Source organism: Bidens hawaiensis, unplaced genomic scaffold, assembly GCF_021521415.1.
Source record: "Bidens hawaiensis isolate Kalapana, Puna unplaced genomic scaffold, B.hawaiensis_p1.1 tig00026851_1, whole genome shotgun sequence".
Taxonomy (NCBI): Eukaryota; Viridiplantae; Streptophyta; class Magnoliopsida; order Asterales; family Asteraceae; genus Bidens; species Bidens hawaiensis.
The window spans coordinates 176,826-248,914 of record NW_027494324.1 but is presented as its reverse complement, the minus strand read 5'-3'; the positions used below and the strand labels follow the sequence as shown (position 1 = coordinate 248,914).

Below are 72,089 nucleotides of genomic sequence, written 5' to 3'. Positions count from 1 at the left end.
CTGTTTAAGAAATTAAATATCTATATATTTGCATCAAATCATTTTATAAACAATTTAGTAGTTTTTAGACAAACGTATAATAGGTTGTAAATTTTTAGGAGAAAGAAGTTTGAAGCGAGATATAATGAACATGTAAACAAACTTTTAATATTCTGAAAACTTGAATCGAACTAATAAAACTATAAAATTAACGGAATAAGAAAATTTTAAAAAGGGTTTAAAAAATTGTATACTTATATTTTATGTGTGTTGTCTATATATTTATATATTTGTTCATGTATAATTATATATATATATATATATATATAATAAATTAAAAATATTCGAGCCGAACCGAACTGAGCATATCTTTGCTCGTTGCTTGGCTCGTTTACAAACCGAACCGAGCAGAGCGGCTTGTTTACAATCGAGCAAAAAAACCAGCAAGCATTTTCTAAGCGAGCGCCGAACGAATTCGAGCAGCGAGCGGTTTGGACAGCCCTATCCTAATATCATAAATGGGCTGTAAATAAATGTGGACAGTGTACGAGTGTACAACCGGTTTGGATTATTACAGTTTAGTGGGTTGGGCCGTTTAGCTATAGGTTGTTTTCACATAACTGGGTTTGAGTTTGACTGGTTTTATAAAGCAAGCTAGCTAGCTAGCCGAAGCCCAAAAGAGACTTGAATATGTACAAGTGTACAACTAGTCAACAACTATTATATGCATGTTTCACCAAAATCCTAAAGTAAAATCTTCAATTTATAGAAAACCGAAAACTGTAAGAGTATTTGCATCCTAAAAACTAAATTTTATGAGTGGGGTTTTTAAAACTTAGAGAATGATTTAGGGTGCTGTAAGTACACGGGGGAGAAAATGCAGTAATTTTTCTGTATTTTTGAAAAACTAATGTTCACCACCTATAATTTTTTAATATTTGTTGAAATTTGAAAATGGTTGTGAGTGAAATAGAGAGAAATGGTAATGATAAAGATATAAAAAAATGCTATTTAATTAAAAAGAGTGAGAACATGTAGTGTTTTTTTAATGTAATTTTGGATTTAGAGATGGTGGAGGGGATGAGAATGCTCTTAGTGATGCCGCTAGTTCATATTTGAAATAAGACAAAATTAAGACACCTGCTCTTTTAAGGGTTTTACAAATGAATCAGTACATGGTGCAACCTTCAATGCATTTAGGATAAGAGTAAACTTGTCCAATATAAAATAATAGTTACAATATTGGCCCCTTCACTTTGTTTAACTTTTGTAAATTTTAAAAATAGTTACAATTATGATCCTTGATCTTTCACTCATGTGTGATTTTTATTTTCACTTCTAATCCAACTTCCCCCGTAATTTTTAAACGTTTATAAAATTTTCATACGTTAATTTTTTTAAAGAAATTGCATCATAAAAAACGAGCATATTTTTCTCTTTAGTTTGAGTATGATATTATTATAGTTTTTTTTTCCAGTTAAAAAAAATAACATTTTACGAATGGGCGTTTGCGGTCTGGTTTTGATGGTTTTAAATTAACCCGTGAGCATAACCGTTAGCAACGGGTTTTTCGTTGAATACCGAAAACGACCGGCCAAAATTTAATGAAAAAAAATCAACCATGAAGTCAAACCAATGACTGTTTTGAACGGTTTTACGGTTTTAAGTCAAACAACGAACACCTGTAAACTTGTCACATGATTGCCGAGATATGTGTTTCCCGTTGCATCGTGCGGACACTTTTCTAGTTACTAAAAAAACCATTGCAAATTCAAATTATCGAAAAAGAACACACAGTTTCACACATTGAGGGTTGGGAACATACAAGGAAAATTTTCTCCGCTTTCACATGTGCCATAGAACTAACTTTTGGTTTTTCTTTTATGTACACTTTTATGTATATTTTCTTTAAATCTGGTGTTTATCAATTGTTTGATCATATAACATATTTAATCTTCGTTTCGTCATGAACTAGCATTATGGCATTTGCTCTTTTTTAAACAACTTACACGCTCATCTAGTCTACTCACAACAATACCGGCCTCAAGATACAATTATAAATATGTTTTTAGTTTTCTATTTTTTTGATAAATATTTACGAAAAACATACATCCATATCCATCGTATTTTGTTCATTTTTTATTGTTTTTATTAATTTAACCTTAACGGATGCCATATTAAACCTTTTTGGAGTGTGTTACACATTTAATTTCCAGATCATAAGAACATATTAACATTAAAGAAAAGTAGAAAACCATGTAAAGTCAATTATAAGAGCATTCTCATCCAACCCCTTATTTTATATGATGGATATTTTTATAATTTAGACAGTGATTCATGGTGTTGTGAGTGAAAAATTTTTATATTTTAGAAAAAGTAGTGATTTTTCTGTACATTTGAAAAGTTACTGTTCATCCCCTATAATTTTTTAATATATTTTGAGAGTGGTTGTGAGTGAAAGAAAGAGAAAAGGTAATGATAAAAGGTATAAAAAGTATTATTTAATTGAAATAGAGAAAGAAAATATAGTGAGTTTTAGTATAATTTTTGATTTACGGATATGAAGTAGGATGAGAATGCTCTAAGTAGAAAGATAATGAAACTACGTCACACCATTGCATTTTGCTTCAGGTAATATACATTTTTTTTCAGAACGGCCGGCCAACTGATCATACCTACCATTGCACTAGAACCCCTCAAATATTTTCAAACATCTCTTTCTTCATCACACAAAATATGTTATCCTATAAGATGTTCACATTTTGTCTACTGTCTTTCTAGTCCTTTTAATAATAATAATAATAATAATAATAATAATAATAATAATAATAATAATAATAATAATAATGCTGTTGTTTAGAAATATATACAGTTATCGTACTTCTCTGTTTTATGTATATTAAAAAAGAAGTTGCTCACACTTTAAGACAAGATCCGATTAACCCGGTTGGATCCAAGCAAGACCCAACAAGCTCTGCTTTACGTAGGACCCAAATATTTGGTACTCTTTTGTACTTTCCTAAGCAATTTTGGTAAACTATTATTCTCACTTGCTACAAAATCAAAAGTTACTCACTTCTCAATTACATTTCTAAATGCAACGATAATTTTGTACATACTTATAAACTTTCATAATAATATTGTAGTTATCTATAGCATTTCATTCTCTAGTAGGAGGGTTTGAAATATAAGAAAAATAAAAGGATCTAGTAATAGCTTTTATCAGCTTATTTAAATCATAATCAAAATTATCATTATCTGTTATATTTTAAAATAGTGTATACCTAACGTAGATAAACAATTACCTCATTTGTCACACAACATAATACATTTGTATGAATACTTTATATAATTTATGTGTTATAATTATTAAAAAAAACCATTAATTCTATTTCTATCCATTGTTTTGTGAATACAATATATGCTTCTCATTCTTTTTTCTTTTGTAAAATATAATCCTACAATCTATCAAAAAAAAAAAAAAAAGCATGCATCACTATCATAAGCCACTAACCATCAAATGAATCCCCATAATAATCAGCAATCCCAGAAGCCGCCCATAGCCGTTGATTAAACAAATCCTGTAAATCATCGGAAACAAACGGCGTCCGACACAACGGACATGTCTTCTGATCATGGTCCATCCAACGGTCCAGACAGCAACGGTGGAATATATGTCGGCAATTAGTAAGCCGCCTTATTTCATCGTCCACGTCGAACTCATACAAACAAACCGCACAACTCTCTGGTGGGTCCACTAGCTCCGAGTACTTAACTACTGGAAGGAGTTCACGTATTAAGGCAGCGGATACTGAGTGAAAATGTGTAACGGGTTCGGGTCGGGTCGGGTGAGAATTCGGGTTCGATGAAATCGCCTAGACCAACGAGTAGGAAAGTGAAGGAGATGAGTTTGCGGATGAAGCCTAAAATGGTTAAGACGTGAAGGAGGAGTTTGGGTAGGAATAGATCGGTGTAACCAACTGGGAAACCCATGATTGTTTTAAGTAATATTAATATGTGTGTGTGCTAAGAGAGTAATAATGTGGTGAGATTTATGTTGTTTGTATATATATGAAGAATTAAGGGGTTGAAAGTGTAATAATGGGAAAGTTGGAGGACTAACTTGTGATTTGGTGAGGAAGTTATTATTAGGTTTATTAATCATCATTATTGTCATGCCAGGCCACTTTAAGGAGGCTAATCATGGACTAATTCTAACCATAAAATGATAAATACATGATACAAGATAATGTGGGTATAAATAAAAACATAAAAAATTAGTTGTTTTGTATGATATATAGGTGAGGTATATAATGTAGTGTATAATTGGTGGTGGATTTAAGATTTTTTTTAATGATAACATTTTTTTATGAAAATGTTAAGTGTATAGATATGATTTGAGTGTTGGATACGAATACAAAAATAGAAAAATATGAGATATTATACAACATATGAAACTTGAGCTACTTATCTATATTTGACTATAGAAAAGTATAAGATATTATCTATTTATCTCGGTTAAAATTTGAAACGAGTACGAGTCCAAACTTGAGCGTAGATTGAAACTTATTCGATAGACGAGTTTGAACTTGACTCGAACCGTTTGTACCCCATAAGACATTAATGTATACCACAAAAAATAAATGAAAAGAAAATAGATATAGACACTTGGAACAAACAAGCCAAAATAAATGAAGCATGGGTAGTGGGTTTTCATTTATGGTGTCATGGTTGGCCCATAAAGTTTGGTTTCCTTACATCTTTGGTAGGGTTGTTTCCAAATTATTAGCTTTGTCCTTTTTCAATATTCATTTAATACCATTACGATAAATATTATTAATTGTAACCAATATTTAAACCATATATATAATCCATGGGGTCGACAAGTTAGCAGTGATCAATACGTTTATGATCATGTAGGTACGGACCTATGTGGTCCAGTGGATTCCTTGAACACTCCCAACTAAAAAATTGCATATTTTTTTTTTATAATTAAGTTATTATTTAACAATTTTTTTCAATTTTATTAAACAATTAAGTACTTTTTGTCATATTTTAATAAGTGAAAATGATATTTTATGTCAATATTAGAGAGTATAAGCCCCATCGAATCTCATCTAAGATATGTTTAATAAATCCAAAACATAATGACCCACATAAGCCAAGAAAAGTTTGAAAGAAAGTTATAGAAAATAATTATAATGAAATAAAATAATATATAAAGTGAAAACATAAATAGACTACACATTGATACCTAAATCCTATGCCCGACCGGTTGGAGCGAAGCTCATGTTATCACCACACCGGTCCACTTACTTGTGCCTCCTCTTTCTTTTTTAGTCTTGTCTCTTCCTTTGGCTTTTATGTTTACAAATTACAAAGGGAATCGTTACAACATGATATGGTTTTGTTACGCATGTGTCGGGGATATAACCTTTTGTGTTAAAGACAGTTATTTATGCGCTGTTAAATTTTGTTTTACGATGCACATCACATGATATAATATAATATCTAAAGAAATACATAAAAAGACATGATGTGTGTAACTAATACTTTTAATGTTGTATAAATCAATTATCAGCTCTCTTTACTTTATGATTTATGTTTGTCTCGAATTTTAATATTGTTTAATAATTTTCCCCTTTAAGAGCTCTTTTTTTCACATCGAAAAGCTTTACTCATTTGTATTTCTACTAAATTGTGAAACTAGATATGATCGATCAAAAACCAATGAATCAAGTGTCAAGAGCTGTTCTAGTTGGTTTTATAATGACCCGAAAGCCCGTTTACCAATCAAATGATAAATATTAAATTAGCATAGTTCAAATATAAGGCATGAAACGGTGAAAATATGAAATTCTCATGTGTCCTCAGTCTAAAACAAATTGTTGAAAATAATAAATAAATAAAATATATTTACTTGAATTAAGCTAAAAAAATATTTCCACTTGCTTAATATTTACTAATATTTCTCTTCATGTGCATTGTAACATGTATATTTGATTTTAATTAATTATGAACCGAAACAAGATTATGTCAAATTGATTACTTACGAAATACCCCACCTCTGAAATTAAAACCTGGAATTTGTGAATCCAGCTTTGTTAATCAGAATTTGTCTCACCACATGAATAAATTTATTAGCCACGATGCCCAAGTGCTTGGTAACTTACTAACTTTATTCATTTATACTCATTGGTTTATCTTCACATGAGGTTTTGGTAAATTTCTTTTTGAAGTTAACTAGAAACAAGAAATACCAAAGGGCTTGTAGCCCAACCAACATGTTAAAAAAAACGAAAATGTAGACTTCATCTAATTGTAGTAGCCCAACCAAAATGTTAAAAAACGTGAAGTCTATCTAAAAGTAGTGAGAGTTCAAGTAGCATTATAAGAAAAACGGTGTATGTTAAGAGTGTGTGCATTTGTCGTTAAAAAAATCTTTAAACAATGGTCAATTTGGCACAAAAGTCCTTTTATTTATTAATAAGCTATGAATTGTATTTGAAATTTGAATATACTCATTTAAAATTTCTCATGTAAACATTTTTATTACGCGTGTCTATCTAAAAAGTTGCTTGCATATATTTATGAGATATGGTTAATCATTTTAGAGACTAAAGCCAAAAGTTTTCTTGTTGAAGGTATGCCAAAAAGTGTGATTGTTGAAGTTGTTATAGCCACCGATGCCACATGCCAAAGTAGTATGCTATGGATCATTGATTAAACCTTTGTACAACAAATCAAAAAGAAAAAAAAAAGAGAAAAAGAAAATCGGAATATTACATCTATCTATCTACATCTATCTATCTACATTATTAATATTGTATAATAGTAAGATTCGGAGCTTCCGCCTAAGTCTCTCTCTCTCTCTTACCACGCTAATAAGTTATGATACATGTTCAATTAGTGGTGGGCAATAAACCGGTTAACCGAACCGACCCGAAAACTGATCGAAACCGAACCAGTTTGAAAAGGATTATGTAGAAACCGGTTTGGAATCGATTGAAACCGTAGGTTTGGAACCGGTTTGTAATTTTTTCCACCAAAACCGGTTAACGGTTAACCGAAACCGATCAAAACCCGAACCGAATCGTACCATGATAGGAAACCGGTTTCAACCCAAACCGAAACCGATCAATAAACCGGTTTTGACTTTTGTGGACCAAACCGAACCGGTTTTAACCTAAACCGGTTTGTGCACCACTATGTTCAATCTAAAGTGTGTGAATTACATGAACATACACGACAATTTTAGCTATCAAAATCCACAAAGTATGTTTAGCATTTGGAGTAAGCTTAACTATAAACAAAACTTCTATCTGAATATTTCTTAATACCAATCTTAATTTATTGTCAAGGATTGTTATAACATCACTAATCAATATCCTAAAAATCAAGGTTATTCAAGAAGATGGTGTTCTATAGAAACTATGGTAAAACGGTAAATATTAGCGACATCCTTCCTTGAGACTCACCATTCACAACCCTAAGTGCCTTTATAAGACTCTTCAATTGTTGCTGACTGATGATTTCGACGTCGAAATATGTTTGAACGAGTCCTTCTTGCGATGTGTCAAACGAGTTTTTTTATAAAGGCCCTAACTCTTTGCTTAGTATGCATATCAAGCTCTCCGCCCTTAATAACTACTACAATTGTTTGTTGCGTGGCAATTCTAGTGAGACTTCTTTGTAAGACTCCCTTGATCACCTTCCTTTCCGTTAGTAATGGCCATAGAAACTTATTAGTGCTTTATCATATTAGTTTTATAATACTTATTTCTAATTGCATTTTACTGGTTTTAGCTCTAGATTTAATTTTGTTTGCTTTGATAATTATGTACTGTATTCTCTCTTTATAGTTTAGACTATCTTCATTCACACCCAAACCCAACATTAAAAAATTAGTTTCTCTTTTCTCTACCTATACAACCAAACCCAATCTACTATTTTATTCTCATTCACAACCAAACTTTTTATTAAATAAATAAATAAATAAATATATATATATAGATAAATGATAGAATACAATAATCCTTTATCGTACATTACATACGCAACACTTCCAACCGATAGATTTTCAAAACCCAAAATCAAAATTACACTCATCTGTTCGTCCCTCTCCCTCAATCGTCTCCACCACCCTTCACCGACACCAGCACACCTCCTTCACCTTCACTTGCCGGTGCCATCGACACTCTTCGTCACCATCATCGCCGTCGACAAAGTTTAAGTTTTCCTTTAAAAAATGTCTGAAAAAATTATTCGACACTCTAAAATTGTTGCCCGAAAGGAGGAAATGGATGATTCAGGTTGTTTCTAGGATTCATTTTTGTATGTTTTTTTTGGAGAAAAATGTGTTATTTTTGTATAAAAGATTAAAAATGTTGGAGATGAAGTTGGAGAAGAATAGGATATATGTGTGTATATATATTGTTTTAAATTTTTTTTAAGTTTTTTATCGTTCCAACGGTCAAAATGGTTAAAAAAACAAAATGCTCAAACATCATCGGCGACAAATATTCGCCCTCCCCCCTTGTTGCCCCTCTTATCGCCCGGGGGAGGGGGGATGTTCCCCCAAAAAGTCACCCATATGTCCCTAATTTGCGGTCCCATTACACTTTGTTTTATGAAAATATACTCCACTTGTTTTCTTGGTAACCACCGGTTATTTGTTCAACCATAACCGAAAATGGATCAATAAGTTTTTACGAAAACCATAACTGAATTAATAAACTCGTAGTTATTCTGATTAATTTTCTTAATCACGTGGTGGCGTATTTGAAGATCCTAACACAAGTATGTATGCTCTTAAGATATTTGAGGAAATCAAGGTGTTCTCTTGTTGGTTGAAAATAGAGCAGCAAATGTGGTTTCAATTTCGGGTGGAAGCTATTCACGAGCTACTCGAGATCGGCTCGTGAAAAAGTTTGACCGAGCTCAAGCCTAAAAATAAGTTCGTTTTAATAAACGAGCCCGAGCTTCACTTATCGAGCTCGAGCTGACTCACGAGCATAAACAAGCCTATATTATTTTTTATTTAATATATATATATGTGTGTGTGTGTGTGTATTTATACATATAACTAAAGTTAACACTTTCTCATTAAACTCAAAACGATTACAATAAAGTGACAGACAAACTGGCAACAAGCTGCGCTGCAACCCCTTTTGAATAGAAAAGCCAATCCTACTAAAAACGAAACTTTGGGACTTTGAGCCGAAAAATTACCATGCACGAGACGCTGAACCCTTCTCAGAAATGAAAAATGAGCGGAGCCCTAGTTGTTCTCGAGCTTGAAAAATTACTCACAAGCCAAGCTCAAGCTTGAAACGAGCGTTCACTCGATCTCGAGCTTTGGGCCTAGTCTCGAGCTTTGTGTACATATAATCATGACAAAAATTGCGCAATTCAAAGAAAGAAATTTACTTGAAAAGTTTACCGGAGCAATAAATTATGTTACCCGTTAGCCAACCGAGTCGGAAACCCTAACCCGTTATTTAAATAGAATAGAAAGAAGCAGAGCAAAACCAATTGGGGGCGGCTTGAGATGGTGTTGAAGAAATAGCATCGCTAGAAGCGGCCATCGAGACGAGAGTGAGGGTGCATGTAGAACAACAAGCAAAACCCTGATGAATTTAATAATATTATTAAATTCAAATGATGCTTAATAAATAGTTTTCAATCTGAAACTCAAACCTCACTCTCAATCTCTCGATTGCTGCTCGCTTTTCTCTTCTTTCCTTTCTTAATCAATAGCGCCTCCGGACCTCGTGATGATTACATCTGAAGGTTCAACTTATTAAACTTAGTTTGCAGGGCATGATTATATTAATTTGAGATTTCAATTCCATGATTAAACTTAGTTTGCAGGGCATCATTATTTGAATGCCATATTGAATTTCGAGATCTAGAGCTTTTTCAAACTCGAGTAATTTATTATTAACATTTTTAATTACCAATCGTTGTTTCTGATTATATGAATTTGAAATTTCATATTCCGTATTTTATATAGTTTCAAATTCATGATTATACGTAGTCTGAGGGCATGATTATTTGCATAGTTTCGGCTCGTTTCGGCTCGTTTCAAGCTTACTCATGAGCTGTTTTTACAAGCTCAAGCTTGTGTATATTATTTATTGATTAGTTATTAACATTTTTTATTATTTGTATATATTTCGAGAAACGTTAAACACCTTTAAGCTCAAGTCAAAATCGTGTGCAGCATCTTAAATTAGCCAAAGCCTGGCTCGAGCTTGGTTGTGTAGTGTGAAATTAATACATAGAAGTTGCAAAGAGCTAAATTGACGTTACACAAGGCTTGTTAACGCTTGACTAGTCTAAAGAATCTTCCAATACAAGGCTCAGGCTCGGATATAATAACTGAACAGGGGAAGATGATCGGTTATTCACCCGCTACGGATGAGGTTTGTTTTGACATTGATGCCAAATGGGAAGGAAACAACACATTTTAGTTACAAAATGATTAGTTACAAAAGCAATTACTCAAAACAGAAAGCATACAACATACCTAAATAATTAGTTACAAAATGTTGTTCAATTCCATCCTTCGAGAGCTTGAATCCCGGTGATAAAATCCCTGCATTGTTGCTTACAACAAAACGAACAAGGAATTCTCAAAACCTAACATAAATCAGTATAGGTGGTAAATTCGACCCGCTTAAGTATAAACTAATGCATATAGGCAGTCAACTAGTCATTTAGATCAATTTAGTTATAAATGAATGTTAGAGGTGGTGATTTTAACATGTTTACTTATAAATTAAGGTATACAAATGGTAATTTTAACCCATTTGAAGAAACACTAAGTGACCCGGTACAGATTATAGATAATCTGGGGGTTAAGTAATGTTTCCCACGGATGAGATCTAGCTGAGAAGGCTGTTCTTCAGGAGACCTGCAAAACAAACACCGTAAGCTCGTCACTGAGAAGGGGGGGGGGTTCCTCCTTGTGACCACCCTCCGGCGTGAGAATCAGACTAGGTTGCTCTGAATATAAGTGTATATTAAGAGATTGCTAGATAACTGGATAGCAGATGGTCTTACCATCCCAAGATGTTGGAGTATTTATAGCCGAAGGTAGGTTTCCTAGAAGGTACAGCCGGCTGAATAGTATTCCTGTTCTACCAACAGTGGACTATGCACAGGCCATACTGGTTGGTGGGTAGGTTACGGCCAACAGTAACAAAGTCGGCTGCACTATTCCACCAACTGTAGACTATGCACGTCCCACCTACTGTGGATTGTACGCAGGCTATGCTGGTTGGTGAATAGGTTACGGCCAACAGTAACACTATTCCACCAACTGTAGGCTGCGCATGCCCCACAGTAAGGGTTGGTGAGTAGGCAGCGGCTAATAATGACAAACAGTACTAGAGGGTGCTCCTCCTCGCACTGTTGTCGGTGAGCTGTCACCCTGTGATTGGCTCATGGGCTGTTCTGGTCAGATCGTCTGTCCTATCCATACCTTGGTAGGTATAGTACAAAAGATCTTTCAGAATCATACAGACTGGCTCATTTAGGCGGGATTGTTCCCGCCTTGCTCATTCCTTCATGTGACTACTGAAGTATCTAGTGTCTTGTGCGTGTAGCCCTGCTGTCTGCGGGTAGCCTTCCCTGATGGCTTGTATCCGCAACTGCGGGAACAGGCGGGGTACTTTACCATTGGGAGGCTTTCCCTGCGTGTACAGCTTGCGTACTGCGCGTAAGGTTCTCTGAGCATGGTGGGTCCTGCGGGAGCAGATGGCCTTTGCGCAGACGTCCCTGTTCAAGGTTAGTCTTGCGGGACCAACTGGGCTCTGCTGGGACCTACCTCTTCAAGTCCCCCCAGTCCAATGTTCTTCTCATGAATGTTCAATAAAGTGAGGTGAACTTTTGGACTTTAAGCAAGGGGTTTTGAAAAGGTTTTTAGTTTTAAGGTTCTCCGTGGGGATTCTTCCCGCGGATTTCCTAATGTCACTTGCAAAAATTCCCGATTTTTTTGCTTGATCTTTGGGTATGATGCGGGTAGGTATGTAACCTTCTCGCAAGTCAGGAGCGTTGAGTCTCACTTGTGTGGATTCTCCTTGAGGTTTTAGTGGTTTTGAACATAGTGATCAATTATGTTTAAACCACCAATTCCATCCTGGAGCCTCAAACAATGTAGTTCTCGACGTTCCCGCTATGCGGGGATGTTATTTCCGTTTCAACAAGCATTGCCCAAAAGATCCTTCTTGGTTTCAATTCCCTGCGGAGCGCTAGGTATGTGAAGGGTTTTGCCTTAACACTGTACCCGCGCTCGTCTTACAGTTACTTTACTTTCAAGGTACCCCTGGCGTCAATTCCCTGCGGGTGCTAGGTATGTGAAGGGTTTTGCCTTAACACTGTACCCGCACCCGCCTTATAGTTACTTTGTTGCCTGGGTTCTTGGCTTCAATTCCCTGCGGGTGCTAGGTATGTGAAGGGTTTTGCCTTAACACTGTACCCGCATCCGTCTTATGGTTACTTGGTTGCCAATGTAAGGGGTATTTTCCCGCTTACTTTTGAATCTTTTTGAATTTTGAATTTTGAAATTCGAAAGGTTGGTAAGGATAAGAACAGTCCAAACATCTGAAACGTCGTGCGACGGTTTCTTCTGACTGTGTCAGGACGTGCAGGAAGTTATGGTGACGTGACAGTACATGGTCATTCCAGACGCTTTTTCAGGCGCGTGGGCGCGATTTTTCGGGCGCGTGGCCGTGAAATTACTGGCACGCGTCCTTTTGACAGCTGTTGCCAGGTTGCTTTTTGCCACGCGTCATAGTTTCATTGCACCTTCAATTTCTCTCTCCTCCGCATTAAATTCACCGCATTAATTGCGATTAGTATATAAAGGGGGTGGAGGATCCTTTCCAATTCATACTTTCACATTTTCTCTTCATCTTTACAGCGATTTCCGGTGAATACTCTAATTAGTCGAGCATTCCCCTGAAATCGTTTTCTTCTTCCTTTTGCAAGATGTCTTCACATGATTTCGATTTACGACCGATGATAGGAGTACTGCTGGCGAGTGCCAGTGTGCTCTGCCCGGCGACCAGTACCGGTATGTTGTTAGGAAGTTCATGCTCGATCCTCTCGAGCCTGAGTTTCCTGAATCCCACCAGACCGTGTACGATGCCCCCAGAGGCAAGATCGGGGTTTATGCAGCATTCTTTGTCTATGGGAATCTTAGGTTCCCATTGACAAAGTTTGTTTACCGTGTCCTTGAGAGGCACGGTGTTCATTTGACCGAGCTGCACCCTATGGCGGTCGCCAAGATTCGCCACTTCGAGTGGGTGTGCCGGATTCTGGGCATCGAGCCCCATGTGGACCGCCTGATGACCTTCTATACTTGGAGGTGCATCCAGGGGTGGTACACCCTGACAACCCGTATCAAGGGTTTAAAGATTTGTGCGACCGAGCGCAGTCTCCGATCGTGGAAGCGGGAGTTCTTTTACATATCCGCCCGCGCCGTCCCCCTTGCCATGAAGTTTAAAAATGGCCAAGCAATTCCGAGCCTTCACGCCCCCAACTACCAGGAGGCGGAATGGTTCTCGAAGATATCCCTGGTCCAATCTCCGGTTTACCGGTTTGCGGAGTCCGGGATGGTGATGCTGGGGATGAGCCGGGTGTGGAAGGAGGCGTCTCAGGTTCCCATCCTTCTCGAATACGGTTTGAACTCTACTCCTTATGGTATGTCTTGTCTTTCTTGCTGATATGAGTTTGTCTTCTAACTGTTTCTTTTCTTTCAGAGGGGAACAATTTGGAGTCGCTCCTGTACCCGCGGGAAGCTGACGATCCTGTGCGGATGGGTACTCGTGCTCTTGATGAGAACGAGTTGCCCATCCTGGAGCAAACAGCGGATCGGTTTGTGGAGGTTTATCCGCTGGGCCACGAGATCCTGAGCCACCGGCGGCCAGGTAAGGCGTTATTCTCTCCTCCACCCCTCAGTGCTGTACCCGCTGCTGGAATTCCTTACACCCTGTCTTCTTCTGAGGAATCCGCAGATGGTCCTTCGTTAGTGCGGAAGAAGCGGGCTGCCGGCGGGAAAGGGAAGGAGAAGGCGGCCTCCACAGCCGATCCAGTGCTCCTATCTGACACTGAGTCAGATAGTGAAGAGGCGGGGGGGAAGCCCGGTGGTGAGAAGACCACTGTTCCGGAGGCTACGACTGTTACCTCTGGAGAACCAATGACGACGACGGTGACCGGCATCAAGAGACCGGCTCCATCGGGTTCGTCCCCGCCCGTCCGTACGTTCAAGCTGAAGAAACCCTGTAAGTACAACTCTCTTAGCTTTTATCTTCGTAGTTTAATCTTCAAGTCTTTTTAACACTTTTCTTCTTTACGCAGGTGTGGATGTTGGCGCATTCCAGGGTGAGGGGCCGAGTACAACCTCTCCGCCAATGACGGTAGGCTTGGTCAGCCTACCTGAGGCGTCGACCCAGGCGCCTGCGCCTGCTTCCGCTGGTTCAGTTGCTCATTCTGAGCCGACTGTTCCAGCCGAGATGACGTCACCGCCGGCTGTGAGTGCAATTTTTACAGCATCCTTCACAGAGCCGGCGGTTACTTTTGCCGTGGATTCTGCGGCAGCGACCGCGGCGGCGACTACGGCGGCTGTTACCATGCCCCCGTCATCGGCAACGACGGCCGGTCCTTCAGGTACGCGTGGGGCTTCTCGCATCTTTCCGCCACCTTCCCATCTGCCTGACCTCTTGGATGGATTTCCATTGGGTTCAGGTGATGGGTTTGGCGGCTATCGGCCTGTAATTGACCCTACAGGTGCGTAGGGTTCCTTTGGCCATTTTTTACTTATATATTTTATCATCTTTTCCTAACTGCTTTTTGTTTTCTGCAGTTTCGGATTCCAATGAAGTGTATGTTCCTCGATGGAACATACGCCGAGGAACAACCCTTCGTACCCCTGTGGAGTGCGTGGAATGGGCTCGCCACGCTGCTCCCCATGGTGCGTTGGGGGAAGCCATGGCTAGCTACCAGGAGGGTAGGCTAACCAACGAGCTTCGAGTTCTCCAAGCCCGGATGCAGCCGCGCGTCGAGCTGCTTTGTCGTGAAAATGACAAGTTGAAAGCAGCTCATGCCAAAGAAGTATCCCAAGCGCGGGCTCTTCGGGAGGAGAACCAAAAGCTGTCCGCAGCTGCTGCGGAGAAGGAGAAGGCCTTCAAGGCCCTCGAGGTTGAGGTTCAAGCGCGACTCGAGGCCCGCTCCAAGGCTGCCCAAGCTGTTAACGAACAGCTTCGGCTAGCTAAGGAGACTGCGAGGAACGCGACCGAGAGGGCCACCAAGGCTGAAGCCGTTGCTGAGCCTTTACGCGTGGAGAACGAGGAGCTCAAGGCCAAATTAGAGGCTCTCCAACGCGCTCATGATGCCTTGGCGATGGAAGATGCCAAGAAGCTCCAGGAGATCTTGGACCAGAGGGGCGTGCTTGACCATACAGAGCGGAAGCTTAAGGGCGTCGAAGAGGCTGCCGCAAAGGAAGTGCTACTTGCCAACCTTAACAAAAGCGAAGCCGAACGCGCCTGCACCCAAGCTCAAGCCGCCCTTAAAGAAGCTCTGGTTGCCAAGGAATGGCTTCTTCGAGAAGCGTTGTCTCAGGTAAGTCTTTCATGTCTTCACGCTTTTCTTTGTAGATAGGGTGTTGACACTTGTATATTTTCTTATGCAGGTTGTGCATCGGGTCTTTTCAGAGACGTCTTACGACGATGCAATGAGCGCAGCCCTCAACGCTTCTCACGAGGATGGGGAACTGGTCGGCTTCCTGCTTGGTTTAGGGTTTGTTGAGAAAGGCGTCCCGCCATCCAACTTCCCTTTGTACAATGTAAATACTGAATCCATATATGACCAAGCAGTAAATCAATACGCCGCCTTCCCGCATCCGGTGGTGGAGAAGGTGAATGAAATTGCTGCTGCTGATGACGGGCTACCTATCCTTAAGGCTTATCTTGACCAGCCACGCTCTACTGACGGCGCTGGTCCAAGTGGAAGTGGCCCTGAAGCCTGATCCTGAAGATCCCTTCCCGCTACTAGGATAGATTTAGTTTGTATAGATTTACTTTCTTGTAGGCGGGTAGTTACCCGGCCATTCTTGTAACGAATATTTATGAAATGTAAATCTTTGCGCGGCTAAGACCGCTTGATTCATTGGATTCCTTGCTTTATAAACGTTATATGACTTAAGTTTAAATTAGCAATTTTCCAAGTGTTTAGAATAAGTTAACCTTTGAACGTGGTAGATAGGTGTGAAGTTTTGCTTCCTCTTCCGTGATTGTGCGGGTAGGACCGTCACTTGCACGTAGTAGGATGGCTAAACTTTACCATCTGACCTGCGTGTAGGTTTACCTTATTTGAGGATAAGTTAACCTTTGAACGTGGTAGATAATAGGTGTGAAGTTTTGCTTCCTCTTTCGTGATTGTGCGGGTATGACCGTCACTTGCACTTAGTAGGATGGCTAAACTTAACCCATATCTGACCTGCGTGTAGGTTTTCCTTATTTTTTTTTTTTTTTTTTAGGATAACCTTTGAACGTGGTAGATGATAGGTTGAAGTTTTGCTTCTTTGTTCGTGATTGTGCGGGTAGGACCGTCACTTGCACTTACAAGGATGGCTAAACTTTACTTACATCATACCTGCGTGTAGGTTTCCCTTAACGTTGTGTTTATGCGGGTTTTGCTGCCTTACACACGTAACGACTTACTTCTCCCCGTTTATGCGGTAAATACCGGCACTAGCGGGAAGTTCATAAGGATAAAGGTAAACACATTATGAAAGGAGAATCATTTCCATTAGAAGTGGCTCTAGGCCTTTTCTTTACAAGTTTTGGAATTGATCTACATATAACATTTGCGTAATTGAGCTCCATTCCATGTTCTTGGGATGGGAGTGCCATCGAGCCTTTCGAGCCGGTATGCGCCCTTTCCCAGGACTTCTTTGATAATGTATGGCCCTTCCCAAACCGGGGCCAGCTTTCCCGGGCGCTCTTGGTTTGAAGCCTTGTTGTTACGCAGTATGTAGTCTCCTATCTTGAAGTTGCAGAGTTTTACCCGCGTGTTGTAGTACTTTTGCATTTGTCGTTTGTAGTTCTCTTCACGCACTGCGGCTAAGTCTCTGCGTTCCTCGGTTAGCATGAGATCCAACCGTCTTTCCGCATCATTGTCTTCTGGCTGAATCAAGACCCTTGGCGAGGGTAGACCAATTTCGACCGGGACCATGGCTTAAGTGCCATAAGTGAGACTGAACGGGGTTTCTCCCGTACTGGCCTTCTTCAGCGTTCTGTTTGCCCAAAGGACGTGCGGAAGCTCGTCCACCCAGCCGGATCTGTGTTTCAAGAGTCTTTTCTTTATGCCATCGACGATGCTCTTGTTTGCTCTTTCCACCTCACCATTACCTTGCGGGTGTGCCACTGAGGTAAAGGTGTGGGTGATTTGAAGTTCTTTTAGCCACTGTTGTAGCTTCTTGTCAGCAAAGTTGGTGCCGTTATCGCTCACCAAATTCTGGGGAATGCCAGAGATCATCGCTACACCCTCAGCTGTTGGCCATCCCATCATGCCGTGGACTGAAGATACCACGGCATTGAATCTTGCCATCCCGTCTCTTCCGAATAGGATGTCGTACGTGTGATGTGGCTTTTTCATCACGACAAAATCCACGTCTTCTGTGCGTGAATGATTCCCATCAGTAAGAGTAACGGGGAAAGATAGGATACCCAGGGGGGTTTCTGTACTGCCGTCAAACCCTTCCATTGAAGCGTAGACCGTTTCCAAGCGTTCTTTATCTTCATCATCCAGCTTATCAAAGAACTGCCTGTACATCACTGTCGACGAAGCGCCGTTGTCAGCAAGAGTGCGGGAAGTGATGTAATGCCCCAGCTGGCTTCTGATGACGATGGGGCCTTCTTTGCTGGGGCCTCCTGGCACTCGCGGGAAGCGCACCTCAGCTTCCTTCCACGCGCATGGTTCTGTCACTCGCCTTTTTCTTCCTCTGACCTTAACATGAACCATGTTGATGCTGATGTCGACGGGCTTCCGTCCGTTACCTCTGTACCGGTTGTCATTCCTTCCTCCCTTCCTGATTGATGCCACGAGATGTGCAAGTCTTCCATCCTTGACAAATGTCTCAATAATATCCTTCAAGGATGTGCACTCTTCAGTACCATGACCCTTTGTCCCGTGGAAATCACAGGATTTGCTTTGATCCGCATTAGGTTTCTGCCGGATCAATGGGGCTTTTGGCCATGGCAATTTTTCCGTGGCAAATATCTCCGTGACGCTCTTCGTGAGTGGCGTCCACCGGTGTTTTCGGTTTGAAGGGTGTGTGTTATCCCTTCCGCCAACAAGAGGGCGAGAGCTGGATGAGGTGTCAAAGTTTACCCTTGACTGCCAAATACCTAGCCTCCTCTTTTTGTTCTGCCGGGCGATCCGGACATTGTTCTCTCTTGTCCTCTGCGTGTAGAGGTGTGTACTCTGGGGAAGATCCCTTCCCAGTTGCTTTTCCGTCTCGGCAAAGCGCTTTGCCGCCGTCATGATGGCATCCCAAGTTGATGGCATGCCATCCTTACCCGTCAATGTGCGGATAAGTTCTGGGTATTCGGCGCCTTGGATGAAGGCGGCGCGAACCAGATCCTCGCTTATGTTGCCGAGACTAAGCTTTTTGGAGTTGAAGCGAGTGATGAAGTCCAGTAAAGATTCATCCTCCTCTCTCATGCAGTTGAGGATCGTCCACTGCTCTTCAGTGTACTTCCTCTGTTGGCTGAAGTGCTGGCTGAACTTGTTCTGAAAGTCCGCCCAGTCGTATATGTGGTGGATCGGTAAACGATCGAACCATGCCCTGGCCGCTCCGACCAGAGTCATTTGGAACATGTAGCACCACGTGGGTTCCGTCCAGTTGCTGACGGTAGCCCCCGCAATGAACCTGTTCAAATGGTCGTCTGGGTCGGATAGACCATCATAAGTGCCAATGTTGGACATTTGTTTGGCACTTCTCGGGGCGATTGCTTCCGCAATGTCCCTTGCGAATTTTGACTTTCCTGCATTTGTAGCAGTTGGTCTAAAGGTTTTGGAGAAGTCACGCGGGTTTCTCTCCGCGATTGGTTTAAAAGCTTCCCCAAAATTCCTTTTTGGTTGGACGTCCGTTTCCTTACGCTTCCCTTTCGCCTTATGGCGAGGGTTCGCGTCGGTATCGGACTCCAACTCGTCGTCTGAGTACTCGCAGTCACTGCTCATATTGAGGTGTTGGCGAGTACTGCCGAATTCGTCGGCCTGTTGAGATGAACGCAAGCGTTCATCCAATTCGGCTTGGAATTCTCTTTGCCGTGCTTCGGCCCACGCCTTCACTTGATCTAGTGTTTGGCGAGGGACCCTCGTTCGTTTTTCCAGCTGGGTATCGGTGAACCCCAGTGGAATATTTACTGCACTTGCCCCGGCTTGGGTAGTCGGGGTAGTGTTCGTAAGGATTGTATAACCGCCGGTGTTCCCCCCAGTTGCTGGGGTTGTTATCGGGGTTTCTTGGTCGGTTACAGGCCTTTGGACCGGAGTAACGTTAACCATTTCTTCAGAAATTGTGAAAAAACTAAAATAGTTCTAGCTTTTATGCACGGATGGCGCCAATGAAGAAACACTAAGTGACCCGGTACAGATTATAGATAATCTGGGGGTTAAGTAATGTTTCCCACGGATGAGATCTAGCTGAGAAGGCTGTTCTTCAGGAGACCTGCAAAACAAACATCGTAAGCTCGTCACTGAGAAGGGGGGGTTCCTCCTTGTGACCACCCTCCGGCGTGAGAATCAGACTAGGTTGCTCTGAATATAAGTGTATATTAAGAGATTGCTAGATAACTGGATAGCAGATGGTCTTACCATTCCAAGATGTTGGAGTATTTATAGCCGAAGGTAGGTTTCCTAGAAGGTACAGCCGGCTGAATAGTATTCCTGTTCTACCAACAGTGGACTATGCACAGGCCATACTGGTTGGTGGGTAGGTTACGGCCAACAGTAACAAAGTCGGCTGCACTATTCCACCAACTGTAGACTATGCACGTCCCACCTACTGTGGATTGTACGCAGGCCATGCTGGTTGGTGAATAGGTTACGGCCAACAGTAACACTATTCCACCAACTGTAGGCTGCGCATGCCCCACAGTAAGGGTTGGTGAGTAGGCAGCGGCTAATAATGACAAACAGTACTAGAGGGTGCTCCTCCTCGCACTGTTGTCGGTGAGCTGTCACCCTGTGATTGGCTCATGGGCTGTTCTGGTTAGATCGTCTGTCCTATCCATACCTTGGTAGGTATAGTACAAAAGATCTTTCAGAATCATACAGACTGGCTCATTTAGGCGGGATTGTTCCCGCCTTGCTCATTCCTTCATGTGACTACTGAAGTATCTAGTGTCTTGTGCGTGTAGCCCTGCTGTCTGCGGGTAGCCTTCCCTGATGGCTTGTATCCGCAACTGCGGGAACAGGCGGGGTACTTTACCATTGGGAGGCTTTCCCTGCGTGTACAGCTTGCGTACTGCGCGTAAGGTTCTCTGAGCATGGTGGGTCCTGCGGGAGCAGATGGCCTTTGCGCAGACGTCCCTGTTCAAGGTTAGTCTTGCGGGACCAACTGGGCTCTGCTGGGACCTACCTCTTCACCATTTTAATATAAATGAATGCTAGAGGTGGTGACTTGAAAATGTTTACTAATAAATGAGTAATTTTGGCTATACTTAACTACACCAAAATAGATAAAGAAACAGCCCAATGCATACAACTTTACTAAATCAGATTATTCAAAAACTAGAACTAATTTCAGTAATCTTGTTTTAAGACAAAATTGTTTCATAAAAACGAACAAAAAAAAGATAAACAAAGTGTTATGGGCCAACCTAACCAGAATCACACGTCTCCACGACATAAAACGCTATTATATTTACTGTTTTAATTTCTTTAATCAGCCCGTCTATTTTACCACCTTATGCACATTTTCTTACATTAGAATGTGTAAGGGAAGGCCCAAAGAACGGTATTTGGCTGCAAAATCCCTAACCGATACCAAAGAGCTCAGATCTAACTCCATTATCTCGTCTTTAGCATTAGGTGTTTCCATTAATATATTTTCCTTGATGGTTATACCTTTTTGGGTGTTTCTTACCGCCATAACTACATGTACACCGCGCAAGGCAAGAACTCGCGCGGTCTCAGCCCCAATACCGCTTGTAGCACCTACATGCATACACCATTTTGACCTATGCAAATGATAAAGAGAAGCTTGTAAGTTAGTTGATCATACCTACCTGTAACAATGGCATTAAGACCAAATCCATGGATTCCATCAGTCACTTCTTCTGCCGTTGAAGACGATGAAAATCCTGATGCTCCTTTTCTAATTCCAAAGGTCCACATCCTCTTCCAAATTCTAATATTAGATAGTAGGATAATATATATGTACCTTAAATCCTTAATCAACCTTAATGTTCCTAAGTAATGTCAACTTGTTTCCGAGTATTTAAAACGATCTACAAACGATCGAGTTATACTTCCTCTAAGGTTATATTTAGATTTACAATTCTTGATTTCTTTTTAAAATCATAAACATTTTTCAAACTTAAATCATCTATACATGAAGATTTTTGTTAAAACAAGTAATTTACATTTTATTCAATATAATTACTATTTAAATCTGTAAATATATTGAACAGAAAGTAATTATTTTCTTTTTAAATTATGTTTTCTAGCGGCTAACACACCTCATCTATAATCCTTCATTGAAAAACATGTATAGATTAAGTTATTTACGTTACCTTACTGTAGATAACCGGGTGGGCTGTTCGCCCGTCAGTGATTCAAACAGAAAATCGTTTACAGCTGTCTGAGTGACCAAGAAACGGCAAGATGTTGCTCAAGAAGTGAAGATGAGCTAGGCCTGGCAGTGGTTGATTTAATTAAATAGCGAGTTTTCCTTTGTCAAGTTACCGGAAAACCGGATTGAAGGAACGCATGTGTAACATGGTGGTAGACAGGTGGTGGTCACCGGCGGTGAGGGTGGTGGCGGTGAGGGTGGTCGAGGCTAACGTCGTTTCCTGTATTATAAAAATGGCGACCGGATCATGTTTCTATTTTATTTTTAATTAATATTCTCTCAGCTTTAAGGTTTGCTTTCTTCTATTATTATTATTATTATTATTATTATTTTTAGTCGTTTTTTCTTTCTTTATTATTTTATTATTTTTAGCACTTGATTAGTTATTTATGTCGTTATCATTATTGGACTAAGTTTCCAAAACGACGAATTTTGTAACAAAGTATTATTGCTTATATTTTGCGTACCTAACCCGTTTTTTAGTCCATGCATTGGAGCTTGTATATATTAACAGTCTTCTTAATCTTACATCTTACAATAATAATAAAAAAAATATTGAAGCTTAGGTATTAAACCTATATCTCTTTCTAATTCATAATCTCTCATCTCATTCATTCTAGCTATTCATGGGTCATTGGTCAAAATCATTTTGTCAAGCGGATTATAACATAGTGCAGATTTTATAACACAGTGTCATTTTCATACCTAAAGTTTGATCAACTACGCAACTTTAGCACATTTTTTTTTAAATTTCTTGCAAATTCACACCCAGCGTTTTCAAAACCATGCTATTTTAGTAATTTTCATTAACCCGTTTGTTTTTCCTTTAAGTCTACATTAAATTTATTCATAAGTATTTTGAGAATCACCATTGAAATAACGGAGTTTATTTTTATCGTTTGATAAATCCCGTGTAATACACGGGTTAAAAGCTAGTATTATATTATTGTTTATTTGCCGACATATGCTAATTATAATATTTGATTAACTAAGAACACGCCATTATATTACTCGTCAAAACCGATTACGCATTTTAATTATTTGGTTAAATTTAATGTAAATTATCTAATTATACTTAAGTGATTTGTGGATAAACTTTAAAAATTTATAGGTGAAACATATACAAAGGAGAGGTTCTGCTAAATAAAAGTTTAAATTGTGTTTATGTTTCATTTTCATATTGGGCCTATTATCTAAGTTTTCCGTATTTTTATTTTCATCCACAATCGATCATGAACTAAAGTACCTTATTATAATGTTAGAGCACCTTCAATAATTTGTATCTATACTGTTGTCAAGTTGATAGAAGTCTAGAACTCTTCTCTGCTTTTGACGTACTAAATTGTTATTTATTATTAGAATTTATTTAACTATTAACTCATTGATCACACTTAAGCTTTTAATATTTGTTTTTATATCTCAAATGTCAAAAAATCCAAAAAAAAGAAAAAAGAAAAAAAAGGTGCACAACAGAAAAGGTGCAAACCTCCATACACAACCTACAACACATTAAGGTACTTAACTTCATACAAAAAGTACAAAAGTATGATGCAAACTTTAGACGGAATTGCAATATTATAGATAGTTCCTAATTTATAAGTATGAAATTATTATATAGTTATTAGATACGTGAGACCGATCTAACATGTGAACTACTAGAGTTGTTGGTTCTATTACTAATTAGTCTAATCCAGTTATGAAAACATGGCTTCTAATACTATCATATAGTATCTAAAAATTCTACAAAGTATGACATGACTTTTAGTTTTTTATCACACAACGATGCAACGTATCTAGCATGATAGATATTTGTTTTCTGTAATTATATTAGGAGTGAAGAGAATAAGAGATAGCAACCTATTTGAATTATAATAATCAGATCCGACTCGGCCCAACTTATTAACCCGAGTGAAGACCGAAGGCTCAAATGTGATGTGAGAGTGCATGGGAACTTCGTACATGACCCATGCCATGGCATGCATGGAATAAATAGCAACATCTTTCACATATGTCATATGGTTATGTGGGTGACATCTTATGGGAGGTGGCGAAAGGGCCATGATGGGACCAGAAACAAGTATAACTAGCATGTATAACTGTCGTCTTCAGGTAGTAGAGAAAGGTAAGTTACAATCACTTAAAGATCTTACTCTCATATCCCAAGCCAATACACTTAGTTACGACGAAACTTGGTCACAAGAAACAATCATATCTCAATGTAATTGTAGGAGGGTGTTCGGTACTTGCCCCACACATCACAATGTATAAGTTCAAAACAAGCACTAGTCTTTGTGGTACTAATTGTAAAGGGTAATCTAGCAACTTTTGCTTTAATGCAAGAATCACAAACACCCTTTAAATTCAATGAGGCACTTTTAATAAAACCAACATGTGAGAGTTTAGAATTGAATGTGTGATGAAGAAGCGTGGATCGACTCACTGGTAGACGATCTACTTTCCTCGGGTGTGATTATGCAACTTCACCGATGGTTTCTCTTGGATCTGGGTTCTTCCACCTACAAAATGAACAGCACCGTCAACTTACCCCTCAGAAAGGGACAGAGGGGTCCTCTTTGGGGTAACCCTCCGGTGTGAGAATAAGTATTTGTGGGAGAAGATAATAATATCAGAGTAAGGAAATCTGGAGAGTATTGCTTAATAGCTGAATACTCTATGATTTGATATGATTGTGTATGTTACTGGCTGTAACTGTCTGTGAGTGAATGTAATTGAATATGATTGAATGTGAATGAATGTGGATGAATGAATGTCTCTCCTTGTGGAGTTGATGCTGTATTTATAGTGCTAGGGTTTCCACTGATTGGGCTCAGCCTTGTTGGCCTCCTCCAATTGCTCTGCGCCACGTGTCCTCTGGGACACCTGGTGCTTTCTCATTGGTTGTAATCACGTGGTAGCACATGTGTCATGCTGAGTTGTCCACCTTTCATTTGGCAGCTGTCAACATCAGCATATTCTTATTCCTTAAAAAGATACCTTCTGGAAGGTTGTCTGACGTGCACAATCAGGGTTGCCCTAATCATGATTTGGATAAGGATGAGGTTGATTATGTGCATGTGTGATATGCGCCAATCCTGAGGATGCGCGAGGTCTTCTCTTTATTCTCACGCGCAGATATTTCCTGCGCAGATGTGATATGCACGAGCATGTGATATGCGCCGCGCGCTGATGCGCCACGCGCATATGTGATATGCGTGAGCATATGTGATGCGCGAGCATATGTGATGCCTGAGCATCTGTGGTGCCTGGGCATATGATGCCTGAGCATGTGTGGTGCCTGGGCATATGATGCCTGAGCATATGTGGTGCCTGGGCATATGATGCCTGAGCATATGTGATATGCGCCATGCACATAGGTTTTGGTTTTGTGCCTTCGTAATGTCTTGATTTCAAGCCTGTTGTCTATATCTTGTGGGTTGACCCGCCTTGCTCCGTGTTGAGGCGGGTACATACCTCTTCAAGCCCCCCCAGTCTAATGTGTGTCTTGTCTCGCGCTAGCGAGGCAAGATAGATGTTAGACTTAACAATTTGCTCTTTTAGTAGGGGTTTTGTCTTTTTCTTCTTATTATTCGTCGTTGCGCGAAGTTCTATCCTTTTAGTTGAAAACGAATCGTCCCTGGACGTGGTTGGTTGTTGCTGACGTGGGCCAGTGATGGAGACGTGTCAGACATTTCGTGTGCTCGAGGTGCTACAGTTGCCTTTCGTGTCCCCTCACATGCTGTCAGGGACACGTGTCGTTCTCGCGTTGGTCCGTTCCTGCGAGTGGTGGCGCGTGAACTCTGGCAAACAGCTGTATTATTTCTTTTCGTGTCCCCTCACACAGTGTGATTGACACGTGTCTCGCTTCCGTTGGCTTACACCTGCGAGTGGGGGCGCGTGAAGTCCGATCAGCACCCATTTTTCTCTCTCCTGGGCCTATAAAAGCCAGCCCTTAGAGGTTTTTGTATCCTTCATCTTCTTGTTTATTATTCTGAACTTTTTCTTTCTTTATCTTCTGATTACCTTTGTTCTGCTTCCCGAATATCTGTTATTCAGAAGCACCCTTTGTTCGCTGTCACAGTTGCATGTCTGATAGCTCAGACAACACAAACTCCCCCATCCATTGCCGTAGAAAATCATTAGTAATGTCTACCTTGAAGAAGACCGGCAAGGGGAAGAAGGCTGCTGAGGGCTCATCGGAGGAGGTAGGGAGGACCAAGGCGGTGAAGAGGTGGAATGAAATCCCCTGCAAATTGAGGCAGGCTGATCTTGACAGCCTTATCGCCTCTCAGGGTTTTCCCACCCTGTTTGGCTGCATGTTGCCTGGGGCCGGGCAAACGGCGGCGGACCCGCCTACCGGCTATATATCCCTATATAGCCATTTTTTCACCCACTGCAACCTTCGTCTCCCGATGACAAGGTTTGTGGGTGCACTGCTTCAGTTTTATGGGATTCATATATCCCAAGTCCATCCGTTTGGACTTGTGCGCATGACTCACTTTGAGTTCATGTGCAAATCCCAGCGCGAGGAGCCCACCCCTCGGCGCTTTCAGTTTTTTTACAAGCCCAAGATCCAAGACAGTTGGTTCTCTTTTATTCCTCGCAGTCAGAAGGTGAAGTGCTGCACTGTTTCATTCAAGAGCCTTCATGACTGGTCTGAGAGGTTCTTTTACATAAGGGCTGGTGTGATCCCCATCCGCATGACCATGCGCTCGATTTCTTCTGCGCCTGCGGATGTGGGTGTCCTCAAGAACCCAACTGGCGCCTGGGTTAATAAGCTGACCGCTGAACCATCCCCCGCCAAGAACATTTGTGAGGAGGCGCTGGTGGGGGTTGGTATGAGCAAGAGGTGGGCGGACAGCGCGCTTGAGCCCGTTATCCAAGTCGACGGGTTATGTAAGTTAATCTCATTGCTTTACTTCTGCGCGAATATAATTCTTTTTGCTGAACTCATTTGACTTGTTTTGTGCAGTCACCAAGGAGTATATCCATGCTGCCTATGATGAGCACATGGAGGGTGGCTCCGTCGCGCTTGGCGCTGGGGAGGTTGGTTTCCCTGATCGCTTTGATGACATGTTCATCCCTGTTGATCTGGGATTTGTCTTCGACAGCGATGCGCCTGGTAAGCCTTTGTACTTATGCATTTTCCTTTATAATACCAAATTTTGCTAACACTTCTGTTGCGTGTATTGTAGATGCGCTGGAGAACTACGAGCTGGAGCTCGCGGGAGAGGAGGAGGAGGAGGCGCCCCAACTAAAGCGTAAAGCTAAGGGAAAAACAGGCGCAGGGGCCAGTAAGAAACAGAAGAAAGATGTTGCCCCTGTTGTTCAGGATCCTCCTACTCGGGCGGGGGGATTTGGGAAAACCCAGGAGTTTACCACCAAGGTTTCCTTGTCTTCCCTGCCTAAAAAAGTGGGCAGACCTCCTGTCCACCTGAGGCATGGTGCCACTACCTCTTCCCTTCGCGCGGCGGAAACGCCCGCGACAGGTAAACTTCGCTTATCCTTTATGATTCTATGAGCGCGATCCTTATAGGATTACTAATGAATCTTGTCTTACTCAAATGTTTGTAGAGCCGGCGACAGCGCAACAAGATGTCGAGGCTGCGCCGGAGGTCGCTTCGAAGTCCCCCGTTTTACCCTCAAAGAAGGGTAGAATGGACTTCATGGCAATGTTTGCTGCGCGAACGGAGTTGCGCCAAGGTACGTATTGCGCTCTTATTTTCTGACTCTTTTAGATCAAGTCCTGAACCATTTCTTGTTGTTGATTTTTTCATAGAAGCCGTAGCTGGTGCACAAGCTTCTGGCGGCGCTCCTGGCGCCGTTGCCAGCGCCGTTGGCTCTGCTCCTGCTCCTGCAAGCGATGAATCTCCCCTCATCGGCATTACTAAGGAGCAGGAGGCCGTTTTGCGCGCCGACTTGGCGGCGTCGAGACCTCCCACACCTCCTCCTGCGCACAGCCCTCCCCGCGAGACCGATTTTGATTCTAGGTCGCAGGAGAAGAGGCCTATTTCAGAGGAGGGTGAGGAGTTTGAAGTTGAAGACTCCGCGGGCGCCCGCGCCAGCCCTGCAGCGCCACGAGGTTTCGCGGCGGAGCCTTCTCGTAGGGCTGGCGATGACTTTTCTGCTTCATCCCCGCAGGTATAGGTTCTTTTTTGCTCCGCTGCGCGGACTTCCATCTTAATGTTTTGATGACTTAGATAATTTCTTTGTTTTTTGCAGGAAGCCGATCACACTTACCGCCCGAGATGGAATATTACTGAAGACAGGACCTTTCAGTCCATGGGTGTGTGTGCGGAATTCTGGGCTCATGCTGTGCCTCCATCTGAAAGGAGGTTCCAGGAGGACCGCGCTCGCGACGACCTGCTCAACGACCATATGTTTGCTGGGTCGGCCTTCTTTGCTGCCTCCCAAGAGCTTCGCTCTGATTACGTAAAAGTACGTGATGCTCTTGCGGAAGCCAAGCAAGAGGCTAAGGTGTCTGCTTGGCATCTTTCTGATGCTCGCGAGAGAGCTGAGAAGCTCCAGGCCGAGCTCAGTGAGAACAGAGCCAGTGCCAACAGCGCCTTCGTGAAGCGCGGTCATGAGCTTCAGGCTGCGCGGGAGAAGCTGCATGCGGCGGAGGCGGACGCGGCCAAGTACTCGCGCCGAGCGCGCGAGTTGGAGCTTGAGGCGGAGGCGCGTGACCAAGCTCTTGTCCAGTCTATAACTGAAAAATCATCACTGGAGAGTGAGGTTGCGCGCCTGAAGAGGGAGCTGGCGGCCGCGCAGGCCGATAAAGATGAAGCCCTGGCGACGGCAGCGTCTAGCCAGGAGGCACTTGATGCTGCGCGGGTGGAAAAAGAAGAAATCTTGGCGGCAGCAGCGTCCGACAAAGAGGAGCTAAAAAAGACTAAGGAAACTGTTGAGTTATTAAACTCTCAGGTTCCTGCCCTCGAGACGTCTGTTGCTGGCCTCGCGCAGGATCGCCAATGGCTGATCTCACAGGGCATGACTCGTTGCGCTTACGCGATGAAATACTCAGGCGAGTTTCGGGCCATGGTGATGGATTGCAACGCTGCCGCGCGCCTGGTGGGCCGAGCTGAAGGGTTCACGGATGGTTATGAATATGGCATGTTGAAGAAGAACCCATCCGAGTACTCTTATCAGAGCGACGCTGCCTGCGCGGAAATGGCCGCGATGGGGGAGAAGTATATGAATACTCCCATTCCCATCCTTGCGCAGGTATTTTAACCTTAATGAGATTACCTTGACTTATTTTCTAAGTATTTTTGTACTCATATTTTTGCTTATGATTTGCAGATATCCGCGCTTGCTGACCAGCCCGACCTCGGCGCGCTAAAGAAATTACTTGACGAGTGCGAAGGGGCTGGTAGCGGCGATGATGGCGCGAAGAATGCTGGCGTTGCTAGCGGCTCTGGCGTGGCCAAAGGATCCGCTCCTGACACTGTTGTGCCAGAAGACTCCATTCAAGATGAAGAACTTGACTATGGTCAGTTTGGAGATGAAGAGGAGCAGGCTGCGCCAGATGCCGAGGGCGATGATGAGGATGATGAAGAGGCTGATGTCAACGTGGAGACTTGAGAAGCCCCTCATGTTTTTTTTTTTTTTTTTTTTTTTTTTTTTTTTTTTTTTGGTAGTTTGTATCTCATCATCTTGTAAACTTGTAAATTTCAATGCTTTTGAATGAAATTATGTTTTTCCCTTCTTCGCATCTTGCGCATTCCCATTCATCTCTTTATATAAGATATGCTTGCACGTTGGAATAAGAACAAGGTTGTAAGGAATTTATTATACTTAACCCTTGTCATATTGTAAGTGATTTTGCCATATCTTGATTGTGTTGACACGTGTCTTGGCGCTTTCATTATTCCTCTTTTGCGCGACGTTATCGCGCGTTTATGGAATTATGAGTTTTTTAGCCTTACGCGTCAATGTGTTACTCAGATATCCATTACAACTTTATGCGCGACCTCGACCTGAGACCTTAACAACTATTTTTTGGCATTCCCTTTGCCTTAGTTTTGTTTAGGTATTTTATGGTCAGGCTGCGCAGCATGCAGGATGGATGTTGTGAGTTGTTTGAGCTAAGGCTCACATTATTGGGCTAAGGCCCTGACGTTTTAGAGTTGAGACTCTTTAACGCGTTTGCGCATGTATGTTTTACTTCGTTTTATTTTGTTTTGATGTCAATACAATGTTGTCATATTGCTCAAAATTAATAAAGGGAAGTGTGAAACATGTATGCAAAGGTAGTAGAATTGGGCTGAGGCCCTGACGTTTTAGAGTTAAAACTCGTTAACGCGTTTGAGCTTGAAGCTCGCGCATGTATGTTTTACTTCGTTTTTATTTCGTTTTGATGTCAATACAATGTTGTCATATTGCTCAAAACTAATAAAGGGAAGTGTGAAACATGTATGCAAAAGGTAGTAGAATCCACATTAAGAGAAGATAGCACGTATCATTATTCATAATGGCTTAAAAAGCCTTGATTACAAACTTGATATTTTTTACATGAAACATTTTCTAAGCTGTGCCGCGTTCCATGCGCGCGGGATCTTCTTTCCATTCAAATCTTTTAAAGCATATGCGCCCTTCCCCAATTCTTCCAAGACTTGATAAGGTCCCTCCCAATTGGGTGACATTTTTCCTTGGGGTATCGCGCGGCTAGCTTCATTATTTCGAAGGACAAAATCATTTTTCTTGAAGTGGCATTCTTTCACGCGCTGGTTGTAATATTTTTCCAGTTTTTTCTTGTATTTGGCTTCACTGATGATAGCCGCCTCTCTGCGCCCTTCAAGTAAGTTGAGATCCAACCTTCTTTCGCGCTCGTTATCAATCTTGCTCATCATGAGCACTCTATGGGATGGGCATCCAACTTCTGCTGGAATCATTGCCTCTGTTCCATAGGTTAGGCTGAACGGGGATTCGCCATTGCTGGTTTTGCTTAATGTCCTGTGTGCCCACAGGACATTAGGTAGCTCTTCAACCCAAGAATGGGATTCTCCCTCCAACCTTTTCTTCAGCCCATTTAACAAACTTTGGTTCGCGCGTTCCACTTGTCCATTCCCCTGAGGGTGATAAACTGAAGTGAAAATTTGGTTGATGCGCAATTCCTTGAGCCAGCTGGATATCTTCTTGTCAGTGAATTGTTTGCCATTATCGCTCACAATTTCCATGGGCAAGCCAAAACGGCATATGATGTGGCTCCAGATAAACTGCTTCATCGCTTCAGCTGTGATTTTTGCTAGTGGCTTGGCTTCAACCCATTTTGTGAAATAGTCTACTGCCACTACCAAAAATTTTACTCGCCCAGGCGCTTGCGGTAGGGGACCCACAATGTCGATTGCCCATTTATGGAAAGGCCATGCGGAGGTCACCGGAATCAAGTTGTTCTTTGGCCGCATGGTGTTTGGCGCATAGCTCTGACATGCTTTGCACTTTTGGATCTCTTTTAAAGCGTCCAAGTACATGCCTGGCCAATAGTAGCCTGCGCTCATTGCCTTGGCAACCACCATGCGCGGGCCAGCATGAATTCCACAGATTCCTTCGTGTATCTCTCTAATCACATAGTTTGCTTCCTCAGCATCTAGGCATTTCATGAGCGGCCCAAGATAAGAGCGTCGATATAATGTACCATCAAGCAGTTCATAGTTCTGCGCCTTGTGTCTTATCTTCCTCGCTTGCGCGCGATCATCTGGTACCTTTCCCTCCTTCAGGAATTCCATTATTGGAGTTATCCATGATGAAGGGGTTGTATGAGTTACCAGGACAGACTTCGCTACCACCGACGGGTTGCTCATTACTTCTACCCTGACATCTTTGCCAAAGTGATCAAAACTGGTTGATGCCATCTTACTCAGCGCGTCTGCAGATTTGTTTTCACTGCGCGGAATATGAATGATTCTGAAGCAGTCAAATTGCTCGATGAGCTTTTTCGTCTGCTCTAGATATAGAGGCATGGTGTTCTCCTTGGCATCATAAAGGCCATTGACCTGTGCTGCTACCAAGTATGAATCAACATGGGCCTCTAGCTTTTTAACCCCGAATTTGTGCGCGATGCGCAGGCCAGCCAGCAGGGCTTCATACTCAGCCTCATTGTTGGTGCTTTTGAAGTCCAACCTGATGGCGTAAGTATATTCATGATTCTCTGGATCCACCAGTTTTAGGCCTGCGCCGGACCCTTCGTTGTTTGAAGCTCCGTCAGTGAACAATCTCCAAACATTTTCTTCATCACTGGCTCGCTGAGGGTCTACCTCGCGCTGCGCCTCTTCAATTTTTCCTTCGGGGACCTCGGCAATGAAATCAGCCAAGATTTGTCCCTTTATTGCTGGACGGGGCTTATAGGCGATCGTGTGCTCGCCTAATTCCAGCGCCCACTTTGTCAGCCTTCCCGAGAGCGCGGGGCGCCGCAAGACTTGCTGGATGTTGTAACCAGTCAGTACTTCAATGGGATGACCATTGAAATATCTATGAAGCTTGCGCGACGCGTGTGTTAGTGACAAAACTAACTTTTCCATGATGGAGTAGCGCGTCTCTGGATCTGTCAGCACCCGACTCAAATAGTATATTGGCGTTTGGATTCCCTTGCGATCCACCAATAATACTGCGCCGATGGCGCGCTCTCCTGCTGATAGGTATAATGTCAAAGTTTCACCAGGAAGTGGAGCTGTGAGCGCGGGCAGATTTATCAAACATTCTTTTATCTCCCTGAAAGCTTGCTCGGCCTCAGGAGTCCATTTGAATTGGCTTTTCTTTAAGCAATTCCTCAATGTGTTGACAAATGGGGTAGATTTGCTTGCATGGTTCGCTAGGAACCTGTTGATTGATACCAATCTACCATTCAGCTTCTGAACTTCTTTCATGGTGGATGGCGAGGGCATGTCAAGGATGGCCTCCACATTCTCAGGGTTCACCTTGAAACCATCCTTGGTGACCATTACACCTAGAAATTTTCCCTCTAGTACGCCGAAAGTACATTTGCTCGGATTGAGCTTCATCTTAACTTCCTTTAGGCGCCAAAGGGTTTCTTCGATGTCTTTGAGCATTTGCTTTTCCTCCCTGCTCTTGATCACCAAATCATCCACATAGACTTCTAGGTTTCTTCCGATTTGCTCGCTGAAAACGGCATCCATAAGTCTTTGGTAGGTGGCGCCCGCATTCTTCAAACCAAAGGGCATTTTTGTGTAGCAAAAAACACCCTTGTCGGTTCTGAAGGCGGTCTTGTCCTCATCTTGTGGTGCCATTTGAATCTGGTGATAGCCTTTGTAGGCATCCAGGAAACATTTGAGCTTGAATGGCGCCACGGAGTCCACCTTTGCGTCGATGTTTGGGAGGGGGTAACAATCCTTTGGACACGCTTTGTTGAGGTCCTTGAAGTCAATGCACATCCTCCAAGACCCATTACTTTTCTTTACCATCACAGGATTGGCTACCCACGTCTGGTATCGTATCGGGCGGATGATGTTTGCGCGCAGTAAATCCTCAACCTGCTCATTCATGGCCCTCGCTTTCTCATCCCCCATGACTCTCTTCTTTTGAGCAATTGGCTCTACAGACTTGAACGTGTTGAGAGAATGTTGTGCCAGGTCTCGCGGAACCCCAGTCATATCAGAGTGTTGCCACGCGAAGACCGACATATATGCTGTAAGCAACCTTTTCATTCTCAACCTCGTGTCGTCTGATATCGTAGCGCCAATTGTGATTTTTTGCTCCGGGAATTTCGGGTTGAGAATCCATTCATCTGGCGCGTTTTCTGCCATTGGAATTTTCATTCTCCCCTCCCGCGGAGTACTTGTCACTGCGCACAAATGATCTCGGTATACAAAAGTTACACCTGTTGGTGTTGGGAACCCCAACGCGCCGTGCGCTGGCGACGGTATGGCGTTAAATTGGGCAATCGTTCCCCTACCCAAGATCATATTGTGGCAAGAAGTGGTGGGCAAGACCAAGAAGTTAACAACTTCGGCTCGCGTGTGTTCCTCATCCCCCATGGTTAGCTCAAATTGTATTTGACCTAGGGGATGAATGATTTCATTTGAAACACCAGAGATTGGTGCATTCACAATTTCAAGCCTCGCTTGGTCTGCCGGATCCAGTTTTCTGAAACATTGCTCATACATGATGTCTGATTCGCTGCCAGTGTCCACCAGGACTTTTGACACTTCTTAATGAGCAATGTGTGTAGTGATAACAAGAGGACTGCTGATGGAAGGGCCTCCCCTGATTCTTAGGAAGATGACTTGCTGCTCGCGCCAATCTCCTTGGATTTGCGCGCTTCTCTTTCTTGATGTCTGCCCTTGCCTTCCTCCCTCGGCTACACAGATTCTTTTGTACTTTTTGCTGGCAGAGGCTCCTGATTGTTCATCGTCTGGTCTTGAGTTTTTCACCAGGTGAGCCAGCTTGCCTGATTTCACGTCCTTTTCAATTGCATCCTTCAAGTGGTGGCATGCATCAGTGTTGTGCCCTGTGGACTTGTGAAATTCACAGTACTTGCCACTGTCTGATGGTCCCTTGTAGTGTAGTGGCTTGGGGCTTTTGAATTGGACATTCTCAGTGTTTAACACCTGTGAAGGCGTTTTAGTGAGGGGAGTCCATATTCTTGGCAGAGGTCTGCTAGGATCTCTGCCGCCTTCCCTCTTGTCACCCTCCCCGCGATTACGAACATCTTTCTGGGGCTGGGGTGAGCTTGGTTGCGCCTGCTTTTCTGCGGAAGAAAAACTGGTTGGTTGCAACCTGGACCATACAGAGTTCTGCTTGCCCCTCTTTTCTTTGCTGCGCGGTGACTCAGCTTGATGCGCTCTTTCTCTTGCCCTATCTTGGGCAATTTTTTTTTCATTCCTCGCGAAAACTCGCGATGCTTCCATTAACTTGGCCCACGTGGTGGGCATGCCATCTCTGCTTACGAGAGCTCGGCGGAGTTGATCACTGCGCGCGCCTTGTATAAAGGCCACGCGCAGTAGTTGTTCAGTGATCCCTCCGATCGCCAGAGACTCCTGATTGAAACGAGTGATGTAGTCTTCAATCGTTTCATCATTCCTGCGCACGCAGTGCATGATGTCATCAGGGTCGCGCGTGTGTCTGCGCTGCTGTACGAAGTGGGCTTGGAATTTTTCCAATAGTTCCTCGAACCCATCAATTTGTCCAGTCGGCAAGCTCTCGAACCAGACACGCGCCGCGCCCGTGAGGCAGCGAGCAAACATGTGACACCATGTTGGCATCGTCCAGCTTTCTAGGTTTCCCGTGTTGTAAAAACCTTGCAAGAAATCATCTGGATCTGTTGTGCCGTCATATTTACCCAAACCACTTGGCATCTTGGTTTTGTGCTGGATGGGAGCCTTCGCGATGCGCTCAGTGAACTTTGAATGTTTCACCAAGATGGCTGGTCTATACGGTGTGGTCACGTCCACTTGCCCTCTAACTGGTGGGCTGTACGGCATGTGCAGATCCAGATCGGCTCTGGCTCCAGGCGCCATGTTCACAGGCGCGCGGAGCTGTGAGCCTCCTGCATGAGTATCTCGCGTCTTCCTCATGCTATGCACTTCTTCATCACTGAACTCAGTGTGTGCAGTGTGAACAGAATGTCCTTCTTCCGGCGCGCGCGGCCTTTTTGTTCCATGAACAGTTTGCTTATCAAGCGCTTGCCGTTGTGTTAAGTCGGCTAGTTTTTTCTGCTTGACCATCTCATTGTACTTGTCCATTAAACGCCGCTGCTCATTTATGAGCCATTCTTTAGGATCATTTGTTTCATCTTCTGGACCCATTGGTCCTTTTTGTTTCGCGCCGGCAAGATTTTGTAACGTAAGATCGTCTGGAGGAGTTTCAGTCTGGCCGTGAGGAGTTGTGATGAAGGGACGGTTACTGGTGGTGCGCGTAGAATCACGCGGCGCCCTCAGAAACTGTTGTCCCTCATTAACATCCTCACGTTCAATATCCTCCAGAACTTGATCAACGTTATGAACGCCAGAAACCATGGTGATTTTTTTATGTATAGATCTGATGAGATCTGATTGCCGTTGTAACAGTGGATGGCGCCAATGAAGAAGCGTGGATCGACTCACTGGTAGACGATCTACTTTCCTCGGGTGTGATTATGCAACTTCACCGATGGTTTCTCTTGGATCTGGGTTCTTCCACCTACAAAATGAACAGCACCGTCAACTTACCCCTCAGAAAGGGACAGAGGGGTCCTCTTTGGGGTAACCCTCCGGTGTGAGAATAAGTATTTGTGGGAGAAGATAATAATATCAGAGTAAGGAAATCTGGAGAGTATTGCTTAATAGCTGAATACTCTATGATTTGATATGATTGTGTATGTTACTGGCTGTAACTGTCTGTGAGTGAATGTAATTGAATATGATTGAATGTGAATGAATGTGGATAAATGAATGTCTCTCCTTGTGGAGTTGATGCTGTATTTATAGTGCTAGGGTTTCCACTGATTGGGCTCAGCCTTGTTGGCCTCCTCCAATTGCTCTGCGCCACGTGTCCTCTGGGACACCTGGTGCTTTCTCATTGGTTGTAATCACGTGGTAGCACATGTGTCATGCTGAGTTGTCCACCTTTCATTTGGCAGCTGTCAACATCAGCATATTCTTATTCCTTAAAAAGATACCTTCTGGAAGGTTGTCTGACGTGCACAATCAGGGTTGCCCTAATCCTGATTTGGATAAGGATGAGGTTGATTATGTGCATGTGTGATATGCGCCAATCCTGAGGATGCGCGAGGTCTTCTCTTTATTCTAACGCGCAGATATTTCCTGCGCAGATGTGATATGCACGAGCATGTGATATGCGCCGCGCACTGATGCGCCACGCGCATATGTGATATGCGTGAGCATATGTGATGCGCGAGCATATGTGATGCCTGAGCATCTGTGGTGCCTGGGCATATGATGCCTGAGCATGTGTGGTGCCTGGGCATATGATGCCTGAGCATGTGTGGTGCCTGGGCATATGATGCCTGAGCATATGTGATATGCGCCATGCACATAGGTTTTGGTTTTGTGCCTTCGTAATGTCTTGATTTCAAGCCTGTTGTCTATATCTTGTGGGTTGACCCGCCTTGCTCCGTGTTGAGGCGGGTACATACCTCTTCATGTGACATAATCTTTTGTGCCATGTATTGGTTGTAGCCATCATTGCTTGCCTTTCGGTTCCTATCATCCCCATCTTATATAGACCCTTGAAACATTCACCCGTTCCAATCAATTCCCTAGAATGTAGGTCCTGCATGATACAAAAGTTCGGAAAAAATGTCACAGCTAGGGGTGTTCAAAATACCTGAAACCGATTAACTCGACCCGACCCGAACCCGTATAAGCTAATTAAGGTCGGATTTAATAGCGTTAAAAAGTATTAATCGGATTATTTGGGTTAACCCAAATTGTTAATATGGTCAGGTTTCGGGTTCATTTTTGGACAACAATCGGGTTTCAGGTTAACCCGAATAACCCGATTAGTGGTAATAGTTAACTTCAAGTACAATATTGATGCAAAGGTAAGATAAACTCTAAAAAGTCAATGGTGGAAGTCTTTTAGAGAGTTCAATTATTTTGCTTGTTTGTTAACATTCGTTTATGATCGTTCATTTACTTGACTTTATGTTCATTTATGTTCGTTTACATATTAATAGAAAGTTATTAAATATTCTTTGCATTTTGAAATTATATCACTCTAATATGTTTTATGTTTTTTTTGTGTTAATATATATCTAAAAAGTCAATGGTGGAAGTTTTTTAGAGAGTTCAATTATTTTGCTTGTTTGTTAACATTCGTTTATGATCGTTCATTTACTTGTCTTTATGTTCATTTATGTTCGTTTACATATTAATAGAAAGTTATTAAATATTCTTTGCATTTTGAAATTATATCACTCTAATATGTTTTATGTTTTTTTTTGTGTTAATATATGTTCGTCTGTGTTTGTTTATATATGTACATATATGTTCATTAATCTTTGTTTAGTTATATTCATTTGTGTTTGTTTATGTTCGTGAACTATTCGTTTAGATTTTAAATGAACAAACCTAAACGAACATGAACATGTTCATGTTTTAATCGAACGAACATGAACACAAATATTTGTTCGGTTAAGTGTTTGTGTTCGTGTTCGTTTAAAGTTAAACGAATGAACACGGAAACGCCCTTGTTCTTGTTCGTTCGGTTCGTTTATAAGCCTACAGAGTAACATTGTCACAAAAAGGAGGGTATTTTTATTGCCACTCTAATTTATGTTGACGATGTTATCATCACGGGAAATGACATGAAGAAAATTCAAGAAATTAAAAACTTTCTTGACAAAGGATTCAGTATCAAGGATCTTGATCCATTGAAATTCTTTCTTGGCATTGAGGCGGCTAGAACTGCACAAGGGATGGTTCTTAGCCAATGAAAGTACACGTTGAACATCTTAGAAGACACAGGTATGACGGGTTGTCGACCAAGTTCTTTCCTATGAAGCAACATCCAAAATTAGATAAGCGAGAGCAAGAAGACCGTGTGGGGGCAAATCAATACCATAGGCTTGTTGGGAGATTACTCTACTTGCAAGCAAGCCGACCCGACATTGCTTATTCTGTCAACATTCTTAAGTTAGTTTGTCAGCGATCACAGAGTGAGTCATCCTGAGGCTGCCCACTCGCATTCTTCGGTATTTAAAAGCTACTCCTGGTCAGGGCATTTTCCTTACCAAGGATGGGGGAACAAACCCCATAGCTTATTGTGACTTTGACTGGCTTGGGTGCCTCATGACACGATTGATCAATTACAGTACCTTTTCCATTTTATAATTACAATTCTTTATTAACCATAATAAAATTATTAGTATTGACGATAATGACACTCTTAATCTGTAAATTGTTTTTTTTTTCTTTTTCATGGTTTAGCTTGAAGTGTTAGTAGCTTTAGTGAGCCCCAGGCAACGAAATTTGCTTTAACAAAGAGTGAATCAAGAATGACTAAAAACAAAGGGAGAAAACCAAAACTTTTCCAACAAACTTTCAAGAAAATACTACATTTATTTAAACCAAATTTTAAATACGTTTCATAAAAATTTTCCAAATGTTGATATCCGAAGAACTTTCAAAATATCATAGATTTTCATGTCAAATTTTAAATATCTCACACACATGTATGTATGTGCTACAAAACAAAATATCATACACATTAATTTTTTTAATATATATATTATCAGAAATGTTATAATACGATCATTTGACTCTTATTTTTTTTAACTTTGTAATTTTGTATTTAATTATTTTAATATCAGCTGGTTCTGGTTGTCTCTGTTTTACCGCTTATATTTTTTGTTCCTTAGTAGATCTTTACTGTGACTTTTACAATAGTTTTTCTGCAATTTTAACAACATTTTACTGATTTTGTAGCAATTTTTACAACGTTTTTACTGCCTTTTTAAAATGAACTAGAACGTATTAAAAGTTTTTGAAAATTGCTTGTAAAATTCTCTTGGTAATCGCAATATAATTCTATAATAAAAAAACAAATAACTGTTGAAAACTTATTAAATTATGCATTTGATAAAAAAAAATATATGTACTAACACTTATAATAAATCAGGCAAAATGATGCAAAGAAGAAAACATTAAAAATATGGACGGAAATAAAAAAATGAAGCCACTTGTAGTTGTATTAATAACAAATGAGCTAGTGACGGAGTGCCAAAGAAGATATTTGTTGTTTCATGTGACGCATGTTTTATTCATACTCAGCATTTAGTTTTAGAGGTATAAAGGTGATAATGGGAGACTTGGTGAGTAGGTGGGTTTCACTAGTTAGATCCTTGAATTGAACGGGTTTTATCTCACCGTACTGTCTTACCTTCGATTGAGGGTTCACTGGTGTTGGCTTTAGATGAGGGTTTTTCCCTAATCAAAAGACGAGTGCATCCAGATTTAATAATTTAGCAAGTAGCTCATTTGGATGATTCGTTGGTCGTTTAAAAAAAAAAAAAACTTTACTCTTGTACTCCATTGACCATGCGAGACACGTAAACCTCAATAATCCAATACTTGATAGAAGGGTCCTTCACGTTATCTAGATTCTAGACTGACAACAAGACCCCCTGGGCCCCTAAGGTAACTATTGTTTCGTGTTAAGTGTTGATAGATTACGGTGTTCACAACAAAATTCGGCTTATTAAAAACTAGAATCAGTCCATATGTATACATTTTTTTAAACGAATAATCTACTCATAGACAGTGTTTTGAAACCCGGCCTGGCCGGTCCGACCGGGACCCGGTACCTATACCGGGCCGGGTCAGGGGTATTTAAGCCGTTTTCTAAAAACCTGGTCGGTTTTGACGAGTGGTGGTTGGCCCGAACCTGGTGACCCGGCGGGTGAACCGGTAAATGCTCTTTTCTTTTTAATTTTTAATCAAAAGAGAATTAAAAACCGTCTTCACAGCTCTCTGCCTCCGATCCCATATCACTTAGCCGCTAACAAACTGATTCAGAGTAACTTCCGGCAATATTTGAAGCATTTTCCGGCGGATTCATAATAACTTCCCGTCATATTCGAAGCACTTTCCGGCGATTTCAGACTAAGAATATTAATTGTGATGAACATGGCAAATGTTCTATCAATTGAGGTGGCGGCGTGAAGTGTAATTAGGTATAGGGTTTGAAGTTGAGAGAAGAGGAGGGATCCCTCATATATTCATATCTGCACGTTTTCATGTTTAATATTTAGGTTATTTACTCTCTTTTTATGATGAGGTACACTTTTAACCCTACAAGTTATTGTTATTTAAAATTAACCCTTAACTTGTTTTAAAATGTATCTAGTTGTTGTAGTTTCTTGTTTTTAAGTTTTATTCTTTTTACCGTACAAGTTATAGTTAAACACGCATACTTCCAAAAAAAATTACATATCCATGTTTAAAGACTAAGATTGTGATGTTTGTTTTAAAATTTTCGATTATAATTTATGTTATTTGAAGTTCCATGAGTATTGGTTATTTTTTATAATATATATATATATATGTATGTATATATATGTATGTATATATATGACGTCATCCGGGTCAAACACCGGTCTGCCTTCCCGGGTCGGTCCGACCTTTGACCAGGTAAGACGTCCGGGTCGACATCCGGGCTAGGTCTGAAAACATTGTCATAAATAGTAAATACACGCCTAACACGCCTTCTATAGGAGTTTAACCCTCAGCCTCCAAATGATGAAAGCATATATCACAACACCATATGCTGTTATGCAAAATGCCCCTTGATAATCATTTCATATTAAAACTAGATCAAGCGACAAGCATGGTATGATTTTAAAATGATCTTATTTGAGGAACAATTATGGGAGCTTGACTAGACTTACCCATCTTAACGTACAACGATTTCGTTACTTATATAAATTAAAAATACAATGGGAAAAACGAATATATAGAGGTAGGGTAGTAAAAACTACCCGCGGGTCCCTAATTCAAACGCGGACCCTCACTCAACCCGCGGATCGTCAATAAACATCCGCGAGAGGAACGCATGGACAAACACTTGCAGTCAGCACAAGACTAGCTAAGGATCCATAGTCCCGGAAACATGCTTCGCGGGCACTCATCGTAATCCGTGGATTACCAATGAGCATCCGCGAGATGAACGCGCAAGCAACACAAGGGATTTATTACGCATATGATCCCCACGTGATATGGAAGAGCAATTGTAACAAACTACTTCTAGAAGATTTCCCAAATATTCCCTGATAGCGACATCGACCAATGGAAATGTGACACTTAGGCACGTAGTGGCCATCCCACGTCTTGCACGTAACGGCTAAGGCCAGGCTGTCACAACCAGTAAAAGATCGACACGTGTCCTTTCAGGTAGAAATGGAATATTACGATAGTGACAACTCCACTAATCACCTTCCCCCATCTTCGGCTATAAATACCAAGTACACCACTTACAGGTATTTATTCACTCACACTCTCAAGCCTTACGCAATACACTTGTACTCTCTTTGATTATTCCGATCAGGACTGTACTTATTCTCACGCCGGAGGGTGGTTACGGGAAGACCCCCATCTTGTCTTTCCCGTAACAAGATTCACGGTGATCTGTTTTACAGGCAGACAGCTTGGATCTGACGCCATTGTTACTCAGTAGACTCACATTTGGGGTAAACTTGAGTTAGGACTATCCGGTTCGGACTCGTGTTTCTTCAGAATATGAAGTTGTTGTCATCTAACCTTACATGTGAAACCATCAAAACTACGTAGTTTTGGTTAAATTAACATCAAAACTACATAGTTTCGATTAGTTGACTTTAAACCACATGCCCTAAATTTACTCCAATATCAATTTGTTTCTTAATTTATTTCTTTTTTCTATTTCTTTGTTATATAACTTTTACGAAACTGGTTTTCATCTCATGTTTCATGGATAATTGATTCAATAAACAATAATACATTCTAATTCTAATTTTATAATGGAGAAACAATTGTAATTGTAAATTGTTTTTTAAGTCAAAATCAACATAGTATCATAATTAGTCTACATCGAAAATGAATATTTTATTCTATCTTGATTCTTGGCTAACATGTTTAAAAAAAAGTCAGACTCAATTGCTTGGTGCCTATCGATTGAAACATAATAGTTTTATATGTACCGGATTTAGGAGATTATTAATCTAAGAAATTGTCATTGAAGATCAAAGTTGAAGATTTGATTGCAATCTGTAAATTGATAATCAATGATGAAGAATTATAAATTATTATTGATTTACCAAGGGTTTCTTAATTATTAAAGAAGAAACAATAATCAAAGCAGAATAAAATCAGTATTTTACAAGTTTTTAATCAAAACTATGTAGTTTTGATGGTTTCATATGTAAACTTAGATAGTTTGGTACTTAATAGCCACATATTCACTTGTTTCCAAATATAATACAACATAATATAAAAGTATATTATAATTTATGCTTGTATATAAATATAATAACGGTAATTACAACTGTAATGTTAATAAATTACTATATATAAAATTGATTAACTATTTATGTATAAAAATAAAAATGTATATTTAACTAGTTAATAATATTCAACTCACCCTTTGGGATATGTAAAGCTCGAAAACGAGTCGGATTTTAGCTCATTGAAATTGTACATCACATGTGGGATTACTCGAACTCGACTTTTTAACATCACAATAGCAATGCTAAGTTGGTAAAAAGAACGGTAACTATGGAATTTACAAAATTAAAAACAAAATGTTCTATACCAATGGACTCAATTTTGGTTCAAATTATATTCTTAGTTAGATCTAAGAAACTGATTTATACCCAAAAAGAAAAAAAATATAGTTAAAAGAATTCAGTGTATAGTACATCTTATAATAAGAATTTTAAGTTTGGTAGTAATCTCAGCTCATGCTCATTTAGAGTTACTTTAAGTGTGGTAATAACATGTTTAGAATTTTTTTTTATTGGAAATTTGCTATTTCTTATTAAAACCATATTTCTCATTAAAACCAAAACAATTACAAATAAGTGACAGACAAACAGGCAATAAGCTGCGACGCAACCCTCTTTTGAATAGTAAAACCAATCATACTAAAAATGAAGCGTTAGAAAATAAATATAAAAGAGAGAAAAATGGAAGATCATTTATATACCAATTAATTAATGTTATGTAATAACTCCTAATCTTCTACAAATCCTTTTACAAACCTAACAATCAATGTTATTTAATGCATAATATATTTACAAATAACCTCTTATAGTAACTTATTAAAACTATAAAATATCATGGGGGTGTGAAATTAAAAACATGTAAAAATACAAGGACATAATATAAATAACACAATTTATTTCCAAAGCTTTCAATATTCCACTCGCATGAACTTTCCTTTACTCGTCCTCTGAAATCGCGTGAGCCGCCTTCTCTGTTCTTATTATTCTTCTCTTCTGTTCTGTTCAAACCCCATAATACTAATATATATATATATATATATATATATATATAAGTAACCCACTTTTGTATTTATATAACCATAACCATCATATTCATCTTCTGAGTCACTTCAAATCCTCCTCTGGTTTAGGATCAATTACAAGTTTCAGAGATCAATCAATGACGTGGATTTACTCACTGTTTAACGGGCCATCAGGGTTCTCTGCAAATTCAAGAGCTGAAGATGTTACCAATGGAATCGATGGAAGCGGCCTTACTGCAATTGTTACTGGTATTCTTACTCTGTTTTTTGATTCCACAATTCATGTTATTAGATTGATTGCTTGCTGTAGATGTTTATAAGATGGGTGTAAATTTTAATCCATTCTTGCAATTTTTGTTATTAATTTGATGATAACTGATACCAAATAGCAAGTGTAATTAAATTAGTAATTATGTTAAATTTTTGTAAATTGTAGTTTATGGGAGCATGATGCTAGCATTAGAAAAGTCAAACCAGTCAAATGTTTTTTTTGACTTGGAATTTTTCGTAAAACCAAGTAAACAAAAGTGGCGTGAAACTTATAAAGTTATAATAGTGTGTAATTTAATTTAAGTGTACCCGGATTGACTAATCATATAAATATATAATTTGAGTGTAACCGAATTTGTCTCTTGTGTGGGTTTATTAAATTATTCTGTTTTTAATGAATGCGTCATGTGTAAACTCAAACCAGTCACATGTTTTCTTTGACTTTTGATTTTTTCGTAAAACAATATAAATATTAAAATATTATAGTTGTGATAAACTAAATTATAGGGTAGTTTTAGTTTACCATAGCATGTTTGATATTTAGTTTCAAAAATAGTTATTGGTTTATTGTTTTTTTTAGAAAGACAGGATTTTAGGCTTTTGAAAAATTGTTTTTTAATCTTTTTAAAAAGCTAAAATAAAAAAAAATTTGTGATTGCCAAACACATTTTAACTTATTGGCCTTTTAAAAACATGAATAAGCCAATAAGTATTTTTCAAACTCAATCTCAAACATAGTGTAATCAAATTGACTTGTTTTATGATTTTGGTGGACCCAAATTGACCCATTATGCATTTTTTTAAGACCCGAATGAGCGCGTAAGCAAATCTTTCTATCATTGCTTCTTACAATATACATTTGATTTTTAGGGGCTAATAGCGGTATCGGCTTAGAAACAGCCAGTGTACTTGCGTTGCGTGGGGTCCATGTGATCATGGCTGTTAGAAATCTCCAAGTTGGTCAAAAAGTCAAAGCAAGTGTTATTGCGAAAATCCCGAATGCGAAAATTGAAGTGATGGAGTTAGATTTGAGCTCACAAGCATCCGTTCGACAGTTCGCAGCTGATTACATTTCAAAGGACCTTCCTTTAAACATCCTAATGTATAAAAGAGTTCTTAGTTAATTACTTTTAAAAGATTTTATATATTAAATATATGTTTGACTAATTTTGTTGACTCTTTGGTGTGTAAAGTCTCAATGCAGGGATTATGTCTCCTCCATTCACTCTTTCACAAGATGGCATTGAATTGCAGTTTGCAACCAATCATATTGGTATGTTGATGTTTAGTGTTTATCTAACACAAAACAACATGATTTAAGATTTGTTTTTTAAGAAAACATGTTTTGTTTGGTTTAGGTCATTTTCTTTTAACAAACTTGTTGTTGGATACCATGAAGAAAACTTCAGATAAATGCCAAAAGGAGGGAAGGATAGTTATTGTGTCGTCCGAGCTTCATAAGATGTCATACCCTGAAGGAATTAGGTTTGACAAGATTAATAATGAAAAGAGGTACGTTGTTTTATAAGTATTAGTTCATAAAACTAGAGGTGACAAAAATTGGGACGGGTTTGTTTGGTAGGATAATTTGGGTTGATTTTTATAAAGACTGTTTAAAATTCATGTCTTGGTCGGGTTGACCCAAAACTCTTTTATGGCCTTATGAATTTTATAATAACCAAATATTAAATGCATATAAAGTTTTTTTTTATTATTATTACTAAAAGAAAAATGTGGCATCAAAAGTATTTAGCTAATTTCTAGGGTGAATCCCGTTGGTGTGACATTTTTCATTTTTATTATTCTTTTCTACTTTTTTTATTAAAACAGATTTATTTTTTCTTCTATGACTTTTAAAATATAAGGTTTTATATAATTTTGAATGCACTGTTGCGATGCTTTGCATCGTATCTAGTAAATGTATTATATTATATACGGCTCAGTTTGTGATAACAATTGTAAAAGATGTAGATTAAAATAAACACATTGAAAAATATATGTAAAACCTTATATATTGAAATTTATAAACGAAAACAAGTTAATATTTTAAACGAATCGAACTTTTTTCAAAAATGCGTCACAAAAATTTGATGCAGCTAGCAGTTTAAATGGTGTGTATAGCAGGACCCTAATTTCTTCTACTAGGCAAACTCGTTTTACGGTCCTTCAGTTCTTATGAAATGAGTTTGTCGCGACTTCTTTTTACAACTTTTGTGTTGTCTTGATTTCAGCTATAGCGCGTTCTATGCTTATGGGCAGTCAAAGCTTGCTAATGCATTGCATGCTAAAGAGCTATCAAGGCGCTTGCAGGTGATTATCTCCACTAATTTAAAGCAAAAAAAGATGCAAGTATTTCATGATTTTAAGGATAACCATTGAATTTAATATTTACTTATAATATTGGTGTAATCAGGTTGAACTTGCGAATGTGACTGTGAATTCACTACACCCGGGAGTAATAAAAACCAACCTTCTACGTAACCAGGGAATCGTGGCCTCATTCTTTAGTCGGTTGGCTTTCAGTTTCTTGAAGAATATTCCTCAAGGGGCTGCAACTTCATGTTATGTGGCATTGCATCCACAAGTGAAGGGTGTTAGTGGTGAGTATTTTGCTGATAGTAACATATCAAAAGCGGGCAAGTTTGTTGATGATCCTGAGATGGCAAAGAAGTTGTGGAATTTAAGTTTGGAGTTGACTCGATCAAAGTGATCGGGTTGTTATGATTGTTTTGTCGGGTGGTTTGTGATCTTTATAATGTTTTTTTGTTGGTATTTTTTGTGGATATTGTTTTGAGAACGTTATAAGGTTTATATTGGATGAAAGACGGAAGATGAATTTTGTGGTATATTTAAATGTGTTATTATTGAGGAAGTAAGCTTTGTAACACACAATAATAGGTTTGGCCGTTTGGGTTGAAATAAGTCATTTTATTTTATTTTGCTTTTATAGAGTCTTTGTTAGGTTGACATGCTAACATTGTGTTTTAAAAAAAATTATAGGTAGTGAATGCATTAATATGATTTTAGTAGACAGCATTGTTGCAATAAATTAAAGTCTTTATAAAGGTGATATTTTTGCTTTTACAAGAAAAATAGACTATGTGGCTGACATATGTGGGAAAATCATGAAAAAAATTTATTTTTACCAACCCTTTACTCAAATAATGATTCAAGTATTTAACCAAACTTATCATAGAGTGACCATCACAACTGATTATATTCAAGTATAACTCAATTAAATAATTTTATTAGTATAACTCAGTTGAAAGATTTTACGTAGACTTATATATTGTATATTGTACGTTTTAGCTTTAAAAATTGTCATGTTGCGGAGTTTTAACATTAAAATTAGAAAATGGCATTGCGAGGTTTTTTCCGCACCAGGTTGACTATTTGACCCTTTTTATATGTTGTGAAAGAATAAAAGTGGCCGTTTTAGTCGTTTTTCTTGGTTTATGAACAAGTAAATATTTACCAAGCGAACAGAAGTTTTATTTAAGAAAAACAGAAGACAGTAAGAAACCATCTACAAAAAAAGTGATCTTCCTTTCATGTAAAAGGTAACACCAAGAAAGAAATGAAACCCATTGGGAGAGGATAATTTACAACATAACAGAAAAGTTCACGTACAAATGAAGAACAACGAATCGTAATTGACAAAAGGAATCAAAATTATAAAAAAAAAATAAGAACTTAAGATCTGCTCTTGAAGGGAATGGCTCTGATGACAATCTGATGATACAAAGCGGCAAGCGCGGCTCCAATGAACGGACCCACCCAGAAGATCCACTGCAAGTATAAATGTAAATATATATATATATATATAGGGGAGAGATTTTTTGAGAACCATGTTGAGTTTTAAGAACTCCATTCTAGGCCACACATTTAATTAAATGGATTGGAATATGTGGTTGAGATTAAATTTGGCAAAAAAGTCAAAGTATGAGAGATAATAAAGATGTAATTGATTACACTAACTTTTACGTCCGTTACACGTGTGTAAAAAGTCGACTCGGTGCGTAAAAAATTCTGTAATTTTTTTTACGTCTATGTAACCTACATATATTACGCATGTGTAAAAAAAATTCGAAAAAAAAAATCGTTACACTGAGTTCTTTCGAGTTCTTAAAACTCAAAGGGGTTCTCATTTGAAATCTCCCCTACATATATATATATATATATATATATATATATATATAAAATCTTGGTTAATAGTTTGCAGGCATAATTAGTGTAATGAATGTTTGACTTCAAAAGTCAAATTGAAATCTTAAATGGTCATTCCAAGCATGGTCTTTGTTGTAGATGATCGCAGCTCCAAGACTTCTTGCGGGGTTGATGCCAGTTCCAGTAATGGGGATGGTGGCCAAATGGACCAAGAAGACCGCAAACCCAATTGGGAGAGGAGCCAAAATCTACAATAAAATTCAAAGTCAACACAAAGTTTGACCTTTTTTTAAAAAGGCCTGTCTTGATCTGAAACCGTTTTGGCTAGAACATGTGTTTTATCCATTGCCCGGCCCGACCCGACCCTTGTTAATAAATTATCAGGGAAACAATATGCTCTAATCTATGACTGACCTTTTAAAAACAGCCTGTTTTGACCCGAACCCATTTTGGCCCGTTACTCAACCCGACTCGACCCTTATTATTAGATAGATGATTAGGGCAAGAATATGTTATAATCTACGATAAAATTCAAAGTCAACTCAAACTTTGATATTTTTGAAGCGGCTCGTTTTGATCTGAAATCATTGTGGTTAGAACCCATTTTGATCTGTTACCTACCCGACCCTTTCTAATAGTAGATGACTAGGGTCAATAATATGCTCTAATCTACAATAAAAATTAGAAGTCAACTCAAAGTTTGATATTTTTGTAAAACATCGCGTTTTGACCCAAAACTATAGCAGTTAGAACATGTGTGGATCTGTTACCCGACCGACTCGCCTTGTTAATAGATGATTAGAGCAAGAATATGCTCTAATTTACACTAAATTCAAAATATTCTCAAAGTTTGACCCTTTTTAAAATGGCTCGTTTGGGCCCGTTACCTAACCCGGCCCACCCTTGTTAACAGAAGAATCAGCGCAAGAATATGCATACCGGGACATGGGAGTCTCTGGCATTTCTCTTGGCATCCGTGGCAGAAAAGACGGTGTAAACGAGCACAAAAGTGCCAACAATCTCGGCACCAAGACCGTCACCCTTGGTGTAACCGTGGGCTACAACATTGGCTCCACCACCCAAGGTGGTGAACTGGTGCTTGCCCTGGAAGCCCTTGACCACACCAGCACCACAGATGGCTCCAAGGCACTGCATCACCATGTAGAACACTGCCCTTGTCAACGACAGTTTTCTTGCTAAAAGTAGACCGAACGTCACGGCTGGGTTAATATGTCCTCCTGTTTTACACCAAATTGGAACATATTCAATGTTAATGAAGAGAAATCTTTTTAAAGTTTGGAACTTTAGCTCAAAAGATTTCAGTGTGTTTGCTGGAAGAGTAAATCTTGATTATTTGGTTGAAATGAAAAGCCCGAACGCAACCCATATACTTCCTCATGCAAAAAACATCAACCCTAACTTGGACATATTTAAATCGTATAACCCCACCCCTTGTAACTTATTTATCTAAACAATTCAAACGGGTTAAGCGGGATGACCTTATATGTTTCTTTTGTTCTAATTTAAACAAGTTGAGTTTTTAATTACACTTTTTAACCATGTCAAGCCGAACACTACCATGGAATTAAACGAGTTAAATTGGGAACCCCGAGTCTAGATGTTTACTTAACGGGTTAAACGTGACAACCCAAAACTAGAATATTTTGACACGGCTCATTTTACCTTAAAAAGATGATAATGAAACTTTTTTGTTATAGTCTGAACATTGTTTGTAAAAAAGAAAACCGACAACCATAGATCCTCAACATAGGTGTATAACTGTATATAAAGGGATTATAGATCTTCAACATTACAATAGGTTATAAGAAAAGTTCACTAGCATTAAAAACCCAAATTAGTAAAAAATATTATTTTACTAAGCATAAAGTTAAAAATAAGCTAGATTTTCATTTTTAATCCACAAGAAACATACTTTTTGGAGATTTCAAGAAGATAAAACTGCAAAGATTAGAGATTTTGGACTTTCTGATGGAACCCGTCATGGAGTAGTTTACAAGAAGAGCCCATGGTCAAGATTATGGTTTTCATGACCATACACAAGAGAACGTAAAGTCAAACTTAGTCAACAATCTCAAAACACTAACACACACACCATATGGAATTTCAAAATTTCCAAGATAACACAATAAAGATAACAAAATTTCATACACAACAACATAGGTAGGGCTGTAAATGAACCGAACTAACACGAACAAGGCCGTGTTCATGTTCGTTCGTTAAGAAAATAATGTGTTCATGAACGGTTCACGAACACTTACCGAACGAGATTTTATGTTCGTGTTCGTTCATTAAGGAAATTAATGTGTTCACAAATGGTTCACGAGACCGATGTATTCATCAATGTGAATAATGAAAGCCTGTAAACAAATCGAATGAACACGAACATGGGCATGCTCGTGTTCGTTCATTTAACTTTAAAAGAACACGAACACATAATCAAACAAATATTTATGTTCATGTTCGTTTATTTAAAAAAGGGCATTTGTGTTCGTTTGTTTAAAATCTAAACGAACATACTAAACGAAGATAAACGAACATACATGAACAAATGTAAATGAACACAAACAAACATAACCGAACTTAAATGAAAACACTTAAATGAACACAAATTAACAAATATAAAACCTTTAAGCAGATGAGCTATCTAGATAATATTTAATTATTTTCTATTAATACATAAATGAACATAAATAAACATACATAAATAAACGAACGTTCATGAACATAAATGAACGAACGGAGCATGTGTTCATGTTCGTTCATTTAATTAAACGAACAAAAATATTTTGTTCATGTTCGTTTATTAAATAAACGAACATAAACAAACTTCCCGCCGAACGGGTTCACGAATAGTTCACCGAACGTTCGGTTCATTTACTGGCCTAAACACAGGGTCAAACTTAGTCAACAATCTCAAATACACAATAAAGATTAGGACTTTAACAAGACCATACCTGAAATACCAGCAGTGCAGTAGACAAGAGCAAAGATCATACCACCAAAAGCCCAAGCAATCCCTTGAATGCCAACTGTCCCACATTTAGTGGGAGATTTGACCACACCCATGACAGTCAACACAGAGATATAAAGAAACAAGAAAGTTGCAATGAACTCAGCAATGCCAGCCCTGTAGAAAGACCATGAGCTCAACTCCCCTGGCTCAAACAGAGGAGCTGGTGGTGGCTCCTTGTAATCCTTATCTGTTTGAGCTGATGTCCCAATTGGCTGCCTTTCTGAAAACTGGTTGGCTCCAACCTTCACATCTTCTTCCTTACCCTCCATTGTTGCCTTCACTCTCACACTGTTTGTGTTTTTTCTCTCTCTAGATTGGGATGTGAGTGGTGGTTTTGTGAGGACAAAGTATAGAGGTTTTATAGTTGAAAACTTATCAGTTTGAATTAACAAGGTTTGGTTTAAAAAAATATAAAAAAAAATATATTCTAAGTTAAGAAAAAAAGTGATTAATCATTGGGGAGTTTAATGATGATGATGAGAATAAGGTTGGTTGTTCTGTAAAGAACAGAACAGCATTTAGAATTGTTTGTATGTGTGTTGTGTTATTAGAGCATTTCCAACCCATTTCCTATCATTACACTAAAAATCATTGTTTTTTCTCTTTCCTGTTTAATTAAATAATATTCTTTATACCTTTATCATTATCTTTTCTCTTTCCTCCACTCACAACCACTTTTAGAAAATATTAAAAAATTATACGGTAAGAACAGTGAATCTCCAAATTTAACTTTCCCCTATAATATTTTCTCTCTCTTCTACTCACAACCACTTATAACCATATCATATAATTTACAAATCTCTCTCACATATTTTAAGAGAATGGACTGAGAATGCTCTTATAAGTATAGAGTGTTTAGAGTTTAGGCCAGCCTTCTTTTGGGCTTTAGTTACCATCAAGTATTATATTCATGGTATTAATTATTTATTTATCTTTAAAAATTTCAACTTTATAAAAAATGGAAAATGAATTCTAGATTTAAAAAGAGACACCTTCATCACAACTCAACAAATTATTAGTAGGCGTTACATTGTTATGAGGTCATGGGTTTTGATTAACCAATTTTTTTATAAGCATGTACTGGACTCCGGATACACCCATTGGTAAGCATTCCCCCACGGGTGTAATCGCATATAGTGTTGGTGATCCGTCCATCATCAATTTCACAGGAACCCAGGAACCCATCGCCCAAAGGCCCGAAGCCCTTGACCCACGCATGGTATTTTGTTCACTAACGAGACTTGAACTCACGACCTACCATAAGGAAAACCATGAGGCTACTATTAGACCAGGGCTGGCCCTTGGGGGTGGCAGGGTGGTCGACGGCCACAGGCCCGACACCCCGCTATGCCCGGTTTTTTTTTTTAAATTATATGTTTTTTTTTAAAACAATATGTATACTTAATGTTTAAACATAATTATATAATCACTGGCTTGGTGTAGTGGCAAATGGGTATTACTTACAACTAAGAGATTGTGGGTTCTAACCTCACTTGATACATCTTACTTCTTTCTTTATACAAAAGTTTTTTACACAACCCAAATTATAACCAAATAAGCCCATATAAAAATTAAACTATTTAAACATAACAAAATACTCATTTTACTTAAGGCTCAAAAAAAATTTCGCCTTCGGCCCAAAATTTTTTTTGCTTTTTCGGAGCCCGCCCTGTATTAGACAATAACCAGTTTGATTTATTAAATACGATTAAAGGGATTAAGAGTTAGATTAAAAGAAACCTGAAGTACTTTTATGACCAATTTGACTGGCTTCGATAAACAAGTTAACATGTGGTGTTTGGATTAATTTGTTTTATATGTATGAGTTAGGTTTATATCTTTTATAGAAATAAATCTAAGGTCATGTTGAGTTCACCGTTGTTAGCTTGTCAACCTGCCAACTCAAACTTGACACTATTGTCATATATACCAACTTCTTTCATAGTGGAAATACTTTTAGAATAGTTCTAATCGAAGCTTTTCAATAATCACGTATGACAAAAACAACATCAAATCGCCATCTCTTCTCAAACCCTCTCATCTCTTCGTCTTCCATGTACTCCATCTTGATTACATATTTATTATTTTCTCTCTACTTTATATGGACGTCATATACCTCATAGATGCCCAAAAACGTTCATAATGATACGTTTTTACTGCGCCGTTAACAAAGACAAATTTAAAAATACATTTTTAATAGATGTTTCTACTATTTATAAAGATAAACCGAAGAAGATGAATAATCAACAATAGCATTATCAAATACACTAAACCGTAAAGAAACAAAACAAGCGTGTTTTCAATATCCCATTACATTTGAAGTCCAAATAATTCTTTTAATGAAGCGATATTCTTTTCTTTTTATTTCATCATGTGCATGATAGCCTATAACGTTAAGAAAATAAAACAAAGGTGAATCACAATAAAATCTCGTTTCAAATCCTCAAAATAAGGTATACCACCCCGACCATGTGCAATAATTATATTATTACCCGAATAATTGGATACATAACACAGCATAGCTTAATAATCTTCTTATATTTTTGTTATTAAGTTATATAAAATTGTTTGAATATTAGAAGTGGGAAATGGGAATAAACTAAAGACAGAAGCTTGCATGATGCATGGGACCATCTAACCTAACAAAAAAAAAGTAAAAAATTAAAGAAAAAGAAACCAGTGAAACTAGTGAAAGAGTGCAGCTAGCCGGTGCGTTTTATGACCGTTTTGGAACAACAGAACTACTCTCGAACGTTCTCCAATTACGTTATTACCCTTCTACATTCTTCCACGATAAGCTAATATATTCTTGTTTAGACTATTAGTAAATGATTGATGCCATATTTCTCTATTAGACTATTAGTTACTAAGAGTATTCTCATCCAGTTCTTTAAATATATGTGAAATACGTGGAGGGTTATACCATAACAAGCGGCGTAATATTTTAAATTTGCTTTTAGCTAATTATGTCAAATATGTGTTCGACTTTATTAATTCAAACAAAATAATTACAATAATGTGAATTAAAATAAATTATCAACACGAATATTATAAAGATTTGAAGCCAATAATGTTCTATTCATCGGGAATATTACAACCAAAATTTGATGTCGGTTTGATTAATTAATAATAATTATAGAGTTAGATAATCAATTTATTTGTTGATAATGTAAATAATTCAACCTTTGTTATTATATTATGACCACTTTTAAGTAGAGGAAGAAAGCATGTTGTATAAAACTTGCTTCCAGTCTATTGCTGAGTTGACCGAGTTATATCATATTTCGGTTCATGATCATGGCAGTCAAAATTACAATATATTATATATATAATTAGTTTGAGACCTGTGTATTACACGGGTAATTGATGAAAATACATATTTTCTTGAGTTCAAATTCATATGAGAAAATTATTAAATCCAAATTTGAAATCAATCTTATATAAAAAATTATGCACTGCTGCTCGAATTCCAGTTTAAAAACAATTTCTAGTTTACCACAAATCCAAATTCTTCGACAATGATACCCCTTTATTTTCTTTATTTGCAATTACCCTTGAGTTTAAAACTTTATTCTAACAGACCTGCAAATTCAGTTTTTATATTTCTTTATTTTCTTATTTCAACATTAATGTTAATAAATTAATCAGTTAGCATTTATATTTAATAACAATATTGAATTCATGTATTGAAATGACTTAAAAGATAAGGACCATATATTAAAATTGATTGAAAAGCGAGGAGGGCTATGAGATTGATATGTGACAAAGTCTTTTATTAGAGTAGATAGATAGAAAGATTATTTCAGTATAATAAAAGTTGAGAGAAATAAATTTAAATTATATATATATATATATACTAGAAAAGTGCCCGAACGATGCAGCGGGAAACGCATACTTTGTTAATCATGTAACAAATTTATGGGTGTTCATTATACGTAAACTGTGAGGCCGTTCATTGGTTTGGTTTTATGGTTGAAGCCGGAGCTGACCGTACATATTGAAATGTTAATTATTTACTTTTAGATATGTTTTATAATATATATTAGATATAGTTGAAATAAAGTTAAATAAAGTTTTATTTAATATACGTAAACTCGTCTATTACAACTTTAATTTAGCCCAATTTCCAGTATGATTTTTTTTTGTAATCTTTGTTCTTGTTATGAATTCACATTTTATTTATTTTAATAAGGTTTATCATTTATGTGACCAAAACTATCTTTGTTCATATTATGGTTCTCTTAAGTAACGAGTTAGTTGGTGCTTAGTTTGAAGTGAATGTATTGGCAGATTAATAATTCTTATTTTAAACTCAATTTATTATCGAAGTACAAACTATTTCAGAACCTAATCGTTGGTAATGGTTCGGCTTAGCTAGGTTTTAATTTTAAATAGTTCAGTTTTGGTTTTCGACGACGAAAAATAAAAACGTGTAAAGTTGGCTCATGGCTTAATTTAAAGCCATCAAAACCGAACCGGCAAACATTTCTACATAAAATATATATATATTTTACTTCGAAAACTATAGCAATGCTATACTCAAATTAAAGATAATAAAATGCTCGTTTTTATGACTTCATTTATTTTAAAAAAATATTAACGTGTGAAAAAGTTATGACCATTTAAAAAACATGAGGGTAATTGGGTTAAAAGTAAAAATTAAAGTATATATAAGTAAAAGATTAAGAAGCAATGTTGGAACTTTAATGAATGAAAATTGTAATTATTTTGAAAAAAAAAATCAAATGCACGTCAAATTTGATGTAACAATGACATTTTTACCCCTATCTATTGAATGTTGTACCTCATGCATTAAATGTTGTAAATTATTAAAATAAGCATCTTAATTTGCCCATTAATCGTATATTATATATAGTATAGATAAAATCTTGTGTTCCTCTCATCCAGAATTAGAAATGACATCAAGTTATTTACGAAATTATCATCTCAACATCCTAACCATTAAATTCATTTCATGAATTAATTGTCAAGAATTCATTATTCGCTTTTTACTATTTTCAATTTTTTTATTTAATTCCTTCATTATATAGATATTATATACTGCACCAGTAAAAATCGTATTATGATGTACTACTATAAAGTAATGAAAAACCTGTATAGTCATTATTTTGTTTAGAACACCGTAGGTACGGTTGTTCACGAATCGAGCTGAACCGAACACATGCTTGCTCATATATGGTTTGGTTTCAACCCAAGCCGAACCGAGTGATTTGAATTTAAATAAACAAGCGATATGTTTATGTTTGAACTTAGGGTTGAAACCAAGCAGTTTGGTTTGGTTTGGTTTGAACTTAGTTTGCCTAGTTTCACACAAAGTTTCCAATTTTTAATTTCTAAAACTCAAAAACGTCAATAATTCCAGACTTCAAACTCTAAAATTTCTAAAATCTCTTAGTTAACAAGAAAACATACATACCAAGTTCAACAAAAACACCCGATCAATATTTCATCATAAAAATTGAACAAACGTGTATCAAGAGTGATGAGAACCATAAACTAGGATTTTGAAGGTGTAATTGAAGTATCGAACGACGGAACGAGAGAAAACTTTGTGGAAAAGTGGAATTGTAAAAGTAACGAACGAATGACTAGGGTTTAATACTGAACTTTAAAGTAGTATTTGTTACATTGGCAGGCAAAAGAAGTTGCATAAACATAAGAATGCTAGCTTATAGCGAACTTACAATCTACCAGAAAGTTTAGCTCACACATAGGATATATTATTATCTACTAAACAAAAATATAAATAAGCCCTTGTAATAGGAGGGACCAAACTAGTAGTATATAAGATTTGTCAATGTTTTATAGAAGACAAGGAATGCTCTAAAAGATAAATATAAAAAATAGTATGATACGAGATTTGTATGAACATGGACCATTGTTCAAGAGACCAAGAGCATAGAATAGAGTAGATAACATGAGTGAGGTGTGAGACCACTTCCTCCTCCATTTGTAGCCCAGTACCGTTCATTTGTACCTTCAATAACTGGATGGTACAAAGAATAACGAGTCAAAAACTTTCAAATATTAATCAACATATTCTTATTGCAAATGATAATATCTTTAGCATTAAACTAATAATATTTATTTATTTATCTTTTTTTTTTTTGATCATTTAGAGAGCTATTTCCCTTCTAACTTCTTTTTTTTCTTTCTTTTTTTACACTCTACTTGGTATAACAGCAAAAAATAATGATAATAATAATACAGAAAATAAACAAAAACAGCTTAGCAGAAAGCAAGAATCAAACGAAGATGAAAAACAAAGAAAGAAGATCAAATTAGGTCGATCCGAACACCCCCAAACAAGATAGTAGACACGAATACACTTATTATAATACGTGAAAGTTAATACTATATGCGAGAGAATCATTTACCTATATATCTACCTCAATGTTATTTTAGTATGACAAAACAGAAGCACGGCATCGAGTTTACTAATATGTGACTAAATACTTGTGATATGTTTATGTGCTATCAGCAGTGAATCATGATTCGCGAATTGTCATGGAACTCATGGAAGCCGTAGCTACACTTATAAAAGTTTTATGACTTTTAACGGAGTGGTAAGGGAGTGGTGTGGCCAGTTAGCTCTCTCTCTCTCTCTCTCTCTCTCTCATACACACACACAGAAAATGGGGGCTTTATGAGAATTTAAAAGGTTTTAAACCACGAGTTTTTAAGGTTAAAGCTCCTACTATTTATGTGATGGTGACGTGACAATTTAACAAGACTTTAAAGCCCTTTCACAACACATAACTTCAATAAAAGTAATAACGATAAATATTATTAAATGACAACATTATCTGTTACTATTAGGGTATGTTTGGTTGGAGGTAATAGAATGAATGGGGAATGAAATGGAAGAAGGAATGGAATTGACAAGGGAATGAAATGGATCATTACCATTCATTTTCCTTGTTTGGTTAACCTATAGGAATGAAATCATTTATTAATTTTTATTGTTTTGTATCTAAAAAAATTGTAGAAATGAAATAGAAATAATAAAAACACTTCTATCTCAAAAAAGAGAATACTTTTTAAACCCAAAAAAAAAACCTACAATGGCGACGGTGGTAACTCCGGCGACGAAAATGGTGGTGGCGGTGGCGATGGTGGTGTCAGCGGAGTTGGTGGTGGTGCCGATGGTAGTGGTGGTGGTGGTTGTTAGGTGATGGTGTTGTTGAGAAAGTAGGGTGAAAGAGGAATGGAATGAAAAAAAAAGAAGAGGGGATGGGAAGGAATGAATTTGATGAAATGGGATTCCATGTGTAATGGATGATTCCATTCCATTGAGCAACCAAACACCACTTTTTTTATTCTTACATAATGAATCATTCCATTCCTATTGTCATTCCTGCGTACCAAACGCTATCTTAATGATTTGATGCATGTTAATGCGTTAACAACAACAACAACAATAATATAAAGAGTTTTATATTGTTTTGAACGTTAAAGGGACGAAACTATAAGACTCAGTATAATGGTTTTACGTCTCACTCAATCTCAGCGTATTGGGGGTGCTAAACACCATTTTGGAGCAGGCATTAAGGGACATTAAGTGTGGTCTCATGAGTGTGTAATGTGTTGGGTTTTAACAAGATTATCAAAGTGATAAAACCTTACTTTTACCAAAAACGCAGCGGATAAATGTTTTAAATCTTATTAGTTTATAGTGTATAAAACCAATTTTATACATGCAAAACCCAAACCCGGATCCATATACGAAATACATACTATCAAACACATGCATGTCACTATAAGTTCATGCATGTTAAACTACCTTTCAAGTAAACCAAAAACCGGGTGAAGAAAGAGTGATCGAAAGGCAAGAACTTGAATATGGAAGCTCCTCAAGCTAGCATACCCCAAGCCTCCGACAATACACCTTTGTTTAGCTAGGATTCACTTGAAAAACCAACTCATCCTTGATGTTCTTCCTTGTGGCCGAAAATGGGAGAGAAAAGGAAGAGAGGAATGTTTTGTTACTTGCAAAAAATTTTAAGAATGAATGAAAGAGAGTTAGGGAGTTAATGGAAGCACCACCCATGGCACCCACTCACATCCAATGCATGTCTCCACGAAAGAAAACATAATAATATAAAATAAAAGGTGTAAGAGAGTAGGGGGGGGGGGGGCACCCTCTCACCCATTTCAAATTTTATATATATTTTTGTCTTTAAATAAGTTTTATATCATAAAACTCACATTGTGTTATTTCCCAAAATAAATATAACACAATATAGGTAACATGCTTGGTAACCATTATTCACATATTGTTATTTAACTAACTTAAATAACACTATGGAATGCTCTCTCTCAAAGTATAAATCATCCATATTATTTATTTATTTCACAAGTACAATGTATTTAGAAACCCCTTTCCAAATAACTCAAGTGTTAATATTTGTTTGTTATGATCATATCATATATAAACAAATATTATTGGTGTTTGTCTAGCTTGTTATTGGGTATGACCCGACTTGGATCATAACGTACTAGCCACATCAATAATGATATGTGTCTTGGGCCGACCGAGTCCAACATAATGAACGTGAGAGTTTGATAGAGGAATGTATGAATATGCGTGTGAATTTGATTTTTGGCCAATAACACATGATCTAAGACTTTTGCAAAAAAAGCCAAAATTAGGAAAAAATAAACCATAAGTTTTGCACATATGACAAAATTTGTATATTTCGTACACAAATGACACTATCGACATATCATTTTCCGCTGGGTACGAGAGTATACAATCGATTGTTATTTTCAGTCACGTTAAAACTATATTGATGCTTGAATATAACAATAATAATAATAATAATAATAATACAATTGTTACGATTATTATTGTTAAAATATTATTATGTTATTGTTATACGACACACACCACTAATGCACGGTGGCGTATCCGAAAAAGATTTATAGGTTATAAATTTTAAGAGTTGGTTATCGATCGTTAACTGTTAAAAAAGTTTTAGTTTGGGTGATATACTAAAATATATAACCAAATTTTTTATCCAACTTTTATTTTAAGAAGACATTGCATGAAATTCATATCTATCTCTTTCTATCTTTCCCTCCCTCCCACCCCATTTGTCTGAAATTAAAAGAACCTTAGACCCATTGAAGCTAAATACCCAAAACCCTAAAAGCCAGTTCATGGTTTTATTTTTTTTGGATTTCATTTCTATATATTATACCTCCTTGCAACCTAATTGAACTGTGTCCAGGGGCGGACCCACATACAATGGATCGGGGTCCCGGGACACCAATGTTTTTTAAAAATTTAGTAGAAGCGATATATTAAATTCTGGAAGGACCCCATAAAAATTAAAGCTTGGAACCCATACATATTGTACTGAGCTGGTCTGATGAAAAGTTCCCAGTTTTTTAGTTTAAAGGTCCCGGGTTCGACCCTTATTGGTGTTGGTTTGGTTGTTTTTTTACCCTATTTTAGTTTTAAATCATTTTCCAATATTAGTTTAGTAGGGTTTTAAAGTTTATCATATGCAGCCATTCCAACTCTCAACATCACGACACACACAATGCCTCCCAACACTCCCAGTCTCTCCGGCCAGCCACCGCGCCCTCTCCGGCCACTTGGCCATCCTCTGTTACTTTTAGCCTGCCTTCACAGCTTCGGTCCTCTCAGTTCTCTAAATTTGTCTCAAAACAAAAGGTAATTTTAGGGCTAATATAAATTGATTGATTTTATATTGGTAATTGTATGTTGTATACTTGTATTATCAAATTGTTGTTAGATTGTGATTTAGTTTCATTAAAACTTGGATTTTAGGGCTAATTATGCAAGGATTATTGAAAAGAAAAGGTAATTTTAGGGCTAATATAATATTGATTTGGAATACCTTTCATGGGATCCCTCCAAACGAAAACCAATTATATCTTATCATGTTAACCAAGAAGATGAAATTATATGAATGACGCTTGCATTTGTTATATCGAAAGAGAGCTACTTGCATTCGTTTTCAAAAGATGAAAAGTAGCCGAGAACAACTTTAAGAATTTGTAATGTTCTTTTTTCTCGTTTCAAATGCTATCGTATTTTGTTTTAAAGATATTGTTTTTTTATTATGTTCTTCGCCTCGACCCGACCCGAACGACCCGCCCGAAAATTTTGAACACAAAAAAATGGGACCCCATTGTCGAAAAATCCTGTGTCCGCCACTGACTGTGTCTATGCATGTGATATGATTTATGTACACACACGGGCGTGACATGACATATCTCTTATTGTACATAGACGACATCATTCTCACATATCACAGATTCTTTAAAACAACGAATCTTGACACATCTTTCGGGTGAGTTTGCCATGAAGGACCTTGGTCATCTAAGTTATTTTTTGGGTTTATTAGTTTCTTGGGATTCAAATGGTATCTTCTTATCTCAAACAGCATATTCCTTGGACATTCTTCACCATGCGAACATGGCTCAGTGCAACCCGGTCCGTACACCCGTGGACACTGCCGACAAATTAAGTTCCAACGTCGGTGATCTCATCAACGACGAAACTCTTTATCGTCGACTAGCTGGGGCTCTTTAGTATTTGACATTCACACGTCCGGACATCTGATACGCTGCTCAGCAAATTTGCATGCATATGCATGCCCCGTGCGTGCATCGATCATATGCATGCACTTCGTAGGATATTACGTTATAGTGAAGGCACTTTGACCAAAGGGTTATATCTACGTCGTGGTTCCATGTCTACTTTGGTCTTTTACACCTACGCTGATTGGATGGGTTGTCCGGATACCCGCCGGTCTACATGTTATTGTGTCTATCTTGGAGACAACTTATCTCCTGGTCGTCCAAAAGGAAGTCCACTATTTCTCGATCAAGTGCTGAAGCAGAGTATCGTGGGGTCGCTAACGTTGTTGTTGAAATATGTTAGATTCAAAACCTTTTGCTTGACTTAGGCATACCGCCATCTCGGGCCTCCATTATTTACTGTAATAATGTACGCGTTATTTATCTTTCAGGTAATCCGGTCAAACATCAGCGTACCAAACATATTGAAATCGACATTCATTTTGTTCAGAAACAGGTCCAACGTGGTCAGATTCAGGTTTTACACGTTCCTTCTCAGTATCAATTCGCAGATATTTTTACGAAGGGTTTGCCTTGGGCCTTGTTTGAAGACTTTCGCAACAGTCTAAGCATCCGTGATCCTCCTCCTTAGACTGAGGGTGTATATTAGCATAGAATATTATACATAGTATACGTGCATATTGTATAAGATCGTTTCCTTATTTACAGCCTTAATCTAAGGCATAATTGGTGTATTTTGTAATTATATAAGGAGACTAGCTTTTAAACCCGTGTATTATACGGGATTTGTCAAATAATAAAAATAAATAGGGTTTTTTATTTGAAAGAAGTGAACAAAATTAAAGTTAAAAAGCAAATAAAATATATAGTACAAATAATAAAAAGTCTAGAATCTCAAATGTTAGTGCATAAATGTCTATTGCTTAGGTCATGTTAGGTCTTGTATTGTATTCGATATTAGTGTTTTGGAATATGCTTGTAATGTTGATTCATAGAAGTTATACACCGTATAACTTACACGGCGTATAAGTTTCAAGATCACCTATAAATATGGATCTTGACATATACTTTCATACCTTTTGGTCCAGTAAGTACTTGTACTGATATTTGTTATATTTATTTGTACTTTACTGCTATTGATTGAAATAAGAGATCTTATTGTGTTTTTCACCTTGATTATGGATTCCGCACATGTCATTGAGAGTAGATATCATCCTTACACGCTTATACGCGTCGATCCTAACGGTCCTTCAAGTTCTTTCACAAATTTACAAATTCAAAAAAATCTCTTTATATACAACATTTGTGAAAATTGTTTTGACTAATTACCCATGAATAACTATGATGAATGAGATGAGAGATTAGAGAATTAGAAGAGAAATTATAACGCATTTCCAAAATTATTTTGACCCATGACCCATGGATAGATAGGTTAAATAAGACCAGAAATTAAAGAATTAGAAAGAAAATTATAACTCATATGTCAAAATTATTTTGACTCAAGATCAATTGGCAGATAGGGTGAATAAGACGAAAGATTAGAAAATTAGAAAGTAAATTATAACCCATTTGACAAATGGTTTTGCGTCATAACCCATTGATAGGTAAGATGAATGAGTAGAGATATTAGACTAAGAATAAATATAAATTGTCACATCTTTCTTATTATTTTCTTTTATTAGTATAGTTAGATTAGATAATGAGAATGAGGCAAGGAAATTAGCCTAATATTATGTGTATCGTGTTCTATCGATCAGATTTAAATCTTGGGCTAAGATTTTTCTGCTAGAATATGTGAAACGGTTTTGACTAAAAAAACAGAAAAACATGATAATATGAAGTATCAATCATGTCTTTTGTTTCATAGTGTCCAGAAATTTTTACTCCTATTTTCAAAGAAGACGCTCTTTATTTTGTCCCATATAATAAAACATGTATATTTATGTGTATAATACTTGCCTTAACTAAATATCTAAGTTATTATAGATGTACCCATTGATTATTGTGTTTCAAGTGCAGCTGCTCTTGCCCTCAGACAATTTTAGTATAACTATTTTTGTTTAAAACAAGTAGATAATATTTCGTTTAAAACAAGTTGATAAAATTTCGTTTAAAAAATTCACAATTTTTTTTATGTAGAAGAACAACATAAAATTTACTTAATGAAGTTCAAACTTCAAATTGACAACTTTTCGACTAATTCGAATCAAATTGGTCATTTAAAAGGTTATTCATAACCTGAACGACGTGTAAGTAGATAGTATGGTTTGGTTTCCAATACTTTAAACACCTTATTGTTAATACTCTTTTACAATAATATCTAACAATTTCTTCATATTTGGTAGCTAATTAATTTCACACGCATATTGGAAAAGAAAAACATACGAATGAAAGTAACAAAAACGTTGAATTTAACCGAATCAACTGGGTTCATTAAAAATTTACGATAAAAGTCAATCATGTGGTCCAAAGGTAGTTAATTGCATTAGCATTCGCAAGCAATCTCCAATACATAGTCATTTCATAACAACTTAATGAGGCTCTATGGTTCGGTTTTGATTTGTTAGTTGTATTCCCTAAAAGCATACATCATACAAATGTTAGGAGCACTAATGAATCATACTTGAAGACCAAGCCTGAATGCATATAGGTTAAACACAAGCAAGCCTGCAAAGGCGGGTGCCTGGTCGAGACACATATAGAGTCATGATTAATAACCGTTACGTTGTCCATCACCTGTTGTTTCAGGCTTAAGGCCTTGGAGTATACCTTAACGTCCATGACTTCAAAGCTGATTTAGCAAAGGTTAACAAGTGGGAAACCACTCTCTTCATGGGTTAAGGGGCGTTAAAAACAAGATGTATTAAAATGTTAACGGACTTTAAAATTCATTACACTCACACATAATAATTTAAGAATTATTTTTAAATTAAATTAGGAAGGCTAAATGATGAGCATGAATATATACCCATGGCCTTAAATAACATATATAGTTACAACAGCCATAGTTTATCTATTAATATAATTAAAGAACCGATTTTTATAACAATAAAACGTTACAATGTCAAGTTACACCAAATCAAACCACCTATTAAACTGTGGGCACTAATAAATTAATATAAAAATGTTTTTAAGTATCATAGTCACGGGTCCGTATTACTTTATATATATTAATATTATATATATGAATATGTAATAAAAAATTATTGTTATTTTAAAAATCAAAACCTAGCTGAATATATTATTTAATAGAACAAATAAATAGAATATAAATTTACAACATAAATAAAATGTCAACTTGTCCATTCTTGTCGATTTGGATGAAAGACAAAAAGAATTGTGTAGTGATTTGTGGTGAAAGCAAAATCCCATGTTTGCATCTGGCCTTTTCAGTCATTCGTACTATTTTAACTCTACCAAATGATTCTACAGCTGCAAAATTACCAAACTGTCCCAAATTTAGTATTGTTATTCTTATTCATTATATTTAATTTTAGTTTGTATTGTTATGAAAATAACCATTTTTTCTCCTTTTGTCATATAACGCCATCCATTGCAAGACATCACATGCATCTAGTAGAGGTGTAAATGAAGCCAACTGTTTGACAAAGCTTCAACCATTTGGCCCGGTAAATACTCGAACTAAGTTAGACTCATTTCAAGTTATATGTCTAAAAGCCCGTTATTTTTTTATATTATATATATATAATATTATATATATATATATAATATAATTTTTTATATATTATATATAAAAAATATATATAATTTTTTATAATATATTATATATATATAATATATTATATTATAATTTTTTTATAATTTTTTTATATTATATATATATATATATAATATATATATAATTTCAAGTTATATAATATAATATATATATAATTTTATATTATATTATATTATATTATATAATATAATTTCAAGTTATATAATTTTTTTATATTATATATATATATATATGATAATCTAACAAAATTATTTTTTAGGTTTGGTTCTCATACCCGTAATGAACCTAATAGATACCAATGGAATTTGCGTCGACTCGCCGTCGTAACGCCCGTGTTTTTGTTTTAAATATGTTATCTTGGCGGAACTATTTTTCAGGTTTAGTTCCGAACCGTAACAAATATATCTAATACTGAAGAAATTCGTGTCAACTCACCATTGCAACGACCATGTTTTACTGACAGAACAAACGCTGTTTTAAATATTTATTTATTTATTTTTTGTATTATATGACATAAGAAAGAGTCACTACTATTCTGGGTGATTATCTAATTTGTGTTTTGTGTTTAACGTCTGTAAGGTGTGAACCTAATTGATAACAATTGAATTCGTGCCCGCCACCGCAACACGGAGAATTACCACTAGTTATATGTTTATAACTAAATGACACCCACCAAGATAATGGAGGTGAGATGTGCCTTGAGTTGAAGTTGTACTCTTGTTCTTAACGGATATAGTAAAGAAGAGTGAGGCTCGTGAGACAACTGTTGTCAAGCGGCTTTTAAGGAGATAACTTAAGTAATAACAAAACCTTTGTTTTGTTGATATCACCAATGTGAGCCATCCAAAGCACGCATTAGGGTTGTTCATGAATCGAGCCGAGCCGAACGCAGGTTGCTCATACTTGGTTTGGTTTGGTTTAAAAATGAACCGAACCGAACGGATTGAATTTTAAGAAATGAGCGATATTTTTATGTATGAACTTGGCTTGGTGTAAAACTGAGCGGCCTGGTTTAGTTTGGTTTTGCTTGGTTTCATACAAAGTTTTTAATTTTAAATTTCAAAAAGTGAAAAATATCATTAATTCAAAACTTTCAACTTCAAAATGTATTCCAACCTAAAATGTCTAAAACTCAAAGTTAACAAGAAAACAAATCTGTAAAATGAGCATCTAGAATTTAATATTGAACTTTAAAGTCAACACAAAAGAGTGAAATTTCAAAAACTTTTAAAAATACTTTATATATATATATATATATATATATATATATATAATAAATAACAAATCATTCAAGCAAAAACGAACCGAACTCGTGCTTGGTTTGTTTTCAAACCATACCGAGCCGAACGACTCATTTTCAAACTGAGCCGAAATCGAACGAGCATTTTTCGAGCTAGCGGCGTATGAGCGACGAGCAGTATGGACAAACCTAGTACACATAGACGCGTCAGACTTATGCTATTGAAGGAGACCTTATTCAAGAAACCCACATCAATGGAGTTTAAATTTCAGAAGATTAACATTTAACAACGTCGAGAGAAAATAGTCAAATACAATCCAAGAAAACGAAATGGTGATTAGTCACACCGTCTTCACACATTCAGACACTACCTTCTGAGATCAAATTTTGTTATGATGTTATCAAGATTCAAGAGTAACAACATTTGCCACTAGTTGCTTTCAAACCTAGAAACAATTATGGCTAAAGAAAGGAGGGTGGCTCGTGGAAAGCGAAAACAAGTTAGGGCTTTAGGGCAACACTTAATTAAGGTCTCCAAGTCTAAAAAACATTATGTATAAGTTTATTATAATGGGTAAAGTAAACTCAAAGTAATGTATTGGTGTGGTGGTAGGCTTGGTTGTTACTAAAATATAGGTTATGAGTTTAAAATTTGTAATAGTTAATTTTTTTTTAACAATTGTCATGAAAAAACCATAAAATCCTTTTCAATTTATACCTTCTCATTCGTAGAGCTAACCATGAAGCAAGTTAGATGGTATTCTTGTAGGACTTTGTAGTTGAATATGATCATCACTTGGAGCATAAACCAAGAAAAGTAAATATAGTGCTTGATGTTGCAAGTGGCAGATCATAATTTGCCACCATTACTTAACCATAATATTGTTGGAAATTTTTGGACTATTATGTGTTAGTGATAATTATTAGCGAGTTTAAAAAGTAAAGATGAATGTGATATCGATACTTTAAAGTGTGTAGTTGAGAACTTGAATATTGGTAAAAAGGGAAATATGTTTGTCCCATATTGGTAGAACGCTTGAGAGTCACTTTAGTATTTTTATGTGATTCGACCGGATCATGTAACAAGTGTCATGATTTTGCCAAGTGTCGATGTGTGTGGTGAGTCATCAGACACATGTCGAACTGGTTGGTGAGTCATCGGACGCATGTCGTGCCTTGCACCAAGTGTCATATGGCTTCTCTGCACGTGGCATGTGTCATGCTGACTTATGATGGCAACCTGCTATATATAGTAAGCTTCGAGCATCATTTGGTCCCCATCGAAAAATCTGGATTGGTCACGAACACCGACAACCCGACCCGTCACGACATATACACAAAAAATCGATTAGTCATCGACTTTAGTTCAGTTCATTTCCAACTTTTACGATCCTGAAATCCTATTGCAAATATGTTTCGGGTGCTAGGGTAATCTCGGTAGTATATACTGGTTCGACTGTTGTATACTGGGAAACAGATGGGTTCGTGGAAGAGGCCCGAAATATGTTTTACGGGACCTTTGTTTAACAGAAATTCTCAGCCACAATCGGAAACTTTAGTTTGTTTCGGTTTTGCAGTTAACAAGGTGCAGATGGCTACGGATGATCAAGACGGATTCACCAAATGAAGGAAGACGCGGTGATGCTCATGTCTTAGTCAAAACAAGCTAGACAATGTGAGCGCGGTTCCAATATGATGATGAACTCACTCCGGACTAGTTCAAGAATTCAGTATAGGAGCACAAGTTAAGGCCATCGGTATGAATCAAATTATGTATGTATATGTGTGTGTGTGTGTGTATACATATCTGTTGTTATTCTCGTTTTGATTTGCATACAACATATGTACTGCAATTTTCCAAGTTGTTAAAGAGATTATTTATTTGTTTTATTAATATTGTTTAATAAAATCGTGACCCCTGTCCTACAAATTCAATCTTCAAGTCCAAGCTTACAGGGGCGACAAAGTGTAGTTTTTTGGGCGATGTACCCCCCCCCCCCGGGCGATATATGGGGCGATAAGGGGGTGGGGTGGCGACATAGATTTGTGGCATGTGTGTTGTGTGTATGTTGAAAATAATAATAAAATAATTAAAAGGGGGCTACAAAGGGCTACAACACCATTAAACTCTTAAAATGAAAATCACTCTACTTGACGCCATGTGCTGAAAATCCGTCCATTTTATAGCCCTCCACTATATATAGCCTAAGATCTGGTTAATTAATAAGTGGAACATTGTCCATTATCCAAAAAGTGGTCAAAATGGCGTCTAATGAAAAACTCGAAGGTTTGGTTTCAAAAGAGACTTATGATTAACCTACGGAAGACCAACTTTACGTATCTAAATGGGTCAATCTTAGGCGGGCAGTTATGAAGGAAATGTCAGGATTCAAAATGGGCTAGTCACCTTGGGACAAGAGGACATTCACAATAATTGAAGGTAGGTATTGTCACACCCCTATCTATGACGGAATATGTCAGGGCGCTACTGATTGTTTAGTAGCTCACAAAACACTTTTGGTTGTGTATGATGGACGGTGTTAAAACTTAAAACATGTGTGAGGCCATGCATAATAGAGCAGCGAAGATCATAAGGATTATAAGAGCAGTCTGCCCAAAGTCCATTGAAGGGTGTGTTGGTGGATTACATGCATCACATGTTTGCTAGAAATTACAAGGATGGATGAGTATAATTGTGGTGATTTTTGTATTTGTTTTCCAAAACTTTATTCTTACTACCATATATGCATGCCACAAGGGGTGAAACAACTTGACTTTTGTCCAAGCATGTGATGAAGTCTATAGGAAGTTTCACATGTCATAATTAGCTATAAATACCCACCCTTTATGGCTGCATGAAAATGGACTGAGTTGCTCAAAACATCCCATCTCCGAATAAACGAGGTAAATGCATTGTTGGAACTTGAAACTCCACATTCGGCCGATTTTGTAAGTTCATTCAATCGAGAAGTTAGAACAAATCATGTCAGACCAAATCAAACCAAACCAAACCCAACCAAACGAAACGTGTCTAAGCTATAAAGAATTCTTAATAATAGTCTTTTTCTTGAAATAAAGTTTAAAAATAAAAGAGCACAAAAGGGTGATTTAGGAAATATATTCTCATTTGGATGTGTCGATAACAAAAAAAAGGAAATCAAACCCCACAAGCTTGAGCTTTAAATTTTGGACATTTGCTCTTTTGTTTCTTCTCTTCATAAATGTCTTCCATCTTGTTTGGCTTAACCTCACCATCAGTCTCATTAAACAAAGGGGTCCTCTTTATCTTCATCTTCATTACCATACTGTTCACAAAACCTTCCACCCATCTATCTCTAAGTCCCACCATTAATCATTTCCTCTTAACATAACACACATTCTTCTTACTCATATGTATGTATAGTTTTTTCTCATTTTTAACACTAAGTTTCAGTTTCTTGATCATGGGTCTGCTTACAATTCACACTTTTGCCTAAAATCAGGTGAAATTCTTACCTCTTTTTAATAGATTTTCCTTTTGATTTTACTGAATTATTAATACTTTTTTGCAAAAAAAATCATCTATTTTGTTTAAATAATAATAATACAGCATTGCTCAATAATCTGGATTCTTAGTTGTCACCAATTTCTTGAAAAAATCTTATTTTTAATCCCAAGTACAGTTTCACAAGATTTTATTCTCTTCAATCAAGATTCTGTGTTATGCATGAGTTTAACTGGTGCTAAAAAACTGTTTATAATGCATTTTTAATGGCAGTTCTATTACATTTAACTAGCAAAATCAAGTGGCTTTTTATAATATTAATTAATATTTGGTGAGAAAAGGTTTGTTCTTGAACCTTTTTTTTTATGAAATGTCAACCTCACTTACAACACTTTATCAAGATTTCCATTTCCAGTTGGTTCTCTGTACACTCTTGGATTTCAATTTATTTAACCACCAAATTCCTAAACTTTTAATAAAAACAGTCATGAATAAATGATTGAATTCTTGCAGGAGTGAATGCTTATATATTTATGACAACCAAACAGATACAATGCAATTTGAGTTTCTTGATTGCTACCATAATCAGTTTTTACCGTTAATGGCAAGAAAATCTCCGAAATGTCCTCCTGCAGTTGAAACGAGTCAAATCGGTTGTGTGTGGAATGTTGGTGGTATGTTTGACTTTGACCACCACCGCCACGGCCGTGAGAGCCAGGGGGGCAAAAGTCTTCCAGGTGAGTTCACTTTGGTGAACATGCATTGTTAGAAATATATTTTGACCGTTGAGGTCAAACCGACCGGTTTAAGATGTCAAGTTTATAAATTAAGTAGATTTTTTTTGGTCAAATGTTGATGATGTAATTGATTATTTATGGGATGGTGCAAAAGTTAGTTTTTGCACTCAATTTGTATAAAAATTGTTAGACAACTTTGAATTTGTAAGGGTCATATGTTGACTTCAGAAGTCAAACTGAATGTTGGTGAAGAAACACTAGGCGACCCCGAGTAGATTATGGATAATCTGGGGGTTAAGTAATGTTTCCCACGAGGGTTAGGTCCGGCAAAGAAGGATGTTCTTCAGATGACCTGTAAAACAGACACCGTGAGCTCGTCACTAAGAATGGGGGGTTCCTCCTTGTGACCACCCTCCGGCGTGAGAATCAGACTAGATTGCTCTGAATATAAGTGTATATTGAGAGAAATAGCTAGTGAAGGTAAGATACAAGATGATGATACCGTTCCAAGGTGTTGGAGTATTTATAGCCGAAGGTAGGTTTCCAAGCAGGTACAGCCCGCTGTATAATATTCCTGTTCTACCAACTATGGGCTACGCACGTGCCATGCTGGTTGGTGGGTAGGCAGCGGCTGATAGTGACAAGGCCGGCTGTGTACTGTTCCCTTTCCACCAACTGCAGGCTATGTGCGTGCCACGACAAGGGTTGGTGAGTAGGCAGCGGCTAATAGTGACAAACAGTACTAGAGCATGCTCCTACTCGTACTGTTGTCGGTGAGCTGTCACCCTGTGATTGGTTCATTGGCTGCTTTGGTCAGATCTTGTCTATTTTGTCCATACCTTGACAGGTATAGTACAAAAGATCTTCCAGAAGCATACGGACTGGCTCATTTGGGCGGGAGTATTCCCGCCTTGCTCATTCCTTCAGGTGACACTGAATTATTGAGAGTTAGTGCCTTGTGCGTGTAGCCTTGCTATTAGTGCGGGTAGCCTTCCCTGATGGCTTGTATCCGCAGCTGCGGGGA

At 38.0% G+C, this 72,089-nt stretch overlaps 2 protein-coding genes and 2 pseudogenes across 3 annotated transcripts; 1 reads left to right on the top strand and 3 right to left on the bottom strand.

Annotated features, from left to right (window-relative positions):
• Positions 1-3,488: 3,488 nt before the first annotated feature.
• On the bottom strand, positions 3,489-4,020 carry LOC143574133 (brassinosteroid-responsive RING protein 1-like; annotated as a pseudogene).
• Positions 4,021-20,971: 16,951 nt separating this feature from the next.
• On the bottom strand, positions 20,972-21,387 carry LOC143574132 (short-chain dehydrogenase TIC 32, chloroplastic pseudogene; annotated as a pseudogene).
• A 22,537-nt stretch (positions 21,388-43,924) lies between these two features.
• LOC143574121 (short-chain dehydrogenase TIC 32, chloroplastic-like) lies at positions 43,925-46,934 on the top strand. The gene is made up of 6 exons (XM_077058828.1): positions 43,925-44,047; positions 44,939-45,170; positions 45,262-45,341; positions 45,427-45,580; positions 46,300-46,378; positions 46,482-46,934. The coding sequence occupies exons 1-6, from the start codon at positions 43,936-43,938 to the stop codon at positions 46,776-46,778; spliced, it is 954 nt and encodes a 317-aa protein (XP_076914943.1). The 5' UTR covers positions 43,925-43,935; the 3' UTR covers positions 46,779-46,934.
• An 816-nt stretch (positions 46,935-47,750) lies between these two features.
• On the bottom strand, positions 47,751-51,548 carry LOC143574122 (aquaporin PIP1-3-like). Of its 2 annotated transcripts, XM_077058830.1 has the most exons (4): positions 51,211-51,548; positions 49,175-49,473; positions 48,343-48,483; positions 47,751-47,857 (listed from the first exon to the last, which is right to left on the bottom strand). In XM_077058830.1, exons 1-4 carry the CDS (start codon positions 51,536-51,538, stop codon positions 47,762-47,764), a joined length of 864 nt encoding a protein of 287 aa, XP_076914945.1. In that variant the 5' UTR covers positions 51,539-51,548; the 3' UTR covers positions 47,751-47,761. The 2 variants fall into 2 exon arrangements, with proteins under 2 accessions (XP_076914945.1, XP_076914944.1); XM_077058829.1 differs by lacking the exon at positions 47,751-47,857 and having other exon boundaries at positions 48,290-48,483.
• Between the last annotated feature and the right edge of the window lie 20,541 nt (positions 51,549-72,089).

Coding starts and splice junctions, on each gene's coding strand:
- LOC143574121 (XM_077058828.1), top strand. CDS start 43,936: ATGACGTGGATTTACTCACTGTTTAACGGGCCATCAGGGTTCTCTGCA. Junction 45,171..45,261: donor CTTCCTTTAAACATCCTAAT/GTATAAAAGAGT, acceptor TGGTGTGTAAAG/TCTCAATGCAGGGATTATGT. Junction 45,581..46,299: donor AAGATTAATAATGAAAAGAG/GTACGTTGTTTT, acceptor TCTTGATTTCAG/CTATAGCGCGTTCTATGCTT.
- LOC143574122 (XM_077058830.1), bottom strand. CDS start 51,538: ATGGAGGGTAAGGAAGAAGATGTGAAGGTTGGAGCCAACCAGTTTTCA. Junction 49,474..51,210: donor CTGCACTGCTGGTATTTCAG/GTATGGTCTTGT, acceptor GGTGTAAAACAG/GAGGACATATTAACCCAGCC. Junction 48,484..49,174: donor CCAGAGACTCCCATGTCCCG/GTATGCATATTC, acceptor ATTTTATTGTAG/ATTTTGGCTCCTCTCCCAAT.